This window comes from Taudactylus pleione, unplaced genomic scaffold (assembly GCF_031769625.1).
Source record: "Taudactylus pleione unplaced genomic scaffold, aTauple2 ptg000010l, whole genome shotgun sequence".
In the NCBI taxonomy this organism is placed as follows: Eukaryota; Metazoa; Chordata; class Amphibia; order Anura; family Myobatrachidae; genus Taudactylus; species Taudactylus pleione.
In genome coordinates, this window is record NW_028284413.1 from 12836007 (window position 1) to 12908095 (window position 72089).

Below are 72089 nucleotides of genomic sequence, written 5' to 3' on the forward strand. Positions count from 1 at the left end.
AACTGTAGGGAACAAGTTACCCCTACCAACACAAACTCACTGTTACCCACTTTTTCCTGCGCAGAAAAATACACGTTAACCCAGATATTGATAACAATTCAAAAATGTAAACCTCAACGGCTTTATTTAAACACGTGGCAGCACAACCGGAAATACGTATACGCTATTGTGCGGCCAGTCGCATACACAATAATGCGACTACCACACAACCGTATGACAACCTCTTTTAGCTGCGTATGCAAAAGTGCATCTTTGCTGTGCGCAAAACTGAGACTCAGCCGCATACTCAATACTGCGGCACCCCTTTAAACGTTAGGTTCTATCAACAAAGAAAAACAGACTTTTTCCTCTCTTGTCCCTGAATTCTATTCAGCTTCCTTGGCTCACACGGAAATGGATAGCAATCTTTCAGCACAAAGCGGTTGCAGGTAAACCCTGCATGTGGCCACTCCACCCTTTTCTGAGATATCGATAGCCGTATGTACCGTGTGAGTAGGTAAGTGACTTCGCTACGAGCCCCCAACTAACGATACTGGATTAGAACCTCTATATACCCCTGCCTATACCTTCTAATATGCTACCTGTAAACCTCTAAGGATGACGCTAATTTGTGTATGCAGTCATACAGTAAATAAAGACTTCAGACCTGGAATCTGTGGTTCCAAAGCACAAGTATTATTCAAGTAAAAGTACAGTCAGTGACACGCTATTGATCCAGACACAATTCGATGCAAAGGAATTATACAGACCCAAGTACAGTATACATACCCAGCGCTTCCGGACCAGATGTTAGGCATCAGCAAGAAACCCCTCGTCTATCAGCATTCAGAACGAAGACTAAAAACCCAGCGTTTGAGCACACATATTTATACCCCCCAGGAATAGACAAAACAATAGAGACATTTGTTGCTGATGTCATTGGTTCCCAAGGGGGATACATCTGTTACAGAGCGTTTAACAGGCTGATTCAAATAGACCCCACCTAGCCTCTAACAACTGGGGGTCTCTAGATTCCCGCCTCATGCAACTTCCTACAGTTATTCATATCATATACATTTTGTTGCTTGAAGTCTCTGCGGTCCATAAGTCGAGAATGCATGATGCGATCTCCATACCGATAATACCGGAATTCTGTTGAAAGAGTACGCATCAGTCGCAAGATGGCGTCGCCGCGATTCAATTTTAAACTGATCTTGTCTCAGCCAATAATCCAGCTTCGACAGGACACTTGCTGGTCTCTGGGCATATCCCTTATGGGGGGGAAGCAATCGGGAAGCCGACTGCCTATATATCGGCAGCCGGCTTCCCTACTGTCTTATCCTGGCAAGGGTGAAATACCGGGCGTCTAGATGTAGATATTCAGGTACTCCCTGGTTTGGGGGTCCTACCCTCTTTGCCGTGCAGCTCTTACTTATGTGTCCTGGCTGGTTGCAATTAAAGCACTTCAGTGGGAAGGATTGTTGTGTGGGTTGAGCAGGAGAGAAATGGGTGGGTATGGGTAAGGATTTTGAGGAAAAGGATATTGTGGGAGGTACAGAGCTTGTAGTGTAGGATAAGTGGGATAAGGCTGTGTTTACTGTGGTGTAGGATTAGTGAGGGCGTATAACTGTTCAGGTGCAGGTGTGGGTGTGGGTGCAGGTGTGTCTGCTGGCTGTGATGTTACCATCATTCCTTCCAGAGGTTGAATACTGACAGCCATTAGTTTCTCGCTCTGTGTCTCTCTCTTCTTTGAGATGTTTTTATCATGTTCTATGGCAGATTCTATGAGGGTATCTATTGTGACTTCCCTCCAGCCAGGCTGTGAGGTCTGAACCCTGGTTTTTAGGTTCTCTTTCAAGGCCATCCATGAGTATGGTGACAAACATTCCACTGTGGTGAATGCTATCTTTAATATCCTCTAACCCAGTGTACTGGGTGATAGCCTGCAGATCCCGTTCGCAATAATCTTCTGCAGATTCACTCTCCTTTTGCTTTATGGTGAAAATTTTGTTCCAGTTAACTACTACTGGAAAATATACACCCATTTGAGTTATAATACGGGTATACTTGGTCTGTTAAGGGAACGTCACCATCCAATACACAATCCGTGATAAATTTTGTCACATCGATATTGCGTGGCAGACAGGCCCTTAACACCACCCGCCAATCTTTATTGGTGGGCTCAGGAGAACTACCCAAATTTCTCAAAAATCTTCAACATTTGGCTAAATCCTTTTTGGGATCGGGGAAATCATTTATGATGGAATTTAGCTCTGCTTTTGTCCAAGCATTAAAACATCCCTTGTAGGTACAACTCCGTTCTCGTCCGCATTCCCATTCGGAACAGTGATTGTCCGAATGGGACGCAGACCGGCCGCAGTGCTACTTTTGACCTTATTACCTGGCTGGGAGTTTAGTCTGTTGCTGCAACGTATAGTATTAACAAATTCCTCCACGGTCGCAGAGGAGTTTAACACTTCCCGTGCTGTTACAGTTGGTGATGGTGGCACCACTTGAGCTTGTCGTGGTGTCGCATCTAACATGTGCACAGCATGGGAAACGGCAGACATAACAATAGGCTCATCATCCACATCATAAACATTTTCTTTATGGTTACAAGAGAGGGTACAAGTTGCTTGTTACATTTTTATGAGTTTTTTTTCATGACTGTATCTGCACCCCCATCCACATAAGGTGGCGGTGGTGCGCGTGAACTACTGGCAATACCTTCCACACACTACCTTGCCGCACATGCGAGCCATTTTGCGGCTCCCACGCATTGCAATCCAGCGCCGCGGGTGTATTTGCTGGCAATGCGCTCGCAACGGTAGTTTGTGTCGCTTGCACATTTTTAAGCCACGCATCCCCTTCATGCTGCCACAATTTTAAACATTCGTAATATTTAACTTTTTTCTCTCGAGAACGCATCAGACTGATGTGATCCCGGACATTATCCAATACATCTTTATCAAAACTACCAATCCTGGGAAACGGTCTAACACTATTCATCGTTATTTTATACCATACGTCACAGTACCTTATTGTATAAGTACCGTACTTAGGCCCTCATTCAGAGCCGTACGCTCTGAGCAGAGCGCACGCTCTGAATGAGGGCCGGGCTCCATTTTCATGGAGCGTCCTCCTGGACGCTCGTATAGCTGTGGGTCACCACCCACAGGCTATACGAGCGTGCATTGTGATGGTCGCGATGGTCGAGACCATCGCGACCATCGAATTTGCAAGCCGGAGCCTGCGGTTGAGGTTTTCAACCGCAAGCTCCGGAGTGATTTTGGCTCTATCAGAGCCAAAATCACTCCCACTGACATCACTAGTGATGTCAGTGGGCCGGCTTCTGACGGGAGGCGTTCCCTTAGGAACGCCCCCGTCAGGGAGGCACGCCCCCGGCACGCCCACCAAAGGGGGCGTGCTGTCAATCAACATTGACAGCACGCCCCCTTTGATCGGACACAACGAGCGAAGGACTTTCCTTCGCTCGTCGCGTCTGGCGCATGCGCACGACGGAGCTCCCTCCGTCGTGCGCATGCTCAGTCCATAACATCGACCCACTTGCGAGCGGACAGCCGCTCGCGAGTGGGTCTGAATCAGGCCCTTAGTATGCATAATACGATGGACAGATCCAAACTGCGCCTCCATTAGCAGCACATGATTGTCTAACATTTCTATTGTTTGCTTGGCTCCCATCTTGGGACAACCCCTACGTTTTTCAATAAAAATTTAAACTGGTTTAAGATACTTTCACTTACCTGCGGATGCCTTTGAAAAAGGGTGTATCCACAAACCCTATGGAGGACTTCCAGACGCTTCCACTCACCTACGGAAGTAAAGGCTGCTTCCGTTCAGCAATCCCTTTTTGACTACCTTTCAACTGCTAGGGGGTAGCAAAGTACCCTTTGTGTTCCAGTTGATTTCGTCCACCCTCCCACCAGCTCACAATCATAATCTTACCAAAATTATGCGGTTCAGTTATAGTGTTCAAATAAGCCTAACAGATCACACACATTGATTACTGAACGCTATAATCACGCTGGGGGCCGAACCCTAACAAAAATAACAACCCATACACCTGCTTTGTGTAAAGTAAATGGTAAGCTGCTACCGAGTCACTAGGCCAACTCCTGCGCCTAGCACTTAAGGGTCCTACGATACCCTTAACATTTAGGTCCCGTGTTACACCCTAAACAAATACTCACTGATACACAGTTTTTTCCTGCACAGAAAAATACACGTTAACCCAGATATTAGCAACAATTGATAATGTAAACTCAATGGCTTTGTTTAAACACGTGGTAGCACAACCGGAAATGCGTATACGCTATTGTGCGACTAGTCGCATACACAATGATGCGACCACCACACAACCGTATGACGTACCCTTAGCTACGTATGCAAAAGTACGTCCCTATTGCACGCAAAAATGCAACTTAGCTGCGTGCGCAATACCGCGACACCCCTTTTAAACGCAAAATACTATCAACAAAGGAAAACAAACTTCTTCCTCTTTTGTCCCTGGATTCTAGTCAGCATCTCTTGGTCACACGATAACGGGTAGCGATCTCTCAGCATCGAATGGTTGGAGGTAAGACTGCTTGTGGCCACTATACACCCTTTGCTGAGATATAGATATCCGTGTATATATATCGTGTGATTAGGTACGTGACTTCACTATGAGCCTCCAACTAAGGATACTGGATTTCAACCTCTATACGCACCTACCTATACCTTCTAAACCCTGCCTATAAACCTCTAAAATTGACGCTATTTGAGTACGCAGTCATACAGTAAAATAAAGACTTTAGACCTTGAACATGTGTTCCAAAGCACAAAGTATTATTCAAGTAAAGTACAGTCAGTTACACGCTGTGATCTAACTACAATTTAGCGCAAAGAATTCTACAGACCCAAGATACAGTCATACATACGTACACGCTCTGGACCAGATACCGGCATCAGCAAGAAACCTCCGTCAATCAGCAAGAAGACTAGAAACCCAGGGTCAGAGCACACATATTTATACCCCCCCAGAAATAGACAACACAATAGAGGAGTTTGTTGCTAATCCCATTGGCTCCCAGTGCGGGTGCATTTGTTACAGGGCATTTAACAGGTTCATTCAAATGGCCACAGTCCAGCCTCCAACAGCTGGTTGCCTTCATTTTCCCACCTCATGCAAATCTAGACTGTTGGTTTTACAAAGTACATTTTGGTTCTTTATGTCTTTACGGTCCATAAGTTGCGAACGCATGTTCCGATCTTCACACCGATGATACCGGAAAGCTGTGGATAACGTGCGGATCAGTATAATATCAAACACGGCTTACTTATCACGTATTAAACCTTAGATACCAAAATAGTCTTTATATCACAGCATCTGTAATAAATGAATAAAACTTGGATCTTTTACTTTATAGCTATGGAACCTTTTGTGTAAGTGTGCATTATGTAAGTATTTAAGGTATGTGTTTGTATGTTGTGTATTTTCTGAAGACAGTTATAAAGATCTGAAACATTATTCTGCTTGATTCACCTCTGTATACCTCAATTTTGGTCCGTGAGTGCCGCACCTTCTGTTCTGTTTCTCCCCTTATTGTGGGGGCACCCGGCAAAAGTAATGTACATTGTGATGAGTGCCGGTCCTGTGCTGTTCTCTAATTGATAATGCCCGATGGTGAAGGGGCATTATTTTGACAAGGCACCTTGAAACTCCTAATTTAGGGGGTTTAGAATTTTTTGTCTTCATCTCCAGTCTCTCTGTGGTTTTAAATGGTATTGGGATACACATTATTTTTTGTGTTATTTGTCTGAGATATTTTCACTGGCTGCTTATTTCTCTCAACAAGATAATTGCTGGTGCAACACCTTTTATAAATGGCAGAATCTCAGGCTGAGTTGTCTGAAACTTTATTTAACCGAAGTACTACCCAGTGGGAGATGCTTTCACATACTCAGAGTCTGAGGCGGAGGACATTCTGTATAAAGAAATCTTGGATGATGAGGCTGAGTCCTGTACACCTGATGTGATTTACCGTGACTTGTTACGATTAAAGAAAAAAGAAATTGATTTTAAGTTACATGGTATCTCTCTTAGCGATTACTTCAAAACCAAAAAAATACCTAGGGGATTTCGCATTAAGAACTGCCCAACGATTGGCCAGAATGATCCAGCTTTTTGTAAAAAAATGGGTCGCTATTTTAAATAAATGCTCGTATGATTTACTGTTATTGGTGATAGAACAGTCCAAAAAAGAACTGTCAACAATAGTCGATAAAATTAGCAGTTTTGAAACGATACATTTACCCAAGTTACGAGCTGATAAACACCTAGAGTGGATGGAAAAGTTGACCAACCATCTGAACGTATACAAAAGGGATTTAATTAAATTCAAGAAAGAGAAATTGCGTAAGGTTGAATTGGATTATGAGAGGCAGCAGGTATATCGGTGGCTGTCAGGAGGGCAGCAGGATTATGAGCGGAGAATGCCCTTCTTCAGGAGACGGAAACTCCCCTACGCAGTTGTGGACAGTGAATCTTCCCAGGAGCTGTATAGCACAGCTAGCGACACAGAGACACCTAGGGGAGGTGCTAGACGACAACCCTCTGGCCCTTTAGAGGTCACCACCTGTGCCAGAATGCCCATTGCTCCAAACGCCACACTAGACGAGGGGGCCAAAACCGTCGGGGGCAAACGTGGCAACAAACCCCCGCTACCACGGAGGAAGTAATTTTCAACTTTTCTTCTCATACATTAACTAATAGTGAAACTAGTTTGTTGAAGAAGGGTCTGTCCTTCATCCCTTCTAACCAACTACAGGAGGTGAATTGGCAGACTGAAAAGTACCAATTACAACGGAAATTAAAATTGAGGGAATTCTTCCTTAAAAATTCTAATAAACAGGAATTAACGTCTTCATCTATGAGTATGCCAAAAAATATCAAAAAGCTGAGGGAGAGATCGCACTTTGACCCTGTTTCTTATAACCCCTCGATCAAGACATTTATGCGTTCATTGGACCATGACGTGGCTTTACAATTGAAAGAACATACAGGCTCGCACCCTAATTTAACCAAACTGGAAAGAGAGGCACTAAAATCCTTGTCCAAGAACCCGAACTTGACAATCCGCCCTGCGGATAAGGGGGGATCAATTGTCTTGCAGGACACTCCGGATTATGTTATGGAAATTAACAGACAACTCAATGACTGTAAAGTTTATCACAAACTGAGCGGTGATCCGACTATACAGTTTAAGCAGGAACTTACTGAAATCTTATTGTCTGCCAAAGATCGCTCTGTCATTGACGAGGAGCTCTTTAATATCTTAATTCCACAATTTCCAATTACACCGGTGATCTATACCCTCCCCAAAATGCATAAGGGAATTCTACCACCACCTGGGCGTCCGATTATTTCGGCAAGGGGTTCTTTAATTCAACCGACATCTATTTACTTGGACTCAATATTGCAACCATTAGTACAAAATCATGCTCATTTTCTCTTAGTACTTCTTTAATCAATAAGTTAAAAGTATTTGAGGTTTTTACTGAGAATATATGGTTCATTACGGCTGACGTGTCTAGTTTATACACTATTATACCCAATTCTGAAGGTCTAGATGCTGTAAAACAGATGTTAACGAGGAGTGGGTCTTTTACTCTGAATCAAATTGAAGTGTATCTCATCTTGTTTGAAATTATACTAACCAAGAATTTCTTTATGTTTGACCATGTGTTTTACCAACAAATTACAGGCTGCGCCATGGGGTCTTCAGTGGCTCCGGCGTATGCCAACTGCTACATGTTTAAAGTGGAGGATGAATTGTTTTTCAAGAATAGGGACATCAGCGATGAGATCGTATATTATACGCGGTTCATCGATAATCTCCTTATTTTTTGGAGAGGCACTGAAGATAAGTTTGTCCAGTTGATTGAAACTCATAATCCTACTGATAGCCCTGTGAAACTTACATATAAAATGAGTCAGGAGTGTATCAATTTTTTAGATATCAGATTAATCAGGGAAGGCAACAAATTAATTACAGCATTATTCTCTAAATCCACTGACCGTAACACATTGTTACAATTTCAAAGTTGTCATCCTCATAAACTTAAAGCAGGCCTTCCATATTCCCAAATGCTACGAGTGTTTAGAACTAACAGTGACAGAGTGAGAGCTTCTCATCAGTTAGATGATATGATATTAAAATTTGCCCAGAGAGGTTATAATAAGCATCAATTGTTAGTAACCAAGAACAAGGTCCTGGCATTGAATAGGGACCAATTACTATGTACGAAACGTGACACTAGTGTAAAGAATAGAATCCCATGGGTAACTCGCTATAATATACACTCACCAATGATTAATAGAACATCAAAGAAACTTTGGCCGATAGTGGCAACAGACCCAGATCTTGGTTTGGGTGATATTAACCTTATGCCCTGTTACTCCAGGGGTAAAAATCTTAAAGACCTATTGGTGAAAACTAATTATAGTTCTAAAGATATATCTGGCCCTCTACACTTCCTTGCTATCAAACAGCATGGATGTTTTAGATGCTCATGCGTCACCTGTAAGTTCCTTATTCAGGGTAGTGTATTTTATCATCCACACACCGGTAAGAAGTTTGTAATACAACATCACCTTACATGCAATAGCATGTTCATGATATATCAAATAATTTGTCCCTGCGGTCTCTCGTACGTAGGGAAAGTGCAAATTTAAGGAACGGATGGTGGGATACCGGTCTGCGATTAAGGCAGCCATTACCAATGGTACAAGTGACCAGCCCGTAGCAAGACATTTTCAGGAGCATAAACATACCCTAATATCATTGAAATATCGGACGATCAACCATGTCCCACCCCAATGCAAGGGGGTGATCGTGGCAAACTACTATTAAGGAAAGAAGCAGAGTGGATTTTGAGGCTTGATGTATTACACCCAAAGGGTCTAAATCATAATATCTCCTTTGTTGGTTTTTGTTAAACTTTGGTGCATTGTTATCATTACAGGTCAGACTAAAGTTCCCTTTGGCTGTATCAGTGATGATACGTCACCAGTGTGTGAACCAGCATCGATCTAACTTGGTCGAATTGGTTAATATGTGCATCCCACTTTTCCAGAGGGGTAGTGTATATATAGGGTTTGTATATTTTGTAATAGTGTAAAGTGACGAGTGTTAATTATGTGAACATAGTAAGTGTATGGCACTTTTCGCTAAGATTTTTTACTGGCTGGTTATGATGAGACCCTTGTGTAGGGTTTGTACTTAAGATGTTTTGCCTCTATCGTTTCAAGTGTAATGTCCTTGACAAATAACAGCCTCATAATACTAAGGACCTGAGGGCTTTTGATTGTATTCTTAGCAAGGTTTATTGCTTTAAAAAAGGATTGTTGTTTTGTATATATGCCATTTCTCTAAATGATTATGCCATGTTATATGTATGTTGTAATATGTGTTTGATTATTTATATGTGGTTTGTTATATTGTTGCTTAGCAACGCTTGGTGGGAGAGTCACGTGGTGTGCGTCGAGTGTGGTGATGTCATCTTCCGCGGCCGGAACCAGCGGGCGGGGTGACGATGGCCACGCTGTGGTAGCGCTGCTGATTGTCCACCTGGTGATTGGTGATGGGATATTTAAGGTATGTGTTTGTATGTTGTATATTTTCTGAAGACCGTTATAAAGAACTGAAACGTTATTCTGCTTGATTCACCTCTGTATACCTCAATTTTGGTTTGCGAGTGCCGCACCTTCTGTTCTGTATCTCCCCTTATTGTGGGGGCACCCGGCAAAAGTAATGTACATTGTGATGAGTGCTATATATACATATATATATATGTATATATATATATATATACACATATACATACACATATCTCATTCCTTACTAACAGTTTCAAACTGCAATGCAAATGTGTTACGGGCAGTGAGCTTCACTTCTCAATCAAGGTAGAGACCCCCAGCTGTGAAGCTGGGGCCATTCGGTCTGGAAGTGAGACTAAAACCTGTTTATGGTTTAAGAAAAATTCAGTTGTGTAGATCAATGTCTGGGTTGTATTACAATTACCACAACTGTACTTGTCTATATACAGGGATTCCCAATTTGTATGTAAACACTCACAGTATTCTGGTGTATTGTCTATTCTATTTACTTTTCTCAGGGGGCTGTTTGTCTAGTTGTTTTTGGTATTTCTCTATGCAAGGTTGTCCCCAGAATGGGCCTGTCATGGCTCCTAAAAAGATTATCAAAAACATTGCCATCTGTACTTAGCTCGTGAGTTGTAACTTAAAATGGCGCTGGTCGCAAAATGGCGTCTTGAAGATTCTTGTTTCTAAAATGGAGTCTAGCTGCCATTCGCAAGATGGCATCGCGCATGCTAATTTTGACGCTGATTCCGTCTCAGCCACTAATCCAGCTTCGACAGGGTGTTAATGGCTCATGTTTATATTCATTTAAACATCATATGTCTCCTTTTCTCTTGTATGAATGATGGAAACGGGGGGCATGCCATGAGACCATGCCCCTCACAGAGAGGCACACGCTGGTGTGTCATCCTCAGTGATAACTAATGCCCTAACAAAATACTACAGTGAACACTACACAGGACACCAATATATGTAGTAATGGCTCTGCCTTGGTTCACAGATGTGTCCATTCCTCTGGGTACAGCGCCCCCTGCCCTAAAAAAAATCCTACAGTGAACACTATCTAATCCTCTACAACTGCTAAGCCAGGGCTTGGTTATTGGGAAAATGCCTTCACTTTTCTTTGTGTGTGACCTACACCAATGAAATACCAGCTTTACCTAACAGAACCAATCAAATACCAATGCCTGACTAGCACGTTTGAATCCAATACATAATGAGATTAATACAAAGAATAATGTACACTTGTATGTTCTAATATTAATTATATTTGTAAGTGCATAGATTAAGTAGTGGGAGGAGTCAAGAATAGTAAGGGGAGGAGTCTATACCAGGAGCCAGATCCTGACGAGAGGTGGGCCTGTGTGCTTTAAATGCCAGGGCCTATTATAAGTCCCAGTCAGGCCCTGGATAAAAGTGATGTATGTATATACCATAAGTTTAAATGATCATGTTGCAAATATCATGTATGGAATAATATGTAGGCACAGAAACTATACAAAATGGAAAAATATTCATAAGAACATATTGAAAGATAATTGATCATTCAATCCTCTAGGTTTTATAGTGTCCATTTTAAAGATCCAGTGAGCCTCCAATTTAAGCAAGTTCGGATTGCACCTAATCATAAGGATATTGACCAACCAGTCAGTGGCGTCCCTCCCCACGGTGTCACCTGGTGCTGCCGAATAGGGGGCATGGCCTCGCGGGGAGGGGCATGGTCACACGGGAAGGGGCGTGGCCTCTGGCCGAACCCCCATGGTCCCATTATTACTGGTGGGCAGGGGTGGTGCCGGAGTTGTGGACTGCCCCGTGTGCAGTGCCGGCCGTCTCCCTTACAGTTGTCAGAAGCCGAATGCTGCACTTATTATACAGTGTAGCACCCGGCTCCTGTCACTGAAGGGGAGTCTGCACCTTGGTGTCACCCCTCGCCGGGTGACACCTGGGTGTGCGGCCCACACCCCTCGAACCCCCTTTGTGACGCCACTGCAACCAGTTGCAAAGCATTTCACTTTAGCTAAACATAGCCTTTCTTCATTAAATATGTCATCATTGATCAGGCCCAGGAAGATATCCAGGGAGGAGATAGAAGAAAAAACCTGTCATTCCCCCACCCAGTCTTTGATAAATATGGCCCTCTGTATTTTAAATATGTATTTTATAACATGACCTAGATTTTTTTCCCAACCCCTTCTAAGCATCCATGTATTACTTGTAAAAATAATAAACAGTACTGTTTCTCATATTGATGATATATAGTGTAGTAGTAACCAACACAGGAATCAATAAGTATGCAATGAGAAATAATTTACTGTCATTACAAGGGGAATAATTGTGTGCATGTCTTGTATCACTGAGCAGAAAGTGCAGCAAACCAAGATATTTCTACTCACAAAAGCAAACAGCAATTACCTTTCTGTAATTGCACATTTCTGAAGTAGATTATTTCACTTGTAACATGTTGAGAAATCAGTTTAATAAAATATAAACCAGGGAACTGTTTATGAAAGAGAAGCTGATGGTTATTTCCTGCAGGTTTCTTAGAGGTCACATTTCTAACTACTATTATTTTTTTCATATAACCATTAAACATTGATATCTTCATGGCAAATTATAGGTCATAGATTTATTGTAAAAAAAACAAATGTCTTACTGTAAGAAGCTGATGAGGTGCCCCTGATGAAATAGAGGTTTACAATTATAAAATCATATTAACTGGCATAGTACAAATAGCACACTTACTGTAACACATAATAACCAATAGCATAATAGCTTCCATCAATCTAAGGGCCTGAATCAGAGTTGTATGCTAATGGCATCGCTGCTTTGTCTCTGAACACAGCAGCGATGCTAAAATATGCTAATGTCACAGGAGGCGTCTGAAGAAAAAAGACGAGTTCTGTCGGCATCGTAGATCCGAGTGCTGCGTCGGATCACCATTGCGACCATCGGCAATAATTGCCCATCTGAGTAAATCTAAGCTTACTCAGAATGGGCGATGGAACTCCTCTATGGGGGGCCAGGAAATCTGCATCGGAAGACACAGACCTCAGCCTTGGCCCTCCCACAACATGCCTCCGTTTTGGGGAATGGACCCCATTGCCGTGCATTCCCCGCCCTCTAACAGCCACAGCATGCCAATCGTGGTTCGGGTGTCCAGGGTACTGCGACTGGGGTCACAGTGGCATTGCAGTACATGCACACTACAGCCCCGGCACATGTGCAGTGCACCCACCATCAGACTTGTACGCAAAGCATCAGGTTTACGTACAAGTCTGAATCAGGCCCTAAGTTACAGCCAACTGATTAAATCAATTTTAATGATTGCTATGTGTCCCAGAATATTAATGTTTTATACATTTATTTGGTACATACAGTTACATAAACACTCTTATTTGCTTTAGAGAGAAGAACCAACATCATGTTATCTACTGGAGGTCACTCCGACCAAATCATTCAATGTCACCGGGATCCATGTTGATAATTAAGCATCATATGACAGTGCTCAAAGATCACAGACCATCATATTTATTGCTTACTTATTCTTTAATAAGCCAGTCCTGTCCCATAAAATATTGAATATTGTCTCAGCCCTTTTGTCTACATCATCCAATGTAATAACTGTATTGTAATGAGTATGTACACACCCATCTGTAAATGATTCAGTAATTATGTGTTAATATACTCTATAATGTGTTGTGAAGCCCAGAAATTTTCTTGACTTCTTGTAATTACTCCACATCACTCTGCACAGAAAAGTGGAAATATCTCTTTAAATAAATCCTCTATGTTCTTTATCACAAAACAGATGGTCTAAAGAATTTGCTTTAACAGTTGTGTTCTCAATAAACCTCATAATATATAATTTACATAAGGCTCGGAAGTGTTCTTGTTTTTCCAGAAATCTTCTGTACTTCCGTATGGTGACAGGTTGCAATCACTTTGGACCTTATTCAGAGGTGGCCATACTGTCTATGACCGCACGGCCGCCTCGATGTTTGAGCAGTGCGCATGCGCACGAGGGAGCCGGCTCCCTCGTGCGCATGCGTGAGACCCGCTACGACCGACAGCGCTGGTCGTAGCGGGTCTCTTTCCAAAGGGGGCGAGCTGTCGATGTTGATTGACAGCTCGCCCCGTTTGGAAGGCGGGCCGGGGGGGGTGGCAGCCCAAACGGAGGCGTTCCCATGGGAACGCCTACCGTTTGGGGGAGGCCCCACTAACATCACTAGTGATGTCAGTGGAGAGCTTCCGGCTCAGACAGAGCCAGAAGCTCTCTGGGGCTTACGACAAGTGAGACCCTACCCTAGGGTCTCGTCGTAACCCCCGATGGTCGCGATGGTCTGTGACCATCGCGACCATCACCCGAGCGGTCGTTAGAGCTGTGGGTGTTAACCCACAGCCTAACGACCGCAACAGAGGCGGGCGGTCAGGATGCAAGTGGCCGCCCAGTTTCTGAGCGACCGCTTGCGTCCTCCGACCGCCTCTGAATGAGGCCCTTTGTCCCCTATTCAGTACCTAAATTTACCATATGGTGGATTTTATGAACAGCATACACTTCAAAACACACATTGGTGTCCTGGTCCATGTGGCCTAGTTAATAACAAGAAGCTGTAATGGTGATTTGTTTTCACAGTGCTTATTGCAGCTATAAGAAATTTGCTATAGATGCAATTTATCATTAAAATCTCACAGAGGCAGCTTAGTCATACCCACCTGCATATCAATAATGGCTCAAGGATTTAAGGGTTAGCTTAATGTTTTATCAGTCATTAATAGGCTAATCTAATGAAGGTCCAGACTTGAGTTTTCAGCTCCATGTGGCAAGAGAAAAAATAGACTTAAGGTGCCCATCCAAAAGACGATTAAGTTGAGCGATTGATTCATTCACCATTGAAAACTAATTTATGTAACTAATAAAGTGTGTTTTTCATTTTCACATGGTAATAATAGAATAAGCATATTTAAGCAAATGATTTTTGTTCTTTTTCTAGTATGCAAGATGGAGAGTTGTTTATGACATACCAGAGAAGTATTTGAAGCTTTGTTGATCTCTGTTAGCAATAGCAATTGCATATTTTGCAGACAAAGCAACTGGTTATACAGTAAGTAAGTGTATGTGATGTATGGCTGGTGTAATCTGGCCCCTTATGCCACTGGAGCTGACGTGCGTGTGCAGTATCTTGCAATCATTGGAGCTTAATATACACACATTTTTCTGTCTAATTGTGGCTAATTCTGCATCATTCTTTCCCAGAGACTTGAGAGAGAGTTCATCCAGCTCCTGAGACACTGGGCTACCCTTCCCCATATCACTTATGATGCAATGCTGCAAATTGCGATTCATAGCACTATGCCCATCTTATCATAACACTGCTCCTCTTCCCCACCCCAGTTCTCCTGGAGGCCATATAGGGAAAATGGGTAAATTTTATTTTTATTTTATTTATTTATTAACAGTTTCTTATATAGCGCAGCATATTCCGTTGCACTTTACAATTGTAAGCATTACTAGAACACAACTGGGTAATAACAGACAGATATATAGGTAGGAAGGCCCTGCTCGCAAGCTTACAATCTATAGGGAAATAGGCATTGATACACAAGGATAGGTGCTATATATTGCATTTTGGTCCAGCCAGAATGCACAGTTTCTTGGTTGGCTGCATGATCCAGTCACACAGGAATGTCGACCAAATGTCATGACGATGTGTGAGATTGTGTGTGGATTGTAAAAAGGGATGTAATTAGATATGGAATCTATGAAGGTTATGTGGGAGGTACTGGAATCTGATAAGCTTGCCTGAAGAGGTGAGTTTTCAGGGAACGCTTGAAGGATTGGAGACTAGAGGAAAGTCTTATTGTGCGAAGTAGGTCATTCCATAGAGTGGGTGCAACGCGAAGAAAGTCCTGTAACCGTGAATGGGAGCAAGTAATGCATGGGGATGAGAGACGTAGATCTTGTGCTGAGCGGAGAGGTCGGGTTGGGAGATATTTTGAGATGAGTGAAGAGATGTATGTTGGTGTGGTTTGGTTAATAGCCTTATGTGTAAGTGAAAGTATTTTACTGGCAGAACGGGGCAGCAGAAGAAGAACGTTTTGCAAGGAAGATAAGCCTTGCAGCTGCATTCATAATGGATTGTAATGGTGATAGCTTGTTTTTGGGGAGACCAGTAAGGAGGCTATTGCAATAGTCAATGCGGGAAATAATTTGTCCTAAAAAGAGAATGGAGTTATTCCATGATGCTATTCTCCCAGGAAGAGCTTTAAATACAAAGCATTCTTTCTAGTTTATTGTTTCTCCCAGGCAAGCAGAAGAGCTGTGTGGAAGCCAGCTTGGAAGGGCAGTCTGAAAGTGAGTTGGACTTTCAGCATGGAGAGCTCACTCCTACACCATCTTCTTCTACACCTCACAGATCTACACTGTGCAGTGACGTGCTGTGAGGCAGGGCTGTCTTAACAGCAGTGTGGGACCTGGGCAAGGCAATGCACTGGGGCCCCTACCCACCTATTCACGGGAAAAAAATCTAAATGGTCAACAAAATTAAACCTTTAGATCCCCACAAGTAAATCAATATCCCACAGCACTGGAGATAGGCTGCCATGTATGAGCAGTCATGTCTCTCGCACTGCCCCGGGGCTAATTGCTGCAATAATATGAAATAACTGCGCAATCCTATAATTATTACATGACAAAATCTCACTATGATGGGGCTTATTGCTGCAATAATACCATATCATACTATGATATGGTATTATACTATATCATACTATGATATGGTATTATTGCAGCAATAAGCCCAGTCATAGTGAGATTTTGTCATGTTATGATAGGGTGGTCACCCACAGCTATGCGAGCGGCCAGGAGGCCGCTCCATTTTCAGGGAGGAGGGCACTGATTCAGAGCGAGCGCTCTAGTCAGAGCGTTCGGCTCTGAATCAGGCCCACAGTTTGGCGGCTTGTGACACCCAGGGAGCTCGACAAAGCTGGTGAGTGTTAACTGTAAAAATGATTACAATAAACAAAGAAGATGTTTATAAGTTGTAAATATCTTCTTTGTTTTATTCTAATCATTTTTATATCAAATCTCAGGAGTATGACAGGGGAGGCTTAGCTGACTGCACATCCCTGACACACCCCTGACACTGTGTGCTCTGGAGCTCATAAAGAAGTACCTGAATTTTATGCTGTCTCAAGTGAACTGGGTCATGGGGGAAATCCCAAAGAAAATCCAGGGCGCAGGTGTAGGGCTGGGCTATAATGATGCAAAACGCTACTCTCCCAGGAGTCATGAGGAACTCCCCAAATTTGGGAGTCTCCTGGACATTCTTAGAAAGAAGGCAAGTACACATACCTCCCAATTGTCCTAGGTCTCTGAATTTAATAGGGGGATTGTGATATTTTGCAAAGCAGATGTGACAATCAGGGCTGGTGCTACCATTAGGCAGCTTGAAGGAGCTGCCAAGGACGCCAACATCTGGCGGGCGCCGCTGTAGCCACCTAGCACAAAAACATATTGAGCTAACAACATATGAGATCATACTTTGCATTATCAAATACATTTCTTTTTAGATTATAACAAGCTGGAATAACAAGTATGAGGTTACTTAAGAGATACATTATATGCAGGGTTTTTTTTTAAAACAATATCAAGTATAACTACTATACATTGTTTACATGGCTCTTTGTAATAAAGAAATAAAGAAATAAGGTGACGTGTACTATGACGTTGGCTGATAACTATGCACGCTTCTGAAACGCGTTGCTACACTCAGGCACGCCTGCGTTCACACCTCCACTCCCACGTTATTAGTGTCCTGCCCCTGTTACCACCTACAAATGGCCTCGCCTGTCACTCATTACACTGGGCTGTCTTTGCTGGGCGAGCGAGTGGATTCCGATCGCTCCGAGTAGTTCGCGCATGCGCAGAATGAAGAGTGCGCATGCGTGGTCGCTTACCATCGGCAGCGAACGAGCGAGTGGCCGCTTGCAAATGTGTCTGAATGATCTCCAGAGTGTGCAGACACACAGGTATCTTAGTTTAAGGTTTCACAAATATAGGACACTAAATAGAGGTTAATTTGCATGTAACATTTGCACTTAGCTTCAAAAATTAGTTTCATCTGTAAACATGCCTTCAAATAGATTACTGCATCAAAAATAAAAATGTGTGTATATATATATATATATATATATATATGTTTGTGTGTGTATTTGTGTTCCATGTCTCAGTATTAAATATAATAAATTGTTCTTTGCTTAATTTAATTATAATATCTTACTCTGCTTTGCTCATTTTTTCCTGATTACATAACATGATTTACTGTAACATTCAGTTGCAGTGCATTTCTCTGTTAGCTTTATGTTTTTTGTTCTAGTGCTGTCTTTGTGGGTGAATTTTTTTTCTTAATGCACATTTAATTGCCATGGAATCTTGTGTGTGTATGTATGTATGTATGTATGTATGTATGTATGTATGTATGTACAGTATGTATATAACTTACTGTTTTTATCGTCTCCTTTTCAGTAATTATTGCTTACCTCCTGTTTTGCCTCATTAATTTGCTGATACGTCATAGAACTGCCAACTTGGCAACTTTCCATACTGTACTTCACTCATTATATACAGTATGCTAATGCATAATATAAAAAAGAGGTGAGCATTATTAAATAACAACGTTCAAGTCATCAAATGGTTGAAGCAATGTATAGGGTGACAGGGGAGTACAATGCGGACACTTGTACCTGGCCCCGAGATTCTGAGGGGCCGTGGACCTTCAGGAATCCAGGAGTTGAGTTCATGGTTCCCCTTGCCTAAGCCACTGAAGCAGGGCTGTAATGGTCAGTGATGGTGTTGAGAGGATGGCTTCATCACTGACTCCTGTAACTAGCATCTGGAAAGGCACCCACCTCCTGATGTAGCGGAGTCTAGAACATCGGTGGGACGTGCCCACCATCCTACTACTTCCTCCTTGCTCCCGACCCCTCTTCTATAATAAATAGGGCTAACAGGGCAATCGCCAATTGCACTGTTCCCGTGGTGGCGCAGCTGCAGTCACTTCACCACGCCATACTAGCCTGGAGCCAGGGGCACAGCTGTACTTACACAGCCAGTCACCAGTGCCACTGTTGGAAGTAAAAGTGGTCTGGTTTTGAACCGAACCCCTGGAGTGACACAGGAAGAAGAAGGCTGGAGGTACACAGGGGGGAGGGACAGGAAGGGATACAAAGAGCATGGGGATGCAGTGACAGAAGGAGCACAAATCTGGAGTGGCACAGGGGGAAGAAGCCTAGATTGACACAGGGTGAAGGCGGCTGGAATGACACAGCAATTAGGAGGTTGGAATGACACAGGGGGAAGGAAGCTGGAGTGACAGGGAAGGAGGCCGGAGTGGCACAGGAGAAGAATGTTAGAGAGACATGGGGCAGGAGGCTGTGGAGATATCAGGCATGAAGCTGGAGGTGACACAGAGGACAAAAGGCTTGAGTGACATAGGGGTCATGTGGCTGGAAAGACATAGGGGCTGGAGGGGACACAAGTAGCAGGAGGTTGGAGCTACACATGAATTGATACACCTGCTTTGTGACCTATCTTGTGACAATTGTGACACTTGCACTTGAATTTTCGAAAATTCTCACTCTGAGGCATATTCAAATAGCCACAGGGTTGTCCCCGCGACTAATTTCAGCGCCATACTTACTCAATTGCCAGGGATCCCTTGCATGGGAGTGATATCACAGTTTACGTGGAATAAATGTGTTTACGCACGTGAGTCCTGATTTTACGGCGCGGGGAAAAGGATATTTAATTGAATAGCTTTTCCCCGCACCACGGGGATTTACGATGGCAATTAGTCGCGGGGACTACCCTGCGGCTAATTGAATATGCCCCTTTGTATTGTATATTATGCAGTGCTCTCAAAGTTTGACTCATAGGCAGAGGCGGCCCTTACCAGTTTGCTGCCCTAGGCAAAATTTTGGGTGGTGCCCCATAGCACCACCTCTGACCCAGCACCCCTCTGCCCCTTTGCCAGCACAGCACCCATCAACCAGCAGTACATATCACAACAGCAGCCAGCAATATTCATCAACCCTCACCCATTGCAATCCTCATCCAGAGAAATGCAACTAGACATTTTGGTGCCCTGTGCCAGCAAGATCATTGGCACCTCCACCCCCCTGTGTGTCTACCTGCAGACAGACCCAGCCTGCTGGACTCCGCAAAGGTCCATGGGAGGAGGAGCTTCTGTAGCTGGGCATGCCCAGAAGCTCTCCTCCAGCAGCGATTTTGTGACTGCCTGCTGCCCCCCACTGTCTCTGCTTCCTGCTCCTGTGGCTTTCTTTATGAGCTGCCGCCTGACCAGAGCTGAGCTGAGAGCTCGGATCGTGGTAGGACAGCAAGAGCAGAGGTCCGTCAGATCACCCCGATCCCGCATTTGCCTGTTGTCAAGCATAGCTGGCCCTAGGCTTGGAATGCATGTCCCTAGGCAGTTGCCTGGTTTGCCTATGCCTGGGGCCGGCTCTGCTCACAGTGCACATGTTTTTGGAACTGTAGTAACTTTGCTCTGTGTCTGTGGTTAATTTTGTAGTATTTGCATCCAATGCCACAACTAGGAAGTCAAACTCAAGTGACAATTTTTGCAGCATCGTCGTAGCGATTTCTTCATCATCTACTTGCACTCCAATAGACGTTAGTTGCTGAGAAACATACATCATTCTGTCCAGTGTCGGACTGGGGCATGAAGGGCCCACCGGGGGAATGTAGTGATAGGGGCCCATTTAGGGGTGTGGCCAGCCTCTACAGAGGCTTGGCTAACCATAAGAGAGTACATGATTTGGGCCCCCTTAAAAATATATATAGTAAATACTGCTAGTGCATGCATAATAATGTACCAGATTAATAACAGCAATGTATTGTAAAAAATATACCATAGTCCTGTGCAGTATAATGTAACATATGTATAATGTATAATTCAAGTGCACAGTCTGGAACCTGATTCCTAGTGAAGGGGGTGGGCCCCCAGGCAGTGGGGCCCACCGAGGGTTTCCCCTATACCCCTGTGGGCCAGTCCGACCCTGATTCTGTCAATGTAGTAACTCATACCGCTGCATTCACATAACTTGGTACTATATACTACGAGGGGTATTCAATATGAAAGGTTAACTTCCCTGGCGAAGTTAACGTTTCATATCGGAGTTTTTGTCTGCGTAAAGGTATGGTGCGCGCTCCCGCTTATCCCCGTATTCAAAATAGAATTAACGAAAACGGGAAACTCCGAAGTTGGATTTGCGTAAAGTTACGAATTTTTCCTTAAAATAATTGTAAGACCCCCCTAAAGTTGTAAAAACATGGGGGACCACTATGGATACCCCCGTTTTAGCCTTTAATTGAAAGTCGGGGATTTAAATAGCCGCAGCAGGTGCTTTTTTCCCGACATTGAAGAAGTGATGCAGAAGAGCACTTTTTTTTTTTCGTTAAGTGGTCCCATCAAATTTGGGGTACATGAAAATGGGTATTAGCATATTTTTAAGTCCCTAAAGTCAGTTTTTAAAAATTCTGCATTTGTGCACCTGCCGCTATAATTCTATTCTAGAAAATATCTGCCGCATACTTGCAGAATAGCCCTGAACCTATTTCCCTATTGTTTAACAATTTTTTCCCAATTTTTTTTTTTGCACCCCAATTTTTAAATTCATTTTTTGGGGTGTCCCTATTTTTTTTTAAACTTTTTTTGACACAGTTCTTTTTTAAATGTCAATCTCAGGGGTGCAGGCTATTTTTTTTAAGCCTGCACCCCTAAACCTCAATTCTGCACTTTTTTTCGACACCTATTCAATGGTGAAAAGTTATCACCATTTTTTATCAAAGACTTTTCAAAACTGCGATAAGTCTTTGAAATTGAATACGGTGTAAAACTAAAACAAGTGATATTAACGCAAAACCGTTAAAAAGTGCGATATTAACGCAAAAAACTATGTTATCGCACCCATATTGAATACCCCTATACACGTCTTAAATTAATCCTTCTCATGAGACCTCCAAATTGGTACGCTGCCAGCAGTGCTGTTCACATGTCATTTGCTGACAACTTCCCATGTATGATAGAGCACACGTTTCTCTACACTTAAGCCATGGCTCTCTCTATATTATCTGGGTTTGGACTATCACTAGGATCTACTGTAACCTTCCACAATCTCTCATGCTTTAATAGCATTTCCATAGCAAGCTCCCATGTTGTATATTTATTTTCTGTACCTTTTAACTTAATAAACCACATTATAGGTGTAGCTCCTGTGTGCTTGCTTCTTAAATACATAGTTATACAGCCTCTGTGCTCTATTCAGCTTCACTGTTGACACACTGTGCTGGACATACTATGTGCTGTCCTCACTCTGTATTGTGTAGCAGTCTGTCTTCCATATGCCTTAGATGGTGCATGTGTGCTGCTAAGGGTGTTCTAGTAGCTTGGGGCCTGCAAACTTGTAGCCTGCATGTCTGGGCAGAGTTACTCTACACACGCAGATATCCTAAGACAATGAACTGCCCAGTTGCTTAACCAGTGGAATGGTTTATTGGTGATACATGTGATACAGCTGTCCTCACTGTTATACACACTGGTTCTATGGAGCGGAGCTTGAGTGGAGCTGTTGAGTGTATGCAGGTACTGGGTAGTGGAGGATGGTTTCTGGTATTAATATCAAAGGTAATTTGTCAGGTCTAAAGGAGCTAAGTAGAAGACTTTCATCTCCCACTGTGGTGCTCTAACATAGTGAACAAGATGACGCCACGCAGTAGCAGCCCCAGTGGCCATCTTGGTACAGGGATTTAAACCAAAATTTGCATATGTGCATGTGCTCTATGCTAAAACTCCCTATTTGTGTCCATACAAAGAGATCCACCAGACTCAGGGCCTGATTCAGAGATGGACGGACTTGCAGAGTCGCACACAAGCAGCTGTACAATCCGTCCATCTTAGATGAAAATGCAGGAGGTGTCAGACACCTCCTTCCTGCATTTACGATCCCAGCACTGCGACTGACGTCGCAGGCTGGGATCACCATCACGACCGATGGTTGCTCCTTTGGTCAGGCTGCAGGAGCTGAAGCTTCTCACAGCCTGACCGGGTGCTGGTCACTTAAAAGGCCAGGAATCTGAGTCCACCCTGACCACTCCACGCAGACCCTGGCCTCGTCCCTCCTGTAAAACAGGGGCGACACACCCCTATTTCCAGGAACTGTGACCAGGCACACCCCTGCTCCGCTCCAAATTGCTCCAGCATGTCAGTCATGCTGCGGCATTAGGGTGGTCCGCGAGGCGCAGCATCCTGCCCACAACGAGTTTGTAGACTATGTCACCATGCCTGTAATATACAGTGCAATGACAGTGATTTCATTATATGAAACCAGATGACTTTGCAGATTAGTTCTAGCACCAGATATGGCAGAGCATATCAATACCGCAATAGATTACTCCCATTGGAGTCTGTCTGGCTATTGGGTTACTGATAAACTGCTGTGCAGGCATATCAAGTAATCTCTGGTTCAATAAACATAAAGCAAGACAGGCAGCATGAGGCATTACAGATAATATGGTGGCGCAGTGGCCACTGGTCAGTAATGTTGTCTTACAGCATAGGAATCATGGGTTCTATTCCAACCTTTGTGTAGTTTATTTATGTTCCACCCACAGTCCAAATACATATTAGTAGGTTTGATGGCTTCTAACAAAAATGGACCTCTGGGAGTGGTAGGGTATTTAGGGGCCTATTTAACAGAAAAACGCAATGCCACCCCATAGGAAAAAAATTTTTTATTGCAACATTAAGAAAATATTTTGTATTTAATGAAAGACCATTGGCAGGACAGGGACTCTGACAGGAGCCTTTGCCAGCAGTAAAGTGATATCGCTATTGCTATTCACTGTACTACTGGCTCTGACCCTGCGTATGCATAGCCTCAGGCAGATAATGTTGCGATAACTGTGAGGGGAGTAGAATAGAGGTTGCCTGGCAGGATCAGAAGAACCTTCTCCCCATAGGACTAAGCAATCAGAGATGGTGTTAGCTGTTGGAGACCAGCTCTAAATGTATATGAGAGTGCTCTGCACTGTCTCCTCGTTGTTACTGCTGCAGGGTCCCCATAGCAATGACCTCACATGTGCGACCTCCAAACTAATGCGCTACTGTTTATGTTATGATTTACCATGCATTCTTCCTATCCGTCCTCTATAGAATTAGGATGTGCCCCTGAGTGTCTCCTTGAGGGAAACTGTGTAGACAGTCACACTACAGACCTTGCCATTACCACTGTGTCACTACTGCTAGGTGTACTGCTAGGTGTACCATATATTCCACTCCCAACACTGAATGTAGGTGCAGGTGGTTGCTCCAGATACCACACAACACACACCACCTGCATTTACCTGCTCCTGGCTGGATCTAAAGGGGGATGAGTTATGGAAAGTTACTAGCAATCCCAGTGATAACCCCAACCCAGATGATGTGGATAGACTCATGCGATCCATAGGCCTAGCTTTAGAGCAGCACATGTATCCCATTATTGATGGGAAGGTGACTGCACATGAAATATGGATAGCATTACAGATGTCTTTTGTAGACAAAGGCTTAATGAGAAGAATCAACCTAAGTTGCATACTGTACACAGCACTAAGCTAAGTGCAAGAATATGAGTGAACATAAAGATAGGATGCTGTCTATCTCTCAGCAACTGACATCAGTAGAAGATGACGAGGATTTTGCAGTGGTGATGCTGTAATACCTTACGCCAGAGTATGATTTCTAGTAGTGACTTTGGAGTCATGCACTGCTAAGCTATCAACTTAGATTGTACGGGCCAAGCTACTGCAGTTTCAAAACCACATTTCTGTTGAGACCGAGGCTGAGAATTCTATTCTGCTATCAAAGGGCGTTAAACCCAGAACGCTCAAGTTCAAGTGCTTCAAGTACCACAAAATAGGACATAAGGCCTCAAAACTTTTCTATGGAGATCTGACTGATTATCTTCTGGTGAGCAGTGGGCCTGATTCAGAGCTGAACGCTCTGACAAGAGCGCTCGCTCTGAATCAGGGCCCTCCTCCATGAAAATGGAGCGGCCTCCTGGCCGCTCGCATAGCTGTGGGTGACCACCCACAGCATATGCGAGCGGCCAAAAAGATGGTCGCGATGGTCAAGACCATCGCGACCATCGGACTTGCGACGGAGACCCTGCGGTAGGGTCTCCCTGCCGCAAGCCCTGGAGTGATTTTGGCTCTATCAGAGCCAAAATCACTCCCACTGACATCACTAGTGATGTCAGTGGGGCCGGGTTCAGACGGTAGGCGTTCCCATGGGAACGCCTCCGTCTGGCAGGCACGCCCCCGGCACGCCCACCAAAGGGGGCATGCTGTCAATCAACATCGACAGCACGCCCCCTTTGGTGCAAGCCCGTCGCTCCATCCGTCGTGCGCATGCGCAGTGGGGAACATCGACCCGCTTGCGAGCGTCCTGCCGCTCGCGAGCGGGTCTGAATGACCCCCAGTGTTCACTATGAGTGCATAAGCCATACACCTAATAGGACACATTGTATTTACATAGGTTGGTGAATTTGTTACTAACTTATTATCCATTATTGGCAGCAGTATTGGGAATGTACTACTGATATTAATAATCTTATATTGTATGTGTTTTCAATAAATGTTTTTTATATATAATCAGAAGAAGCCTGTATTTAGTTGGTCTATCAAGCATCATCTCTTAATATATATTTTTTTCACCATTGCAGCACAGTTTTTTTCTTCCGTTCTTTATAGTAATTACTATGTACTGCCAGGTTGCAACTGGCATTAAAATTAGCAGCAGCACATGGTGATACTTGCATATTCAATTGATTGATCATTGTTCGCAGCTGTAGGGCCGTATTCAATTAGCCGCGAAAAATCGGAATCCGCAAAAGAGTATTGCGGATGACGTCATTTCGCCAGGCGTATAGTTTCCTCTATATTCCATTCCAAACAATTTTTGCGTAAGCGAAAACGCAATGCAATGTAATAGATGAAATAGATTAACCTCTGAATAGCAGGCTGAAAAAAGTTGCAGAATTGCGGTTTTGGGGTGCACCCTTGTGACACCCCCAATGGATAACTGCATCAAAAAATCACCCCCCAAAACGTGTGGCTTTGAAAATGGGGGCAAAAAAGTACAAAGTAGGGGTACAAACTTTTAAACTAGCGAAATAGACTTTTGGGGGGTCTGCAAGTATGGGGGAGGTGTTTTTTTGATTGCAGGTGCTTGCTCCAGGTGGGTTTTTCACAATTTTTTAAACTTCACTTTAGCAAATATAAAATATGCTTGCACCCATTTTCAAGTACCCCAAATTTGACAGGACTACTTATTTTCACCAAAAAAAAGCAAAATGTTATTCTTCACCACTTGTGCAAAGACGCTAATTAGAAGCAAATGACAGCACTTAAGTACTCCAAATAGCTTCAGTAGGGCTAATCGGGGACTTCTATATTGGTCCCCAATGTTAGTGCATCTTTTGGGGGTGTCACACTGGTTTCCCCATTTTTGACAGCACTTTCCACCTGTTTAAGTATCGCCGGGTTGCGTTTTCGCGTGTTTTGGAATTGAATACGGCAAATAACGGGGGCGCGCATGAAAAGTTTTTGCGACCAAAACACACGATGTAGGCGAAAAGTGCAGCAGGTGGAAAAGTATTGAGGGTGCGAAACTAATTGAATACGGCTCTTAATATAAGTATATAACCAGTGATTGTCTAGCGCCAGGTTTTACCGACAGCTGAAATCCATTTTCCTTTGCTTTCCGCTGAAGAGCAAACAGAACTGTACACTCTGGGAGAATGGGCTCATGCACAGCGTGGCCGCTGAGAAGTAGAAGGCACGTATGCCTGTGCCCAGAGAAAAGGAATTCCCATGACACAGTTGATTGCAAGAGAATTCATGGAGAAATGCGACCTTTACAATTATTTGGCTGATCTGCCTTGTGTCGTGGATCGTCCAGATGATTGTACTGTGTATGTGGCTGACTGAACCGAAAATATAGATCGGTCGGGAATGCCGGACTATCCAGCATGTCTGTTCGATGCAATATTTTGTAAGTTAAGAGTCAGCCGCATCAGGCAGTGTATGCACTGCCACGGCCGACTGACATACATTTCCCCTGTTTCTGTCACAGACCTGGAACAGGGGAAATATCACAGATATTGGGGCCAATACACTGCTGGGTGTCAGGCTGCCAGATAAAATGTCTGTCGGTCTGACAGGCATTTTATCTACCAGTGTATATCCAGCATATGGAATTTATTTGCTAAGCTTTTCGTAAAAGTATAATATAGATATTTATAATATACAGTAGCTTTGTGACAAAGCTGGGGAAGGCAGGGCAGAGGGAAAGCAGCAGAGAGATCAGTCTCACAGCTGCAAAATCGGAAAAAGGCCTCTGCTAAGATAGCATTAGCTATGTATGGATTTTTCCGAAAAATCTTGAGCATGGCATATTAGGAAATACCGCATTTACCATTACAGATATGGGAAATGCAATAACAGAGCTGGTGCCATTTTTATGTCATAGAGAAGATTATTGGAAAATCTTCTCCAAAATGACTTTAATAGTTCCTGGATAAACTGTGAAACTAATTAAAAAAAGGGTAATTTTTTAGTTATTTATGAGAAAAATAATTGATAAATAGGCCCCAGAAACTTTGAGCGCTGCTGATTATTGTAGTTATTGCAGGTAGCTTAAAACCTATCATTGCAACTCTCCCTCTCCAGCTCTCCCAACATCCTTGAAGCACCTACAGTACCACATTCTTTTGTTATAACACTTCAAGTGATTTAATTTGCATATACAATTATATGGAAGGTATCTGCATAATACAGCTTCATTATAAATTCCAATCCTACTGTACTTTAAAAAGAAAAGTTTACACTGTGGGAGACTCATCAGTAAGAGGATGCTCTAATTGATCTCACCGATGCACTAACACTATTAGACCCAGTTTTATTTGAGACGTCAACGGCATAGCCCGTTGCTGTATATGCTGCGCTGTATTCAGGGCCTGATTCAGAGCCGCTCGTAAGTGGCCGCTCGTTCGCTCCGAGCGATGTTTGCACATCTGCGCATGCGTATGGGTTTTAGTACGCATGCGTGAACCAGTCAGTGCGGCCGAAAATCGTGTGCTCGCAAAATAGCGAATGCCTGCTAATTTGAGTGACAGGATGAGGCGTTTGTGGGTGGTAACAGGGGAGGGTGCTTGAAAACGGGGAGTGGTGATCCAAACGCAGGCATGCCAAAAGGTCAAAACGGGCGTTTTAAGGTTGTGCATAATTAACAAAGCAGCGTCATCGACTACGTCAGTTGGGTGTCTTTTACCCAGAACTGCTCGCATGATTGCGGTAGGAAAATGCAACCACATGAAAAGCGAGCAGTTCATTCGCCTTTCGATGTACTCGATTAATCTAATAAATAGCGGAGATGACGTATGATGCGTGCGGCCAAGGGGCGTTTTTTACAAAAAAAGTCCACATGTTTTGTTCGCTCGTTCAGACATAGAGGCGTCAACAGACCGCAAAGAGCGAACGGTCAATTTAAATAGCCAGCCCCTTTTTCTGGACGAGCGAGCGCAAATAGCGTCCGGCTCTGAATCAGGCCCTCAGTGCAGATTATTTACTTAGCTGGAATTGATGTCTCAGGAAACAAATTGCTTTGTTAATATTAATACCTCTTGGGCTTTTACTGACTACTGGTTTCAGTCATGATATAGAGACTCTCAAATGATGCTGATTATTGTAGTTGGTGCAACACTTCCAGGTAACTCTTATGCTCTCCGATCAAACTCTAAGCACCTACCACATTCTTTTGTTATCCCAATTTGAAATGATTTAATTTGCATATAAAATTAAACGTATGGTATGTGAATAATACAACTTCATTATGATTCTCTATCAATCCTATCAAATTAAACTGTGAACTGTGAACTAATGAACTGTGTACATCTGTTATGGAGAATATAGATTACTATGCCTTTGGTACAAAACCCATCTGTGACTTAATAACTTGGGTTTATTGTTCTTTGAATCATAAGCAGAGCTGTATGCATGACAACGGTATGCAGTCAGGATGCCGATGGTCTAAATTAGGGGTGTGCACCGGCCACTTTTCGTGTTTTGTGTTTTGGTTTTGGATCTGGATCTTTCTTCGTGTTTTGGATCTGGATTGGTTTTGCCAAAACCACCCTTCCGTGTTTTGGGTTCTGGGTTTTGTGTTTTGGATCTGTATTTTTTTTTTAAAAAGCATAAAAACAGCTAAAATCACAGAATTTGTTGGTTTCTCTGCTCCTATGCTATTATTAACCTCAATAACCTTAATTTCCACTCATTTCCAGTCTATTCTGAACACCTCACACCTCACAATAGTGTTTTCATGTCCAAAAGGTTGCACCGAGGTAGCTGGATGACTATGCTAAGCGACACGAGTGGGCGGCACAAACACGTGACCCATCTAGGAGTGACACTGCAGTGGCAGACAGGATGGCAGTTAGAAAAACTAGGCCCCAAACTGTACATAATGCAAAGAAAAAAAAGAAGTGCAAGATGGAATTGTCCTTGGGCCCTCCCACCCACCCTTATGTTGTATAAACAGGACATGCACACTTTAACAAATCAATCATTTCAGCGCCAGGGTCTGCCACACAACTGTGGCTGAAATTATTGGTTCATTTGGGCCCCCACAAAACAAGCTGGCAATTAATGTGTCCCTGCACAAACTGGCTCTACGGAGGCAAGATGTCATCCTCATCCTCCTCATCCACCGATTCCTCACCCTCTTCAGTGTGTACATCCTCATCCTCACAAAGTATTAACTCGTCCCCACTTGAATCCACCACCACAGGTCCCTCTGTACCTTCTGGAGGCTGGTCTCCCTGGAAGAGCTGATAATTCATTTTGATGAACATCATCTTCTCCACATTCTGTGGAAGCAACCTCCTACGCCTTTCGCTGACAAGGTTCCCGGCTGCACTAAACACTCTTTCGGAGTACACACTGGAGGGGGGGCAACTCAGGTAAAATAGAGCCAGCTTGTACAGGGGCCTCCAAATTGCCTCTTTTTCCTGCCAGTACAGGTATGGACTGTCTGACATGCCTACTTGGATGCTGTCACCGATGTAATCCTCCACCATTCTGTCAATGGTGACAGTATCATATGCAGTGACAGTAGACATGTCAGAAATTGTTGCCAGGTCCTTCAGTCCGGACCAGATGTCCAAACTTGGTCCTGCCTGCCCTGCATCACCGCCAGCGGGTTGCTTAGGATACCTAAGTTTTTTCCTGGCAGCCCCAGTTGCGGGAGAAAATGAAGAAGGAGCCGTTGACGTGTCACGTTCCGCTTCAGCTGACAGTGTGTTCACCAGCAGGTCTTTGCACCTCTGCAGGCTTGTGTCGGCCGGAAAGAGAGACACCACATAGGCTTTAAACCTAGGATCAAGCACGGTGGCCAAAATGTAGTGGTCTGATTTCAACAGATTGACCACCCTGGAATCCTGGCAAAGCGAATGAAGGGCTTCATCCACAAGTCCCACATGCCGAGCGGAATCGCTCCGTCTTAGCTCCTCCTTCACTTTCTCCAGCTGCTTCTGCAAAAGCCTGATGAGGGGAATGACCTGACTCAAGCTGGCTGTGTCTGAACTGACTTCACGTGTGGCAAGTTCGAAGGGCTGGAGAACCTTGCACAACACGGAAATCATTCTCCACTGCGCTTGAGTCAGGTGCATACCCCCTCCTTTGCCTATGTCATAGGTGGATGTATAGGCTTGTATGGCCTTTTGCTGCTCCTCCATCCTCTGAAGCATATAGAGGGTTGAGTTCCACCGCGTCACAACCTCTTGCTTCAGGTGATGGCGGGGCAGGTTCAAGAGTGTTTGCTGGCGCTCCAGTCTTCGGCACGCAGTCGCTGAATGGCGAAAGTGGCCAGAAATTTTTCGGGCCACCCAAAGCGTCTCCTGCACGCCCCTGTCGCTTTTCAGAAAATTCTGCACCACCAAGTTTATTGTGTGAGCAAAACATGGGACGTGCTGGAATTTGCCCAGATGTAATGCCCGCACAATATTGGTGGCGTTGTCAGATATCACAAATCCCCAGGAGAGTCTAAGTGGGGTAAGCCACTGGGCGATGATTTCCCTCAGTTTCTCTAAGAGGTTGTCGGCGGTGTGCCTCTTACTGAAACCGGTGATACACAGCGTAGCCTGCCTTGTAACGAGCTGGCGTTTCTGAGATGCTGCTACTGGTGACGCTGCTGCTGTTGCTGTGTAAGGTGATACATCTACCCAGTGGGCTGTCACAGTCATATAGTCCTTAGTCTGCCCTGTTCCACTTGTCCACATGTCCGTGGTTAAGTGGACATTGTGTACAACGGCATTTTTCAGGACACTGAGGACACTTTTTCTGACGTTTCTGTACAGTCTCGGTATCGCCTGCCTAGTGAAGTGGAATCTAGACGGGATTTGGAACCGGGGACACACTACCTCCATCAATTGTCTAAATCCCACTGCACTAATGGCGGATACCGGACGCACGTCTAACACCAACATAGCAGTCAAGGCCTCAGTTATACGTTTTGCTTCAGGATGACTGCTGTCGTACTTCATCCTCCTCGCTAAGGACTGTTGGAGGGTCAATTGTTTAGTAAAAGTAGTGGTGTTCCTACTTCCTCTCTGGGATGATGAACGACTCCCAGCAGCAGCAACAGCAGCAGCAACAGCAGCAGCGGCAGCAGTAGGCGTAGCAATGCAGGATCCTCCAGAGGAATCCCGGATAGGAGAGTCAGTCATGCCAGTGACATGGCCTGCAGGACTACTTCCGATCCTGACTAAGGAGGAAATTGACGAGGAGGGAGTTGACGGTGTGGTTTGCAGGCGCTTGGATACAACAGGACAACGGGATTTAGGTGTCCCTGGACTGCTTACGGTCTTAGCCAAAGTTTCTGAACTTGACAGTAACTTTTTATGAACGCGCTGCAGGTGCCGTATAAGGGAGGATGTTCCTAGGTGGTTGACGTCCCTACCCCTACTTATTTCACCTTTACATATGGTACATATGGCAAGACAGTTGTTGTCCGGATTTGGATAGAAATATTGCCAGACCAAAGATGTGGAATGTTTGGTCTTCTGCCCAGGCATGACCGTGATGGGCTTTTTCATCCCACGGACAACAACTGTCTCCCCCGGAGCCTGATTTAAACAAACCACATCACCATCAGAATCCTCCTCGCCAACTTCCTCCTCAGCGCCAGCTACACCAGTATCCTCATCCTGTTGTACTTCAACAGTGACATCTTCAATTTGCATATCAGCAAGTGGACTGTGGGTGCTCCTTTCAGCACTTGCAGGGGGCGTGCAAATGGTGGAAAGAGCCACCTCTTCCCGTCCAGTGCTGGGAAGGTCAGGCATCGCAACCACCACCACACTTGGACTCTCCTTGGGGATTTGTGATATCTTCTTAGAAAGCACAGTTCTTCGCTGTGCTTTTGCCAGCTTAACTCTTTTGATTTTTTTAGTGGGAGGAGGGCTTCCATCGTCATGTGAAGCTGAACCACTAGTCATGAACATACTAGGGATCGACCTTAGCCGTTCCTTGCCACTCCGTGTCGTAAATGGCATATTGGCAAGTTTACGTTTCTCTTCAGCTGATTTAAATGTCTTTTTCAAGGTCATTTTCCTGAACTTTGCCATTTGGGATTGTATGTGCCCTCTACTATGACATTGGGCATCGGCCTTGGCAGACGACGTTGATGGCATGTTATCGTCTAAGTCATGACTAGTGGCAGCAGCTTCAGCACTAGGAGGAAGTGGTTCTTGATCTTTCTCTATTTTATTTTTATCGGAGAAAGTTTGGTCCTCCATTTATGTTATATCGATTTGATATATACGTGCGGCTAAACCCAGAAAATAATTTTTTTTTTGGTTTGGACTGGAGTGTACTTTGGGGGTTACAGCACCCTTTAACGGTCAAGCCAGCCGGCCCTTTACTTATGACACAGGCGCACTCTTGGCACTACTTTGTTGATGCACGTGCGGCTACTGCGCACACAATTCACAAACACAGAAAATAATTTTTTTTTTGGTTTGGACTGGAGTGTACTTTCGGGGGTTACAGCACCCTTAACGGTCAAGCCAGCCGGCCCTTTACTTATGACACAGGCGCACGCTTGGCACTACTTTGTTGATGCACGTGCGGCTACTGCGCACACAATTCACAAACACAGAAAATAATTTTTTTTTTGGTTTGGACTGGAGTGTACTTTCGGGGGTTACAGCACCCTTAACGGTCAAGCCAGCCGGCCCTTTACTTATGACACAGGCGCACGCTTGGCACTACTTTGTTGATGCACGTGCGGCTACTGCGCACACAATTCACAAACACAGAAAATAATTTTTTTTTTGGTTTGGACTGGAGTGTACTTTCGGGGGTTACAGCACCCTTAACGGTCAAGCCAGCCGGCCCTTTACTTATGACACAGGCGCACGCTTGGCACTACTTTGTTGATGCACGTGCGGCTACTGCGCACACAATTCACAAACACAGAAAATAATTTTTTTTTTGGTTTGGACTGGAGTGTACTTTCGGGGGTTACAGCACCCTTAACGGTCAAGCCAGCCGGCCCTTTACTTATGACACAGGCGCACGCTTGGCACTACTTTGTTGATGCACGTGCGGCTACTGCGCACACAATTCACAAACACAGAAAATAATTTTTTTTTTGGTTTGGACTGGAGTGTACTTTCGGGGGTTACAGCACCCTTAACGGTCAAGCCAGCCGGCCCTTTACTTATGACACAGGCGCACGCTTGGCACTACTTTGTTGATGCACGTGCGGCTACTGCGCACACAATTCACAAACACAGAAAATAATTTTTTTTTGGTTTGGACTGGAGTGTACTTTCGGGGGTTACAGCACCATTTAACGGTCAAGCCAGCCGGCCCTTTACTTATGACACAGGCGCACGCTTGGCACTACTTTGTTGATGCACGTGCGGCTACTGCGCACACAATTCACAAACACAGAAAATAATTTTTTTTTTGGTTTGGACTGGAGTGTACTTTCGGGGGTTACAGCACCCTTAACGGTCAAGCCAGCCGGCCCTTTACTTATGACACAGGCGCACGCTTGGCACTACTTTGTTGATGCACGTGCGGCTACTGCGCACACAATTCACAAACACAGAAAATAATTTTTTTTTTGGTTTGGACTGGAGTGTACTTTCGGGGGTTACAGCACCCTTAACGGTCAAGCCAGCCGGCCCTTTACTTATGACACAGGCGCACGCTTGGCACTACTTTGTTGATGCACGTGCGGCTACTGCGCACACAATTCACAAACACAGAAAATAATTTTTTTTTTGGTTTGGACTGGAGTGTACTTTCGGGGGTTACAGCACCCTTAACGGTCAAGCCAGCCGGCCCTTTACTTATGACACAGGCGCACGCTTGGCACTACTTTGTTGATGCACGTGCGGCTACTGCGCACACAATTCACAAACACAGAAAATAATTTTTTTTTTGGTTTGGACTGGAGTGTACTTTCGGGGGTTACAGCACCCTTAACGGTCAAGCCAGCCGGCCCTTTACTTATGACACAGGCGCACGCTTGGCACTACTTTGTTGATGCACGTGCGGCTACTGCGCACACAATTCACAAACACAGAAAATATATTATTTTTTTAGCACTTGGGGGGAGCACCCCTGATGGACAGAGCACCCCCTGGACAACACTGCAGCACTCCTTTAGGACTGGGACACTGCACAGGACTTTGGAGTGGACACAGCCCCTATGGAGAACTGACTGCACAACACAGTCCAGCCAGCCCCTATGGACTTTGAAGTAGTGGACACAGCCCCTATTAACAACAGCAGCACAGCACAACACAGCCAGCCCCTATGGACTTTGAAGTAGTGGACAACAGCAGCACTACACTACACTACACTACACAGCCCTAACTCCCACCCTCCCTCTTCACTGTCCACAGCCGAGTGAGAAAATGGCGCCGACGTGGGTACCTTATATAGGATCCAAAACCCGCGAGACTCGGAAGGCGGGATGATGACGTTTTGCCTCGATTTCAGATCCGAGTCAGGCGGGAAAAGTCGAGCCTGATTCGGATCGGACTCGGATCGGGGGGGCTCGGGGGGGTTCGGATTTCAGAAATCCGAACCCGCTCACCCCTAGTCTAAATCCCGACTGTCTAATCCCGGTAAGTGTCTAATGACAGGCGTCGAGCTCCCGACGCCTGTCATTAGACCTATGCCGGGAGCCCGACACCCGGCTTACCAATCGAAGGTAAGCCGGGAGCCAGGCGCGGACAGCCATGGGGGGCGAGAGGGTTAGGTTAGGGGCTCCCGGAGGACTTAGGGTTAGGCACCCCCCCCCCGGGAGACTTAGGGTTAGGCTGTGGGGAAGGGGGGGTTAGGTTTAGGCACTCAGAGGGGTGTTAGGGTTAGGCACTTGGGGGGAGGTTAGGGTTAGGCACCCCTAAGGGAGGGTTAGGGGGGGAGGTTAGGTTAGTAAATAGAAAAATTACTCACCTGTCGGGATCGTCACTGCCATGCGGCCGGCGGTAAATCATACTGATTCCATGACAATGTCACTGACAGGGTAACACTATACATGTAAATTTTTGTGTTTTTTTTTTACCTTTATTTTCTCACAAAATCCAGAAACTGTCAAAATGACAACTGCTGCAACATTCTGCAAATGTGCTACTATTAGGAAATGAAATGCTGGGTGGGCATGGCATGCTCATATGCTATTACATTATGGGTCTCATTCAGACCCGCTTCCAAGCGCTTGAGCGCTCGCAGGCGGGTCGATGTTGGTCTCTGCACACGCACAGCGGCCCCACTGCGCGTGTGCAAGCCCTGGAGCGAGAGAGAACTTCTCTCGCTCTAGGGCTCACTACAAAAGGGGCGGCTGTCGATGGCGATTGACAGCTCGCCCCGTTTTGTAGGCGTGGCGGGGGGTTGGTTTCACAAACGGAGGCGTTCCCAAATGAACACCTGCTGTTTGTGGGTGGCCCCACTGACATCACCAGTGATGTCAGTGGGAGAGCTTCCAGCTCTATTAGAGCCGGAAGCTCTCTGGGGCTTGCGGCAGACGAGACCCTACCACAAGGGTCTCGACGCAAGACCCGATGGTCGTGATGGTCTTGACCATCGCGACCATCAACCTGGCCACTCGCTAAAGCTGTGGGTGGTCACCCACAGCCTAGCGAGCAGCCAGGAGGCCGGGTCAGAAAATAGATGCGGCCGCCCTCATTCAGAGTGAGCGCTCGCAGTTTGCGAGTGCCTCTGAATGAGGTCCTATGTGTACATCATGTGAGGGTCATGTCACTGTACTGCGGATCAAGTTATGTATAGCTAGGTGCAGTGGCGGGCTGGGCCGGGGGGCATGGTGCCATGTGCCCCCCGGGCCGCAGCGTCATACGGGCCACGGGCAGTCTGTGTCACTGTGACACAGACTGCACTGCGTGTGTAGCGCTGACCGGACGGAGTTCGGTCAGCGCTACACAGCACAAACACACAGCCGCCGGAGCCGGCAGCTGTGTGTTTGCTGTAATCAGCAGCTGCTGAGAGTCTGTCAGACTCTCATCGGCTGCTGCTGCTCCCACTGCGGGAGCCATCTTCTGGCTCCCGCAGTGGGTAATGGGAAAGACGTCATGAGTAATGACGTCTCTCCCATGCAAAGCGGTCGGAGGAGCTGTTAGCGGCGGGACCAGGAGCGGGAGTTTCAGGTAAGTGATTTTTTTTTTTTATTATTAAGTCTCTCTCTACTGGGGGGGGGACTACTGGGGGCACTACCAGGGGGAGATTACTATGGGGGCACTACCAGGGGGGGATTACTACTGGGGGCACTACCAGGGGGGTGGATTACTACTGGGGGCACTACAAGGGGGGGACTACTACTAATGGGGGCACTACAAGGGGGGGACTACTACTACTGGGGGAACTGCAAGGGGGGGACTATTACTACTGGTGGCACTACAAGGGGGGCTACTACTGGGGGCACTACAAAGGGGGGGACTACTACTACTGGGGGCACTACAAAGGGGGGGATTACTACTACTGGGGGCACTACATAGGGGGGACTACTACTACTGGGGGCACTACAAGGGGGGGACTACTACTACTGGAGACACTACAAGGGGGGGACTACTACTACTGGGGGCACTACAAGGAGGGGACTACTACTACTGGGGGCACTACAAGGGGGCTACTACTGGGGGCACTACAAGGGGATACTACTACTACTGGGGGCACTACAAGGGGGGGACTACTACTAGGGGCACTACAAGGGGAGGGGACTACTACTAGGGGCACTGCATAGGGGGGAGGGGACTACTACTTGGGGCACTACATAGGGGGAGGGGACTACCACTGGGGGCACTGCATCGAGGGACCACTGCTGGGGGCTCTATATAAAGGGCAATACTTGGGGTACTGCATAGGGGGGAGACTACAACTGGGGCCACTATTTAAGGAGCATTGCATAAGGGTTACCACTATTGGGGGCACTGCATGGGGGGTGGACTGCTACTGGGGGCACTATATAAGGGGCACTGCATAGGGGGTACCACTATTGGGGGCACTATATAAGGGGCTTACTACTGGGGGCACAAGGGGCACTGCACAGGGGGGACCACTACTGGGGGCACTATATAAGGGCTTACTACTGGGGCACAAGGGGCACTGCATAGGGGGATCACTACTGGGGGCACTACTGGAGGCCTGCATAAGGGTGTTCTCTCCTGTGGCACACGGGGGCACTGCATATGGGCACTACGACAGGGGGCTGCCCCTAATCTTTATTTTTACCTTACATTAATCCCATATGGACCCGCCTCCTCCCTGAAACATTTGAGGGGGGTGCGCTGTAGCACGCACGTTCTTTGGGCACCCTGGCTACACGCTACTCCTCTGCCAGGGCCGCCTGCATGCATTTGCCCCCCAGGCTAAAAGTTGCCAGCCAGCCCCTGGCTAGGTGTTCCATATGACACAGTTACTGATAATAATCAATGACTCATATTTCTTCTGTAGGTGTAGTCATTTCATAAATAGCTTTATTATGTCACAGATATTTTGCCCAAGACTTGGTCAGAGGTAAAGTACATAACTGATGGGTGAAACCTGCTGATTGTTGCATCCACGAGACACATCGTTTCTGGGCAGTCTAGAGACCACGCCGCAAGTGGAGCCATGAGTACACACTGAGCCACTATACTTTGGCTACACGGCCCCGTTCACCACAACTAGGCTGATGCTGTGAGTAAGCCAGGTAATTCGATCGGCGACAAGTGGAACTCCAAGTTATCTCCGGACCTGTATTATTCAACGCTACCACTGAGCTGAATGAGTGAGTAATTGGTAACTAATTAGTTATCTAAAAAGGAAAACCTTTATCTCTGGAATACTGAATGTTTACCATATTTTTCCTGCAATTGGATCATTGATATATGGGACTATAATCTAACCAGTAAGGAGCAGGTTCTATATACTCCTTTTGGAATTAAATCCATTTACAAGAATTTGGACTATATCCACCTTCTTACATTGACTATCATTAAAATCGGCATCCAGCTGGTTTATGGTATCATCTATAATCATTGATATATGTCTTATTGGCCATTTTTATAATGATTTATATTGTCTTATGATTGACTGCTATTAAAATTGTTATTTTATATTTACTAAAGAGATTTACTGTTATCTATCAGTGCTCTCTTTATCTTATTTTTAATTGCAGCTTTATTATGTACCAGGCATGCTGAGAAATAAAACATCATCTCTGTAAATCAGATGCCCCTTGAACAAAAATCTACTCTTAAATTTCCTTCTCAAATATAATCTAAGTCCCTAGTGATGGGTATTCAAAATAATGTTGGTTTCTTTTTGTAATTGCTGTCAGTTTTTTTCCTTTCTTACTCTGAGCCCATGTCGTATCAAAGCACTGCAGATGAAAGCAGACAGATTCTGTCAGCAAAGGTTCTGTCTCATAATGACATAGAGGTATTTAAATGCAGTCATTCCTCAGAGGTAGTTGAACTGTGTGATCTGTGTGGATAATATTAGATGTGCCATCTTCTAGCACATAATCAGCCAGCAATACAGAGTGTATGCCTCCTAGAACATCATTATCTCAGTTTCTTGCTGTAAAAGATCCCCAAGGAGTCATTTTGTATTCTAAACGCTTTTCTGAAGTCTTACCGCATTGTTACATTTTATGGTTTGACACATTAAATATTATATAACCTCTACCTCATAGCTAATTAGCTTATCTATCTAATCATGAGTACATGAAGTTTAAATGAAATATAATTAAGCTTCTGGTTTAAAAAAAAAAAATAAACTTCTATTTATCTTTTTTTTTCAAAGTATGGCTTTAAAACTAGAAAGATCTGTCCTAAGGGTAGGATCACACACGTGGGTTACTTTTAGTGTAGTACTGTACATTGCACCATGCTGTTTACCCAATGTGAAAGAATAATAACTCCTATAGATGAGAGTTCATTGCAAATAGATGAGAAACCATTGATGTTGCATGAAATATTTTCTCCAGCTCATGGTCATGTGTTCGATAAGTAGATTGTGTACAGCGGGTATATTTTGTCTCCACTGACTTTTTTTTGTTTCATTATTCATTAAGAAAACACACATATTACTCCTTAGTGGCTTGCAATGTCTGCATTAAGTATTTATTGTCAGAGACTTCAGTCTGTAAACACTTCAGACAGTAAACTAGCACAAATGTAGATAACATCCGCAATTCTCATTACGGCAACATGTGAATTTTGATATGATCCCCGTCCACTGTTTCAGTAATTCTGCATTGCAAAGAAAAGACTAATACTTTAGGGTAAACTCACATCAGCTAAAGAAATGCGTTGTTTGAGACAGGAATCAGCAATATACATTAATAAAAGTAGGCAGGGAAGTATTCACATAATTTCCTTTACTTGAAAAACTCTGCGGTGTTTCCAACCTGTGGGACTATACTATATATACATGAAAGATAAGAGCATTGCTTAAAGATCATTTGCCATTCACAAAAAAAGATAACCACAGCGAAATAGGCATTCTTATCAGGAGAGTCTCTGGCTTCATGGAAGCAGTTAATTTACAACTGCACATTACAAAATTACAAATGATGTCAGTAGGTTCCATATAAGGACTTCCATTAACTGTAAGAGACCATTAGACTGAGAACACTATAGCGGCCCATTAGACTGAGAAACTAGAGCTCTGAGCAGCCTCTCTATTGCTACCCCCTATCCACTACTCTTTAGAAAATTACTCTGAGGACATTATTAGGGGGGGGGTTATCAGAGTTTGCTTTAAGTTTATGCTTGAGAGATAAAGTACCAACCAATCAGCTCCTAACTGTAATTTTCAAACACAGCCTGTAAAGTAACGGTTAGGGGTTGATTGGTTGGTAGTTTATCTCTCTCCATGTTATCACACCTTTGCAAAATGGCCTCTTTCACTTTGAAATTCCATTGCAACTTTGATCATTTCTAGTTGTCTTACAGTACATCTACATTATTCTGTAGTTTGCTGGGATGTGCAGTGTATTACAATAGCTGTTTATAGCAGTTGGATACAACTCATGGCCTCATAGTCAGGAGAACCATTCACATTTCCTTGCAGCTGCTGATATTTACATGTACATTTTTACTGAAAACAAGGATTTCATACAGTACTTCACTCTTCCTCTTCCCCTTTACCCTTGATCCTATTTCCCTGAACTCCTCCACACCCTCCCCCCAAATCCTATCCTGCACCTTGCTCATCTCTTAAGTCTGTCGATTTCCACTGTCACATTCCCTTCCATCTTCAAAAATCCACTTACCTCTCCTATCCTCCAAAAATCTCTTGACCTTTTCTCTACTCCCAACTTCTTTTACCCTATTCAATACACTTCTCCTTGGCTTTCCCAGCACTACTCTCTTCTGGTTTACTTTTATCCGTAACACATCCTACTGTTCACTTTTTTCTCTTTATACCTTTCCCTTGATGAATTAATGTGCTCCTTTCTCCTCCACTACCAGCTAACACACAAATGTACATCTCCTTTCTCAACATCTCTCTAATATCTTGTGTCTTCAACTAACTCTATGTCATTACCACCTGGATGCCCAACCAGGGGCAGATCTAGACTGTTCTTTTAGGGCGGCGATTTAATGATTAATTATGATTCTTCCTCTTTCCTGTATTGGCACCTCCCCTTTCTGGTCCCAACGCCTGCCCTTTACAGGTTTTTTTTGTGGTCACATTGATTATTACAATGTATATGTTTATGTATTCATTATATGACTGTGAATACACAGTTTTAGCATCAGCAGGCAGCAGCCATCTCCCTGCTCCCCCCTCCCACCAGCCATCTTCCCGCTCCCCCCTTCCTCTGTCCAAGATCAGCAGAGGCCATGCCCCCTCGTCTGTGCAGGGGCAGAAGCAGCAGGGGCTGGCAACTTTTAGCCTAGCAGACACAAGTAAGTGGCCCGGTTTCTCCTCCAGTGCATTGCAATGGGGAAAAGACACATGATAATAGTTTCTGTAGGTAAGGTTTGCTTAATGTGGGAGTGCTTTAAATAGTCAATGAAATGTATAAAAAATTGTTATGTCAAAGAGCTATAAACAAGTACTACGACCAGCCCCATCCCAAACCAGAGGCAGAGCCGTAACTAGACTTTTTGGTGCCCTGTGCCAGAAAGAGCATTGGCGCCCCCCTCATTTTCAAAGGGACATAATGCACCCACAAAAGGGCCATGGCTTCATGGGGAAGGGCCAGGGAAGATATAGGAGAGGCCAGGAGATGCTGGGGATGAAATAAGAGGAAGCTACAAGCAAGAATGATAATAAACAGAAATTAGACAGGCCCAAACAGCGCCCCCTGACCTGAGATGTGCGCAGTGGCTGTATATCATGCAGAGATGTGCGCAGTGACAGTCAGATCAGGGAGCGTCGCAGTGGCTGTATATCATGCAGAGATGTGCGCAGTTGCTGTATATAATGCAGGGATGTGTGCAGTGACAGTCAGATCAGGGAGCGTCGCAGTGGCTGTATATCATGCAGAGATGTGCGCAGTTGCTGTATATAAGGCAGAGATGTGTGCAGTGACAGTCAGATCAGGGAGCATCGCAGTGGCTGTATATCATGCAGAGATGTGCGCAGTTGCTGTATATAATGCAGGGATGTGTGCAGTGACAGTCAGATCAGGGAGCGTCGCAGTGGCTGTATATCATGCAGAGATGTGCGCAGTTGCTGTATATAAGGCAGAGAAGTGTGCAGTGACAGTCAGATCAGGGAGCGTCGCAGTGGCTGTATATCATGCAGAGATGTGCGCAGTGGCTGTATATCATGCAGAGATGTGCGCAGTGGCTGTATATCATGCAGAGATGTGCGCAGTGACAGTCAGATCAGGGAGCGTCACAGTGGCTGTATATCATGCAGAGATGTGTGCAGTGGCTGTATATCATGCAGAGATGTGCGCAGTGGCTGTATATCATGCAGAGATGTGCGCAGTGGCTGTATATCATGCAGAGATGTGCGCAGTGGCTGTATATCATGCAGAGATGTGCGCAGTGGCTGTATATCATGCAGAGATGTGCGCAGTGACAGTCCGATCAGGTAGCGTCGCAGTGGCTGTATATCATGCAGAGATGTGCGCAGTTGCTGTATATAATGCAGGGATGTGTGCAGTGACAGTCAGATCAGGGAGCGTCGCAGTGGCTGTATATCATGCAGAGATGTGCGCAGTGGCTGTATATCATGCAGAGATGTGCGCAGTGGCTGTATATCATGTAGAGATGTGCGCAGTGGCTGTATATAATGCAGAGATGTGCGCAGTGGCTGTATATAATGCAGAGATGTGCGCAGTGGCTGTATATAATGCAGGGATGTGTGCAGTGACAGTCAGATCAGGGAGCGTCGCAGTGGCTGTATATCATGCAGAGATGTGCGCAGTGGCTGTATATCATGCAGAGATGTGCGCAGTGGCTGTATATCATGTAGAGATGTGCGCAGTGGCTGTATATAATGCAGAGATGTGCGCAGTGGCTGTATATAATGCAGAGATGTGCGCAGTGGCTGTATATAATGCAGGGATGTGTGCAGTGACAGTCAGATCAGGGAGCGTCGCAGTGGCTGTATATCATGCAGAGATGTGCGCAGTGGCTGTATATCATGCAGAGATGTGCGCATTGGCTGTATATAATGCAGAGATGTGCGCAGTGGCTGTATATCATGCAGAGATGTGCGCAGTGGCTGTATATCATGCAGAGATGTGCGCAGTGGCTGTATATCATGCAGAGATGTGCGCAGTGGCTGTATATCATGCAGGGATGTGCGCAGTGGCTGTATATAATGCAGAGATGTGCGCAGTGGCTGTATATAATGCAGAGATGTGCACAGTGACTGTATATAATGCAGAGATGTGCGCAGTGGCTGTATATAATGCAGACATGTGCGCAGTGATGTGCGCAGTGATCAGGGAGCGTTGCAATGGGTGCCAGATAATGCAGATACCTCAGTAATCGCCAAATAATGCAGAGACCATCAGTGACCCACATATAACACAGATATTATGAATATACCCCACACACACAATAATAATACCCCCCCACACATACACACACATTATTACACCACCCTCAGCACCTACCCCCAAAAGATAAGCAACTACACCCCCTCATTGCATAAGAATTCCAACCCCCCTTCCCCCCTCAAATATGATATAAACATTTTCACACCTCCCCTGGCACTAACCTGTCTGGAAGGCTGTTCTGTCTCTGGTCCCTGCGGAGCTCCAGGGTATAGGAAGGGATGGACACAGACAGGATAGTGAAGGGGCGGAGACTCGTGGTGAGGGGGCGGGGCCTTCAGCAGGGACAGGAGGATAGATTTATTTATTAATTTCAGACATGGTAGGAGAGGGGGTGGGGCCATCCGGTGAGGGGGCGGGATCTTAGCCAGGGACAGGAAGTAGCCCAAGGGAACGGACAGACACAGAGAGGAAGATAGTGTAAAGGTGCGTACACACTAGGCGATCAGAAAAGACAGTACGATTACGACATCGTAATCGTACCGTCGTTCCTGATCCCCTGTAGTGTCTGCACTGAACGATCAGTCGTTCAGTGCAGGCACTGTCCATCATTCCTGAGCATGCGCAGTTGCTGTATATAATGCAGGGATGTGTGCAGTGACAGTCAGATCAGGGAGCGTCGCAGTGGCTGTATATCATGCAGAGATGTGCGCAGTGGCTGTATATCATGCAGAGATGTGCGCAGTGGCTGTATATCATGCAGAGATGTGCGCAGTGGCTGTATATCATGCAGAGATGTGCGCAGTGGCTGTATATAATGCAGAGATGTGCGCAGTGGCTGTATATCATGCAGAGATGTGCGCAGTGGCTGTATATCATGCAGAGATGTGCGCAGTGGCTGTATATCATGCAGAGATGTGCGCAGTGGCTGTATATAATGCAGAGATGTGCGCAGTGGCTGTATATAATGCAGAGATGTGCGCAGTGGCTGTATATAATGCAGAGATATGCGCAGTGGCTGTATATAATGTAGACATGTGCGCAGTGATGTGCGCAGTGATCAGGGAGCGTTGCAATGGGTGCCAGATAATGCAGATAACTCAGTAATCGCCAAATAATGCAGAGACCATCAGTGACCCACATATAACACAGATATTATGAATATACCCCACACACACAATAATAATACCCCCAACACATACACACACATTATTACACCACCCTCAGCACCTACCCCCAAAAGATAAGCAACTACACCCCCTCATTGCATAAGAATTCCAACCCCCCTACCCCCTTCAAATATAATATAAACATTTTCACACCTCCCCTGACACTTACCTGTCCGGAAGGCTGTTCTGTCTCTGGTCCCTGCGGAGCTCCAGGGTATAGGAAGGGATGGACACAGACAGGATAGTGAAGGGGGCGGAGACTCGTGGTGAGGGGGCGGGGCTTTCAGCAGGGACAGGAGGATAGATTTATTTATTAATTTCAGACATGGTAGGAGAGGGGGTGGGGCCATCCGGTGAGGGGGCGGGATCTTAGCCAGGGACAGGAAGTAGCCCAAGGGAACGGACAGACACAGAGAGGAAGATAGTGTAAAGGTGCGTACACACTAGGCGATCAGAAAAGACAGTACGATTACGACATTGTAATCGTACCGTCGTTCCTGATCCCCTGTAGTGTCTGCACTGAATGATCAGTCGTTCAGTGCAGGCACTGTCCATCATTCCTGAACATGCCAATCTGTCGTTATCGTCAGATTGTGCTGCATGTTCTGGCGATGGACAATGTCGGAAACGAGCAGCGGGAGTGCGCATCGCTGGTCGTTTCCGACATAAAAGTGCACGATTTGTGCACGATTTCTGAGCGTTTGCACGATTACGATGTCGTAATCGTGCAGCCGCTCAGTAATATCGCCTAGTGTGTACCCACCATTAGTGGACCACACCAGTATAGCCCTGCAGCGGAGCGGTCACGTGGTCACGGAATAAGCTCTGCTCAGTGTGCAGCCACAAGCTGCATAGATGTGACAGGCAGCCGGCTCCTCGATGACAGCATGTCACTGACCCACCCCCCAGCGCATTGTGCGCATTGCACAAGCTCCGATCACAGTACAGGCTGAGCACAGCCTGCTCAGCTGAGTGCATGATGCAGACTGTTCTAGGGGGGGCGATCGCTCCAATCGCCCCCCCCCCCCCCCTGGATCCACCACTGGGCACAACACTATCTAAGATTCAACAGGGGCGATTCAAATGTTTTGCCTGCGGCTTTTTTTTAAAGATGCCTGAAGGAGCAATTCAATTGTTGCTCTGTCAGGGCGCGATAGCCCCCGGTGCCGGCATTTCTGATCGCACCCTCAGGAGGGTGCGAGCAGAAATATGTGAGAAACCCTCTGGTTAGGGCATGCTAACTGCAGTTAGCGTGCCCTAACCAGAACTTTAGACAGGTTTGTAGTGTCCTATTTTGAGAACTAATGTGTGCTCCCTTCTCTATTTTTTAGAATAAGAATTTTTTTCAAAATCATAGTTTTTTAAATTAATATCTTTAAAAATTTAAAATTTTTAAATGTAGGTTGATTTGCCCATGACACGTCCCAGGCCTGTAAGCATCTTTGGTTTTCTTGGAAAAGATAAGTATATTTTTCTTAACACATTTGTCTAAACCTATAACTACCTTGCTTAACATTTCAGGTTGATGTTGGTCGTATTATATTGGCCATGGTTCCAGAACCCGACCAACCTCAACTTCGTCCCAGGCGTAGGCCTTGTAGGCGTGCAAGGCCCCAGATATATAGAACACGTGTCACTCTTTTTGGAATGCCAGATGATGAGGTGTTAAGGCGCTACCATCTTCCGCCACAACTCATCATAGACACTCTCTCATTAATAGAGAGTGATCTTGAACGGCAAATTGACAGTCCTACAGCAATACCACCACTTACGCAATTAATGTCGGTGTTACATTTTTGTGCCTCAGGATCCTTTCAAACCACTGTGGGAATAGTCGCTGGAATTTCCCAATCCTCCTTTTCAAGGATCCTGAGGGCAGTGATGGAGGCCCTTTTCAAACACCTCCATCATTTTATTAAAATGCCATTGGATATGGGTTCCCTTAATGTGGCGAAAGCTAATTTTTATCAAATAGCTGGCTTCCCACACATCATAGGGGTTGTGGATGGCACTCACATACCACTTCAGCCTCCATCAAGGCTGGAGGCTATATTTAGGAACCGCAAACACTTTCACTCGATGAATGTAATGGTGGTATGTGATGCCTCCCTCCAGATCCTGTCCCTGAATGCCAAATTCCCCGGCAGTGCACATGATTCCTTCGTCATCCGGCAATCAGGGATTTGGCACAAATTAAACAACTTACAAGCTGGTGATGCGTGGCTTCTGGGTAAGTTGATGCCTTCTGTTGAAACCAATGCAAAGCTTGTTACACAATGGTCCTGATGTTTTTTTATCTGTTTTCACAGGAGACAGTGGTTACCCTTGCATGCCCTGGCTGCTCACTCCTTATTTGGCTCCCACACCAGGGCCACAAAGTGAGTATAATTCCACACTTACAGCCACCAGGCAGGTGGTGGAGCACTGTATCGGCCTTTTAAAAGGCAGATTCAGATGCTTCCACCGCTCTGGTGGCGACCTCATGTATTTGCCGGCTATGGTTTCGAAAATTGTGGTCCTGTGTGGGATATTTCTGCCTGAGGACGGCCCCCCCGAGGTTGGTCGGAGGTCAGTATGTGGGGGGGCCATACGCGATGAAGTTGTGGCCAGATTTTTTAGGTAATTATTTCCTCATAATGTTTAAAAATGCCACAATGTAGACATGTAGTATCTTAAAGTACACTTTTAACTGATTTTTTTTGTTTTGTTTTGTTTTTAATCCCTAAAATGATCATAAAAAACCATGCCTACTACCTGATCAACACAAATGACTTTATGTGGACACATTGGATATAACTTCGGGAACAATGGGCCTGATTCAGAGCCGTTCGCTATTTGTGGTCGTTCGTTTAAAAACAAGGGGTGGCTATTCAAATGATCCGTACGCACATTGCAGTCTGTTCACACCTCTAAGTCTGAACGAGCGAGCAAAACATACGCTCGTTTATTTGTAAAAAACGCCCCCTGGCCGCTCGCACCATACGTCATGTCCGCTATTTATTAGATTAATCGAGTACATCGACCAGCGTATGAACTGCTCGCTATTCTTGTGGTTGGTGTTTGCTACCACAAATTTGCGAGCAGTTCTGGCTATAAAATAACCCAGTGACGTGGTCAATGACGCTGCTGTTTTAAATATACACACCCATAAAACGCCCGTTTTGACCTTTAAGCACGCCTGCGTTCGGATCTCCACTCCCCATTTTCAAGCTCCTTCCCCTGTTACCACCCACATACGCCTCATTCTGTCACTCAAAATAGCAGGCCCTCGCTATATTGCGTACCAACGATTTTCGGCCGCACTGACTGGTTCGCGCATGCGTACTAAAAACCGTACGCATGCGCAGATATGCAAACATCGCTCGGAACGAGCGTACTGCCGCTAACGAGCGGCTCTGAATGAGGGCCAATGATTTCTTCTCCTCATTTGTGGATTCATGTTGGCATGCTCCTTCTTCAAACAGTTCCTGATTTTGTTTTTGTGGGGGTTTTGGTGTGTTTTTGACATGTGTGTGTGTTTTGAATTTTTGTATTTATTGTGTGTATTCACTTGGTGTTTTTTATTTGTGTGTATTAAAATTTTATTTTACGTTTACCAACGATTTCCATCGTAAATTACAACCAAGTGTAACCTGTTTCTAAAAATGCAAAGTTGCTTAATGCCTAATACTGTAAGTTCTTATTTTGAAAAGTTTAGTACCCTGCTTTGTTGCTGAAAACAAACACCAAAGGTATTATGGTGAATCAGTATGTTTGCAATTGTAGGCCTAAACAGGTAGCTTTAAATTTAACATTACCCACACCAAAAAATAATCACATTTTGAGGTTACTTCTCCAAACCTATTGGTATTGTTATGTGTTTAATGTGCAAGCTTACATACTTACTTGAGCTTTCGACAAACACATTTACATTTCTTAAAAAATCATGGACAAATAGTAGACTTATGTAAGGTTCAACAATTAAGATTTACACACAAGGAATGAGACTTAAATAAATCAAAATAAATTTTATTTTTTTAAACATTTTTGGAGTGAAACAAAATAATTAGTGGCGCAGGCGCACCAAAATGTGATCCAAGGCCACAAGCATGGCAACTACATGGCCCCTCAAATTCTGCAAGCCTGCATAAATTTCAGCATTACGCCTCTGGTCCTCTGTGGGTAAAAAAAATGGGCAGATTACTAAAATGGCACCTTAATTTATATGTGAATAAACAACGAAAAAATCATAATATGCAAAAAAAGGTGACAAAAAAAAATACAAAACAAAAGGAATGCCAAACGAAAAGATTGTCAAAAAACAAAGCCAAAAAATCTTTGGCAAAAATAACATAAAAGAGAGTTACAACTACGCAAAAATACAACATTTGTTGGTACCATAAACAAGAAAGACACAAGTATGAGTGTTTGGACATGTGTCATATGTGTAAGGGGAAAATATCCTAGACATTGTTTCACAAAGATATATATCAAAAACATTAGAAATACTTTAGAATTTTGAACTGCACAGGCAAAAGGACAACATCAACCAAAATCAAAATAATGAAAAAACAGCCATAGCTTTAAAGGGAAACATACCGGTCCTAATGGTGCCTGGTCTTGGAGCCCCAAAATCGTCCTCATCAGAGGTGGGCCAGTGCAGCAGGGATGGAGGAGGGGTGATTTGGGAGGAAGTTGAGGGTGAGGAAAAGAGAGGGGGGGGTTGAGGGGAGTGTGAATTGGGAGGGATGGGAATGTGAGGAGAGGGAGGGGCCTCACGGTTGGCCAGGTCTGGGTTGGAGGGGGAATTTGGGGAAGAATGGGCAGAGGAGGTTTGGGTGGGGGATAGGGGACGAGCCCGACGTCGATGACGTTGGCGACGTTGTAGTCTGCGCTCAGCCCCTAAATGATGTTGAAAAATTTATATTATTACATATTTCATTTTTTGTTTCAACAATTTAAAAAAACACTTACTTTCCTGTATTTGCTAACGCAAATTGTCCAACAGGCGTGGGGATCTGCGCCCCAGATCGGACCACCTCCTTTCCAGTTGGTCGATATTCCTGCAGTAGCCGATTGTACGCAGGCGGCGCCGCACCTCCGCGTAGGCCAGCCGCTTGCGGAGGTTAGTGATGGGGTGCGGCTGGTGTGTGATTCTCCGGTCCATCACATCAGTGAGGACCAGGAGCTCACGTCTACAAAAAGCTGCTGCTCTCATGATGGCAATGATTTTTTTTACACAAAACAGTTTTAATAAAGGTCCTAGAAAAATTTTGATTGGCTAATGTACTTTGTAAATTAACAGAAAGCATTCTATTGGTTATTGTATGAGTCATGTGACCTACACCCTCACAAATATAATGTGAGTTATGATAGGCTTGATGCAGTGACATGCGTAAGCTAATTTAAATATTAATGAAAAAGATGAAAAATCGGGCTAGAAAAAAAACGCAAAACAAGAGTAGCATTCAAACAAACTTTTAATTTTGAAAAACCATCCCCTTGGTCCAACTGTACGTATTCTGCGGAAGCAATGACACACACTAACAATAATAAAGTTTATTGACATTGAAAAAAAAAAGATTGCAAACATGTGAATAACAATTAAGCTAATTAATATAGTGATTGCTATTAATCGATTCAAGTATGTTTGCTGAATGAAATAGCAGGCAATAGAAAACTGACAGGGCCACTTCCAGATTTGACTTGTGCGAGCGTTCCCTGCTACCAAAGAGGAGACGGACGGTCACTATTTCGAACGTTCGCTAGCTAGAGGAGGGGTTGTGAGAATATGGGGCGGAAGATTAGCTGCGAGCGAACATACGAGCGAGCGCTTGAATTTAAATTTTTTCGCTCGTACGGCGGACGAGCGAACGGCCACTTGCGTCTGGGTCTGAATCAGACCCACAGTGAGTACTCAGGCTGTGTATGCTGCTGCAGTGGCTAATTTATGCATGCCCATTCAAAGCCTGTGTGTTTCTGACCACTCCCCTGTCACCACCCCCAAACGCTGACGTCCCGTCACTCACTGTGCGATAGCTTTCTTTCTGCGTGCGTGATTGCAGTGCGATCGCAATGCTGTCCTGCACATGCCCACTACGGTACATGCGCAGTACACACCATAGGCCGATCTGCGTATGCTGTTGCAATTGCGATCCATGCTGAATCAGGCCCAATGAGCAGTCACTGCAGGACAGCAACTGACAGTTAGCAGACAAACTGCTGGGAAATGTTACAATGGGATGTAGTCAAATTTCAAACAGTCACAATGTCAACAACGAAAAATTTGACATGAGGTTGACAGGGTCATAAAGTTACAGTATTTTGGTTTCACACCCTCAGATGGTGTCACCTGGTGCGGCATGCACCCCCCTACGGGCGCCACTGATAAATCATTCAGGTCTTTAGCTGCAGATAAAATATTATATGATAGGATGTACTACATGACTGTACTACATTAGCACCAAATCTGCCATACATTTACATACTAAACTATTTTCCTAATATACATAATATACCTAGAAGTTATTGTGAAGTAAATACTCTGAATACATCTTTCTTAATGTTTACTTCATCCACATAAAGTAAATATTCACTTCTAATAGACGTGGGATGATTTAATGAACTTCCCTCTATGATCAAGTCCTATTGAATGTTAGGAGACAACTGAAACACAGAAAGAATTAGGGATGAGAGGGTTCGGATTTACTCGGTTCTTATCGCCACTTTACCACAAGTTCGGATTAGTTTGGATTTATTTTATTGGCTATCCTATTAGGGGTGAGCGTGTTCGGATTTCTGAAATCTGAACCCCCCCCCGAGCCCCCCCGATCCGAGGCCGATCCGAGTCAGGCTCGACTTTTCCCGCCTGACTCGGATCTGAAATCGAGGCAAAACGTCATCATCCCGCCTTCCGGGTCTCGTGGGTTTTGGATTCTATATAAGGTACCCACGTAGGCGCCATTTTCTCACTTGGCTGTGGACAGTGAAGAGGGAGGGTGGGAGTTAGGGCTGGCTGGGCTGGGCTGTGTAGTGTTGTGCTGTGCTGTGCTGCTGTTGTCCATAGGGGCTGTGTCCACTCCTCCAAAGTCCATAGGGGCTGGCTGTGTTGTGCTGTGCTGCTGTTGTCCATAGGGGCTGTGTCCACTCCTCCAAAGTCCATAGGGGCTGGCTGTGTTGTGCTGTGCTGCTGTTGTCCGTAGGGGCTGTGTCCACTCCTCCAAAGTCCATAGGGGCTGCCTGTGTTGTGCTGTGCTGCTGTTGTCCATAGGGGCTGTGTCCACTCCTCCAAAGTCCATAGGGGCTGGCTGGACTGTGTTGTGCAGTCAGTTGTCCATAGGGGCTGTGTCCACTCCAAAGTCCTGTGCAGTGTCCCAGTCCTAAAGGGGTGCTGTAGTGTTGTCCAGGGGGTGCTCTGTCCATCAGGGGTGCTCCCCCCAAGTGCAAAAAAAAATAATATTTTTACTGTGTTTGTGAATTGTGTGTGCAGTAGCCGCACGTGCATCAACGAAGTAGTGCCATGCGTGCGCCTGTGTCCCATAAGTAAAGGGCCGGCTGGCTTGTCTGTTAAAGGGTGCTGTAACCCCCAAAGGGCACTCCAAACAAAATAAAAAAATATTTTCTGTGTTTGTGAATTGTGTGCACTGTGGCTGCACGTGCATCAACAAAGGAGCAGCGCCAAGCGTGCGCCTGTGTCCCATAAGTAAAGGGCCAGCTGGCTTGTCCGTTAAAGGGTGCTGTAACCCCCAAAGGGCATTCCAAACAAAATAAAAAAATATATTTTTTTGTGTTTGTGAATTGTGTGCGCAGTAGCCGCACGTGCATCAACAAAGTAGTGCCAAGCGTGCGCCTGTGTCATAAGTAAAGGGCCGGCTGGCTTGACCATTAAAGGAGCAGCGCCAAGCGTGCGTCTGTCTGTTAAAGGGTGGTGTAACCCCCAAAGTGCGCTCCACAAAGAACAAAAAATTCTTTTTTTTCTGTCTTTGTGAATTGTGTGGGCTGTAGCTGCACGTGCATCAACAAAGGAGCAGCGCCAAGCATGGAACTGTGTCCCATAAGTAAAGAGCCAGCTGGCTCATTTCTTAAAGGGTGGTGTAACCCACAAAGTGCACTAGTCTCCAACAAAAATTAAAAATTATTTTCTGTGTTTGAGTGCGCCTTAGCCGCACGTATATATCAATATAACATAAATGGAGGACCAAACTTTCTTCGATAAAAATAAAATAGGGAAAGATCAAGAACCACTTCCTCCTAGTGCTGAAGCTGCTGCCGCTAGTCATGACATAGACGATAACATGCCATCAACGTCGTCTGCCAAGGCCGATGCCCAATGTCATAGTAGAGAGCACATACAATCCCAAATGACAAAGTTCAGGAAAATGACCTTGAAAAAAACATTGAAATCATCTGAAGAGAAATGTAAACTTGCCAATATGCCATTTACGACACGGAGTGGCGAGGAACGGCTAAGGTCTTTCCCTATGTTCATGACTAGTGGTTCAGCTTCACATGACGATGGAAGCCCTCCTCCCGCTAAAAAAATCAAATGAGTTAAGCTGGCAAAAGCACAGCGAAGAACTGTGCATTCTAAGAAGATATCACAAATCCCCAAGGAGAGTCCAAGTGTGATGGCGGTTGCGATGCCTGACCTTCCCAGCACTGGACGGGAAGAGGTGGCTCTTTCCACCATTTGCACGCCACCTGCAAGTGCTGAAAGGAGCAACCACAGTCCACTTGCTGATATGCAAATTGAAGATATCACTGTTGAAGTACAACAGGATGAGGATACTGGTGTAGCTGGCGCTGAGGAGGAAGTTGGCGAGGAGGATTCTGATGGTGATGTGGTTTGTTTAAATCAGGCTCCAGGGGAGACAGTTGTTGTCCGTGGGATGAAAAAGCCCATCACAGTCATGCCTGGGCAGAAGATCAAACATTCCACCTCTTTGGTCTGGCAATATTTCTATCCAAATCCGGACAACAACTGTCTTGCCATATGTACCATATGTAATGGTGAAATAAGTAGGGGTAGGGACGTTAACCACCTAGGATCATCCTCCCTTATACGGCACCTGCAGCCCGTTCATAAAATGTTACTGTCAAGTTCAGAAACTTTGGCTAAGACCGTAAGCAGTCCAGCGACACCTAAATCCCGTTGTCCTGTTGTATCCAAGCGCCTGTAAACCACACCGTCAACTCCCTCCTCGTCAATTTCCTCTTTAGTCAGGATCGGAAGTAGTCCTGCAGGCCATGTCACTGACATGACTGACTCTCCTATCCGGGATTCCTCCGGAGGCTCCTGCATTGCTACGCCTCCTGCTGTTGCTGCTGCTGGGAGTCGTTCATCATCCCAGAGAGGAAGTAGGAACACCACTACTTTTACTAAACAATTGACGCTCCAACAGTACTTAGCGAGGAGGATGAAGTACGACAGCAGTCATTCTCAAGCAAAAGGTATAACTGAGGCCTTGACTGCTATGTTGGTGTTAGACATGCATCCGGTATACGCCATTTGTGCAGTGGGATTTAGACAATTGTTGGAGATAGTGCGTCCCCGGTTCCAAATCCCGACTAGATTCCACTTCACTAGGCAGGCGATACCGAGACTGTACAGAAACATCAGAAAAAGTGTCCTCAGTGTCCTGAAAAATGCGGTTGTACCCAATGTCCACTTAACCACGGACATGTGGACAAGTGGAACAGGGCAGACTAAGGACTATATGACTGTGACAGCCCACTGGGTAGATGTATCACCTTATGCAGCAACAACAGCAGCGTCACCAGTAGCAGCATCTCAGAAACGCCAGCTCGTTCCAAGGCAGGCTACGCTGTGTATCACCGGTTTCAGTAAGAGGCACACCGCCGACAACCTCTTAGAGAAACTGAGGGAAATCATCGCCCAGTGGCTTACCCCACTTAGACTCTCCTGGGGATTTGTGATATCTGACAACGCCACCAGAATGGTGGAGGATTACATCGGTGACAGCATCCAAGTAGGCATGTCAGACAGTCCATAACTGTACTGGCGGGATAAAGAGGAAATTTGGAGGCACCTGTACAAACTGGCTCTATTTTACCTGAGTTGCCCGCCCTCCAGTGTGTACTCCGAAAGAGTGTTTAGTGCAGCCGGGAACCTTGTCAGCGAAAGGCGTAGAAGGTTGCTTCCACAAAATGTGGAGAAGATGATGTTCATAAAAATGAATTATCAACTCTTCCAGGGAGACCAGCCTCCAGAACGTACAGAGGGACCTGTGGTGGTGGATTCCAGCGGGGACGAGTTAATAGTCTGTGAGGATGAGGATGTACACAACACTGAAGAGGGTGAGGAATCGGTAGATGAGGAGGATGAGGATGACATCTTGCCTCCGTAGAGCCAGTTTGTGCTGGGACAGATTAATTGCCAGCTTGTTTTGTGGGGGCCCAAACGAACCAATCATTTCAGCCACAGTCGTGTGGCAGACCCTGGCGCTGAAATGATTGGTTTGTTAAAGTGTGCATGTCCTGTTTATACAACATAAGGGTGGGTGGGAGGGCCCAAGGACAATTCCATCTTGCACCTCTTTTTTTCTTTGCATTATGTACTGTTTGGGGCCTAGTTTTTCAAACTGCCATCCTGTCTGCCACTGCAGTGTCACTCCTAGATGGGCCACGTGTTTGTGCCGCCCACTTGTATCGCTTAGCATAGTCATCCAGCTACCTCGGTGCAAGATTTTGGACATAAAAACACTATTGTGAGGTGTGAGGTGTTCATAATAGACTGGAAATGAGTGGAAATTAAGGTTATTGAGGTTAATAATAGCATAGGAGCAGAAAAACCCACAAATTCTGTGATTTTAGCTGTTTTTATGCTTTTTAAAAAAAAAAATACAGATCCAAAACCCAGAACCCAAAACACGGAAGGGTGGTTTTGGCAAAACCAATCCAGATCCAAAACACGAAGAAAGATCCAGATCCAAAACCAAAACACAAAACACGAAAAGTGGCCGGTGCACACCCCTATATCCTATACATGTGATAGCCGATAGCCAATAAAATGCCATGTTGAGGAACAAGTAAATCCGAGTAAATCCGAACCCGCTCATCCCTAGAAAGAATACATGTAATTACAGTACTGTATGTTAAACTAATATAGATAATCACATGTAATCTAATACCATAATATAGAGAATAGCAAATGTTTTATTAGCAGTAGCACTATTATATTTTATTATAATGTATTGGTTTCACAATTAAGAACACAATTTGCAGAAGAATTTTGAAGCAGTCCATCTTCTCTACATACAGTATATTCTATATATGTAACAGAATACTTTTTTTTAGCTTTTACAATGTCCATGTGGACTTGGTTATATAGGTCAAAAAAGCGATAAAATCAAAATTAGACTGACTAAACATAAGAGCAAATTAAGAGCTGAAACTGCTGAAATATGTTTAAGAGTCATTTTTAAATTATGAGGGTGAAAAGCCCCCAAAAAGTAAAATAAAAATAAAAAAAAACATGAATGATGATGATGACTGGCATGTAAAATAATGAAAAACAAATAAAAAATAAAGTAACCCCATCCACCACCTCCACAATCACCAAATTGATCCCAGCACCAGCGCTTGCGGCCTGGTAAGCTAACAGCTAGTAACATTATTTAGGTTAAGATAAACTTACCTGAGACACCAATGAATGTAAAGGACTTACATACTTTATTACAAAGTTAATTTACCATGAGAAGATGTGATACAAAATAGCGGCTGCATCTCACCACCACACTGATGTAGTCATTACTAAATCTTCTCCATATTGTGTAAGAGAGAAGCAAACGGGAAAGCAGGGCTGGGAGATAGAGGGGTATATTTACTAAGCTGTGTTAGAAGATAAAGTGAACGGTGATAAGGTAACAGCCAATCAACTCTTAACTGTCATTTTGAAAACATAGCCTGTAACCTTATCACCATTCACTTTATCTCCTAACACAGCTTAGTAAATATACCCCACGGAGATGGGGGATGGGGAGAGACAGGGAGAGAATAAAAGTGGGTGTAGGTGGGGCTGAAACTAGGATTTTTGTCACCTGGGGCAAGGCAGTAATTTCCCCCCCCCCCCTCCCCCCTCCCCCACCATAACTATATTATTATTATCAGCCTTTATTTCCATGGCGCCACAAGAGATCCACAGCGCCTTACAAAGTGCATAAACAATTGAGCAGAACAAGAGAACAGTGACTTACAGTACAAGATAATACAGGGTAAAGTACATGGTATAATAACATTGCTGCAACAGCGATTATAACACTCAAGTTAGTAGTATGATGGCAGAAGTCAAGGGTTAGATGCTGAAGGAGTAATAGTAAGTGAAGAAAAAGCACATGGAGTAGAGGGCCCTGCTCGTGAGAGCTTACATTCTAAAGGGTAGGGGTAGAAAGACAGGGGTGACACAGATGGGTAGATAGTGAGCAGGCTCTATCCTTTTAGAAACCCCTGCCTGTGTGCTACAGCTGGAGCCACTATCAAGGAAGAAATTTATATGAAATATTTGCAGGCGGAATATATAGTATGTCATATGTCTGTGATTTTACTGATTAAATGTGAGTGAGTTGTCTTTGTGGAATCTGGGATAGAAGCAAATTTTATATTGTAAAGTAAAAGTATTAAGCAACAACATATGAAAATAAAGTTTGTTCCAAATACCAAAAAAATAATGTGGCTTGTTAGCATTATCTCGGTTTAGCACTGGTGAGTCTTCATGTTTCAGATAACTCTCTTTAAGATCCAAGCCTACAGTACTCTCTGCTCTCTGGAGATGCATCCTACAATTAGAAGTGTGCCTAGGTGTTCATAAAGGTGGACAAGTCTCAAGAATTGCACTATGCAAAAGTACCAATGTGCCATCAAAGCTCAACTTGTTACCAATTCAGCACCACTGTGCAATAAAGTAATATTTAGCATTTTCCTCCTAACACTCTGCTAGTTGTAGACTTATTTTTCTCTCAAATCATGGGAGAAGACATCAGGCCTTTCTTTAATACATATTGCAACTTGACCCAAACTAGAGCACACCTTTATCCCTACTCTATACTTTACTAGAAAATCCACAAACATTAATACTATACATTGACAAGAAAATGGGGGGAAAATGAGCATCATAATGCGGTGGTGTTTTTCTTTTTTTGTTATAATGGGCTCTATTTATTAACATTATTTTAACTAAAATAAAGTGAAAAGGGGTGTTTTCACACCCTTTTCACATTATTTTAGTATCACCTATAGTTATTACAGGGCAATTGGAGTAGAATTCGTAAAACTCTACTCCAACCCCTAAGTATCACTTATTTTTAGTAGAGCAGATCGCATTTCCCATAACTGTAATGGGAAATGTGATCCGACCAGAGTTACTAAAATTAAATGTGAATAAATATCGGGGAAAGCCCTGTGATAATAACACCACCTGGAGGTGGCGTTATCCAGGGTCTCCCCCGGTTACCAGACTCCTGCCCTGCTCTAACGGGGAGAGCAGAGCCGGGAGTTGGTCCCTGTAATCAGCTTTGTGGTCTAAACAGACCGCAAGCTGATTACTGTAAAAAAAAGAAAAAAAAAATAGTAAAAAAGAAATGTACTTACCTGACTCCAGTGACTGGTGATCGGGCCTCCGGTGATGACTCCCCTCCGGTCAGCTGGTCTCCCATACCGCACTGCTGCCCGGTCATCAGGTGATCGGGCCCCATTGCAGTATGGGAGATCACCTGACCAGAGGAATGGAGACCATCACCAGAGGCCCGGAGCATGCAGGTAAGTGTAATTAAGAGAGAGGGGGGTCATGGGGGGGGAGGGGGGGGTCGCAAGGGGTCCGTGATCATGGGGGCGGGGCTTAGCACTGGGGGCGGGGCTTAGCGCAGGGGTTAGCAGCAGCGACCGGTCGGCGCATGCGCGGGCACTTAATCACGGTATTTTTTGCGAAAATACCGTAATAAGGCTCCGAAGGGGATTCGCAGGGACAGAGCTTTATCGCAAGCTCTTTCCCTGCAAGGGATTTGTAGTAAATCCCTGTGATATTTCCTTCAGGGCCTGATTCAGACCCACTTGCTAGCACTGAGCACTCGCAAGCGGGTCGATGTTGCCCAAGTGCGCATGCGCACGACGGAGCCGACTCCGTCGTGCGCATGCACGAGACACGGATAATGACGGCCAAGCCGTCATTATGGGTCTCACACCAAAGGGGGCGTGCTGTTGATTGTGATTGACAGCACGCCCCCTTTGGTGGGCGTGCCGGGGGCGTGGCTGCCCAGACGGAGGCGTTCCCATGGGAACGCCTACCGTCTGGGGCCGGCCCCACTGACATCACTAGTGATGTCAGTGGGAGTGCTTTTGGCTCTGATAGAGAGCCAAAAGCACTCCAGGGCTTGTGGCAGCGAGACCCTACTGCAAGGGTCTCGTCGCAAGCCCGATGGTCGCAATGGTCTTGACCATCGCGACTATCATTTTGGCTACTCACTATAGCTGTGGGTGGTCACCCACAGCTATGCGAGCGGCCAGGAGGCCACTCCAAAAAGGAGGAGGGATGGCCCTAATTCAGAGCAAGCGCTCTGTCAGAGCGTCTGGCTCTGAATCAGGGCCTCAGTCATTAATATCACACTACAATCTGCATTCAATATGCGGATTGTAGTAAATAGAGCCCAATGAGTCTTACTGTACATAAAATTTTGAACAAGGGAAACAGAAAAAACTATGAAGGAGAGAGAGGGAAGGAGGAAGGAAAGAAAAATATGGAGGACATAAGTGACAGGCATAAACCTGTGAGAGGCCACTTCATACTGGTCCAGTGATTGGGGAATTTGGGGTTTACCAGTAGACCAGATTACCAGCTCGGTACCTCCAGCCAAATGTGCTTCTCTAAGGGCTTTATTCTTTATGTTAATTATCGGGTACCCCGATAATTAACATTCAGACTCGACGAAAGCACCAGAGCAATTCATTATTCCGGTGCAGAGACAGCTGATGCGAAAATCATCTGGCTCCTCGAACGCTTTCACTATTCCATTCCGAGCAGTGAATGTTTTCACTGCTCCTTTCGGAAACTAGTGCGACAGGTTACGCATGCGCACAAAAAGCCCCGGCGTCCTGTGGAAGGAGCCGGACAAGTGCGTAGTGTTGAATGGTAAATAAACCTTTAGTACATTCCTGCATATAAACCTCTAAGATTCACCTGCCTAGAACCTCTAAGACAAAATCTGCCTATACCTTCTAAAACCACAAGATGTCGCTAATTAGCGCTGTGTTTAATTATACCATTAATAAAACTCTAAGACAGTTGAATAGCGGTCCAACGCGCTAAAGATTATTATTCAGGTAAAAGTACAGATGTTACCACGCTATGATCTAACAATGAACGCAAAATAAATTGTACAAACATTAGGTCATAAGGTACAGTCAATACATACGCGTGAGCTCTGGGACCAGTTACCAGCATCAATAATGAGACCTCCGTCTAACAGCATAACAGGAACACTGCAGACTGGCATCTTGATTCAGAGCACTCACATATATACCCGTACTGGGATAAGCAATACAATAGAATACGTTGGCAGGTTCTCATTGGTTCCTCTTCTTGCTTCTTCTGTTACGGTACAATTCATAGGTCAGTGCAAAGATACAACCCAGCCTCCAACAACCTGATTGTGTCCACTTTCCCGCTGCATAATAAATCTAGTCTAAACTATGGCATACAACATTTCAAGAAGTTATTCTCTCTAACATTCATATTTCATAGCCGCATGTTCTGATCTTCTCATCGATGCCACCGGAACGCTGTTGAAACAGAGTAGATCAGTACGGCACTAAACACAGTCCAATTGTCATTTACTAAGCCATAGTTACAGAAAACATTAATTTCTTTATATACTGACATTGCGTTTAAACCAAGTAATAATTATCCTTTTTGCGTTACGGGACCATTGCTTTTAAATGTATGTATGCGGGGAGAAACAGCACTGAATTGCGTTGTGCGTCTGAGGGTCGGTGGGGCACTCAGCGAGCAGCACTAAGCTGGAAGGGCATCTATGTGTGTGTGTGGCCATGCCAGTATGATTTTGGGAAGGATCACTAAAAAGCTGACTGTGTTCTGTTTAACATTGTGTGTATGAGTTGCAGGGAATTTTGCTACTTTTCAAATATAAGTCTGTGTGTGATATTATACACGTAAGTCCATGCATGATGGGCCACATGCACACACATACATATATATATATATAAATGTATACATACACACAAGCACACATGTATTTTTCTGATGTTTTTAAACTGCAATTGCAAAATGTGTTTATACAGTGAATTTAGTTCTCATACAGGGTGGAGGCTCCCAGTAGTGCAGTCGGAGCCTCACTCTTTATTCTGCTTGTTTTGGTTGTGGGGATGGACTCAATTGTGTAGCTCCATAGCTAGGCTACATTACAATTGCCACAGCTCATATATTCTTATGTAAAAATGCTCATAGCACCACGGTAAATTGTGTCGTGTTATGGTATAGGGATTTTCTCCAGGATGGGCTTTGTATAGGATTCCAAATGCTAATAAGTTAGTGTTTATGTGCTAAACACTGTCTGCCTGTGTTTGAGGAAGACTGACTATGTACCTTTTTTTTCAAAACAGTGTTGTGAGATTTTATTTCTAAGATGGAGTCTTGTCGCCCTTTACAAGATAGCATTGCGCAGATTCCAATTGCAAACAGATTCTGTCTTCGCCAATTATCCGGTTTCGACAGTCCACCCTTTGATAGCCAATCAAGCGCTATCACAACCTGTTCTGAATCTGTTTAGCCATGCATGAAAATATACCATTTAATGTTATTATGGTATGACACAGTGTGGTCATTTGAACCATTCAGATAATGCATCTCCGGGAGGGACATAAAACTGCCCTTATACGCACACCGTGGATCCTTAAGGGATCATGGGAAAGATGTGGGGATGCACCTATCCTATAAGGAGAGTCCTGAAGGGGAATTGAGACTGCATTACCTAAGATGACTTAAAACAACATAAACGTTATATCCATGCACGACCACTCAAACTCAGGCTACATTGTTATACACTACATCATAACTCAGGATTGTAATACAGTTCTTGCTTAATATTGTTATTCATATTTTCACAACAATTTACTGTACTGAAATTGGACCGGCACTCCCCTGGTTTGGTATAGCACTCCTCCTCTCGATTTCACTCCATTACACCAGCATCAGCTCCCGCCTCCTCCATCTATCCTCCGTCACAAGAACCAGGAATCTCCAGATAAACCAATCATGATGGAAATTCTGAAAGAAGAGTACACACATGAACACAGCAGAACGGTTCTTTTGCTGTGACACTGATCTACAATTTTCTTTTAGCTCAGGTTTCTCACTGTCACCTTTTAATTTTCCCGAAACAGGTTCACAATTGCCAGATCCCCATTATCTGCTTCAACTCTGCCCTGCTTCTCCACTGGTTGATTAACATTTCTGCAGTGAGTGGCATGGACCCAGGTATCTCTCTCGGCCACCTTCAAGGATGTGGCACTCGTCAACAGCACCTGGTACGGCCCCTCCCATCGATCTATTACGCAACCTGAGCATAAAAAATTTCGGATCATAACATATTCTCCAGGTTTTACATCATGACAGTTTATCTCTGGCATATCGGGTGACAACTATTTCAATTTCTGCTGTTGTTGCTGCAACTGTTTGCTCATTGTTATAAGATACTTAACAGTGACCTCGCTGTTACTCTTCAGGTCTTCCTGTGGGCTTATAATTAAATGAGGTTGTCTACCAAACAGTATTTCAAATGGGGACAGATTAAGTGGAGGCCTAGGAGTGGTACTTATACTATGTAGGACCAAAGGTAGTGCTTCTGGCCATGCTAGTCCAGTCTCAGTCATGATCTTACTTCATTTGTTTTTAATAGTGCCGTTCACTCTCTCCACCTTGGCACTGGCTTGGGGTCGATGTGGGGTGTGGAGTTTGCTATCAATACCCATCAATTTACACATTATCTGGAAGACGTTCCCGGTGAAATGGGACCCCTATCACTTTCAATCATTCTAGGGATACCATACCTGCATACAAATTCCTGTACAATCTTTTTAGCAGTGAATACAGCAGTATTAGTGGCCGCTGGATATGCCTCTACCCAATTAGAAAATACATCGGTACAAACTAACACATACTTGAGATCCTGCAGGGTGGTAATTGGATGAAATCAATTTGTATTACCTGGAAAGGACCGTCAGTTGGGGGAATGTGGGATGGTTCAATAGGGATCATTTACCCTATGTTCTTCCTCAAACAGGTCAGACAGGACATTGCTCTCTTTTCTGCTTGTGAAGAAAAACCCGGTGCGCACTAATATGCCTTCACTAACTTACACATACCTTGTTTTCCCAAGTGAGCCAGTCCATGCGCTGCCTCTGCCAGGCTTGGGTAATACACCTTAGGTGCTACCGGCTTACCTTGTCCGTCCCTCCAGAGTCCAGAGGGCTCTTGCCCACATCCCTTAGACTTCCTGGTTGCTTTCTCTTGGGTAGAACACAAATTTTGCATCTCAATTAATTTCTGCATGTCAACTGTTTGGAATACCATTACTTGTTCTATGGGTACATTTGTTTTTAAACCTGCTGCCCACTTGGCAGCTTCATCCGCCCTGTTGTTGCCCAATGATACCGGATCTTCCTCATATGTGTGGGCTTTACACTTTATTACTGCTACCATTTTGGGCAACTGAATTGCTTTTAATAATCCTTTTATGTGTCTGGAATGTGCGACTGGTGTGCCTGCTGCTGTCATAAAATTTCTCAGATGCCATAGAGCTCCGAAATCGTGAACCACCCCGAACGCATACCTAGAGTCAGTGTAAATGTTGGCAGATTTGCCTGCTGCCAATTCACATGCTCTTCTCAGTGCTACTAACTCTGCCACTTGGGCTGAGTGAGGAGGACCAAGAGGTTCAGCTTCTATGATGTCTGTGTCATCTACAACAGCATAACCTGTACATAACTCACCTGTGTCCATTTGTCTATGGCAACTCCCATCCATGTAAAGTGTCACATCTGCATTCTCTAAAGGTATGTCACGTCTAGCGGTAAAGGTCTGGTTAAGATAATCCATACAATCATGCATATCAATACCTTTGCAAAACTCACTTTCTACCAGAGACTCATCCTCCACCCTTTGTGCATTCTTATGCACATACGGTAAGTATGTTGCTGGATTTAACGTATTACACCGCTTTATAGTGATGTTTGAGGGTGCTATTAGAGCTGGTTCCCATTTGGTGAATCTAGCTGAGGATATGTGTCTGGTTTGGGCAGAGTTCAACAGGGCAGACGCAGCATGTGGGGTATAGACAATCATATCATGGCCCAATACCACATCCTCACTTTTGCTGACCAATAGAGCCGTTGCTGCTACACTTCTCAAACAGGTTGGGAGTGATCTTGCCACAGTGTCCAATTGTGCACTGTAATATGCTACGGGCCTACTGGCATCCCCATGTTTTTGTGTAAGGACACCTGCAGCACAACCATCAGCTTCCGTACAATACAAATCAAAAGGTTTTTCATAATCAGGTATTCCCAATGCAGGAGCTCTTGTCAGACTATCCTTAAGATTAAGGAAAGCCTGTTCTGATTCCTCTGTGTGTATGACACGATTGGGCTTTGAGGAAGAGACTAATTCCTGTAAAGGTAAGGCCAAAATAGAAAAACCTGGGATCCACATTCTACAATATCCACACATTCCCAAGAAGGTACGGATTTGCTGTTGGTTACGTGGCAGTGTCATGTTTTGTATAGCCTGGATTCTATCTGTAGTGAGATGTCGCAGCCCCTGGGTTAGGCAGTGTCCCAAGTATTTAACTCTGGATTGGCACGGCTGTAGTTTGTCCTTAGCAACCTTGTGTCCTGTTTGCGAGAGATGAAGCAACAAAAGTTTAGTATACAAACATGACATAAACGAGTCAGAACATAGCAATAAATCGTCTACATATTGAATTAGAACAGATCCATTGGTGGGTTGAAAAGACTGTAAACAATCGTGTAATGCCTGGGAAAAGATACTGGGGCTGTCTATGAAACCCTGGGGTAATCGTGTCCATGTGTATGGTACACCCCTGTATGTGAATCCAAATTGGTACTGACAGTCAGGATGAAGAGGTACAGAGAAGAAAGCAGAACAAAGATCAATGACAGTGAAATGGGTTGCATTTGGTGGAATTTGCAAAAGGATGACAGCTAGATTCGGCACTACGGGAAATTGGCTCTCTACCACCTTATTAACCCCTCTAAGGTCTTGTACCAGCCTATAAACCCCTCCCACCAGCCTTCTTCACTGGAAAAATGGGACTGTTGGCTACACTTGCTGTATGGACTAAAATTCCCTGCTGCAATAACCGCTCAATTATGGGATATACCCCTAACTCTACCTCCTGTTTTAGTGAGTATTGGGGAATTTTTGGGACTTGCCTTCCGCTTTTTAAATTTACCATTACAGGGCTTACGTTTGCCATTAATCCAGTGTCCTGTCCATCTTTAGTCCAAAGGGAATCTGGAATTAGGGACAACATTTCATCTACCTGTGATGGAGTTTCATTTAAAACTGTAGAGTGATACATTATCCTTTGAGGAGTGTCTAACATATCCCGCACCTCGTATTCCATTCTCTCTGGGATATCTAAAAATACACCATCAGGGGTGCAATATATAACACATCCCATCTTACATAACAAGTCTCTGCCCAGTAGGTTAGTAGGAGCCGCAGCAGCCAGGAGAAAAGAATGCCTGGTTTGCAATGGCCCAATAGTAACCTCTGTGGACTTTGTTAAAGGATAATGTTCCACTTTACCTGTTACACCCATGGTTGGTACTGTCTCGGTCACCTGCAAATTAACGGGAGATTTTAGCACCGACCTGGTCGCCCCTGTGTCTACAAGAAAACGATATTCAGTACCAGCTACATCAACCATCATGACCGGTTCTTCCCTAGTACTTCCCGTTAACCTGACCATCTGTAGACTACAGGTATGACCTGACCCCTAGCATTGGCTACCATTCTCCAATAATGCATTTACGGCTACAATTGGAGCTGGTGCCTGCTGAACATTTGCTGGCCTCTGTGCATATCCCTTATGGGGATATCTGGGTATTCCCTGATGTGCGATCCCTACTCCTTTTACTGTACAGTTTCTACTTAAGTGTCCTGTTTGTTTACAGTTAAAACTGGTTCGTGTTTCGGGTGAAGACATCTGGTGTTGTGAGGTTTGCGCAGAGGGTAAAGGTGGTGGATATGGGTAAGGATAGGGAGGGCAAGGGTATTGTGGGGGTAAGAAGTTGGTGGATAGCCTGGGACCTGTGGTTGCATCGGGTTAGTGGGATAGAGTTGTGTTTGTTGTTGAGTGGGGTTAGTGAGAGCATATACTTGTTCAGAAGCGAGTGTGTGTGCAAGTGCAAGTGTGTCTGTTGGCTGTGATGTTACTGTCATTCCCTCCAGAGCTTGTATACTGACAGCCATTAGTTTCTCGCTCTGGGCTTCTCTCTTTTTGGAGATGTTCTTATCATGTTAAATGGCGGTTTCTATGAGGGTATCTATTGTAAGTCCCCGCCAGTCAGGCTGTGAGGTCTGAACCCGAGTCTTTAAAGTCTCTTTCAGACCGTCCACAAGTACCGTAACTATCATCCCCCTGTGGTGAGTGCTATCTTTAATATCCTCTATCCCAGTGTACTGGGTGATAGCCTGCAGAGCCTGATCACGGTAATCTTCTGCAGTCTCACTCTCTTTTTGTTTAATGGTGAAAATTTTGTTCCAGTTAACTACTACTGGAAAATATATACCTAATTGAGTTACAATGCGGGAAATGTTACCTTGGTTTACTTGATCTGTTAAGGGGACGTCACCATCCAATACACAATCCGTGATAAATTTTGTCACGTCGGTATTGCGTGGCAGACAGGCCCTTAACACCGCACGCCAATCTTTATTAGTGGGTTCATGTGAACTACCCAAATTTCTCAAAAATCTTTGACATTTGGCTAATTCCTTTTTGGGATCGGGGAAATCATTTATGATGGAATTTAGTTCTGCTCTTGTCCAAGGACAATGCATTACTACTTCCCTCGTGGGCACTATACCGTTTGCGTCTGCATTTCCATTCGGAACAGTTATTGTCTGAATGGGATGCAGACCGGTAGCGCTGCTACCTTTGACCTGGTTACCTGGCTGGGGGTTTAATCTGCTGCTGCTATGTATGGTATTAACAACTTCCTCCACGGGTGCAGAGGGTGTTAACACTTCCCTTGCTGTTACCGATGGAGATGGCGGCACCACCCGTGATTGTGGTGATGCAGCATCTATCATTTGCACAGCATGGGAAATGGCAGACATTACAATAGGCTCATCATCCATATCATAAACATTTTCTTTATAATTGCTTAAGAGAGGGTACAAGTTGCTTGTTACATTTTTATGGGGTTTTGTTTACATTGACTGCACCTACACCCCCATCCGCATAGGGCGGCGGTGGTGCACGTGAACCATCTGTACTACCTTCTGCAACGCTACCTTGCAGTGCGTGCACACTATCAAGCGATGCATCCGCGGCGCTATTTAGCGTCACCGGCGCATTGCCCGAGACTGTGCCCGCGACGCCTGTTTGCGTCGCGGGTACATTCTTCAGCCAAAAATTTCCCCCTCGTACTGCCACAGTTTTAAACATTCAAAATATTTAACCTTTTTCTCACGGGAGCGCATCAAACTGATGTGATCCTGGACATTGTCTAACACATTTTTATCAAAACTACGAATTCTGGGAAACGGTCTAACACTCTTCCTCATCATATTAAACCATAAATCACAATACCTTATTGCATAAGTACCGTACTTAGTATGCATAATACGATGGGCCGATCCAATCGGAGCCTCCATTATCATCAAATCATTGCCTAACATCTCTACTGTTTGCGTGGCTCCCATTCTGAGACAACTCCTATGCTTTTCAATAAAGATTTAAGCCGGTGAAAGACAATCAAGACACTTTCACTTACCTGTGGACAATTTAAGTCGGCGGCGCCCACACACCTGCATAAGATTTAGTAAGGCAACTTCCACACCTGGATAAGATTTGAAAAAGGCAACTTCCACACCCGGATAAGTTTTAGTAAGGCAACTTCCAAACCTATGAGAGTTTATATGTCGGCTACTCTCACGCACCTCTATACAACAAAGACAACATGTACACCTGCTACTGTGTATAGAATGGTAAAGCTGGTTACCGAGCGGCTAGGCTAACCCTTGCACCTAGCCCTTAAGGATCATACGATACCCTTAACTTTGTTAAACAAGTATTCACTGTTACACACTTTTTTTCCTGCGCAGAAAAATACACGTTTAACCCAGATATTGGTTATAGAAAAAAAATGTAAACCTCAATGGCTTTGTTCAAACACGTGGCAGCACAACCGGAAGTATGTATACGCTGTTGTGCGACCAGTCGCATACACAATAATGCAACTACCACACAACCGTATAATGACTTTTTAACTGCGTACGCAAAAATGCGTCTCAGCCGCGTACTCAATACTGCGGCACCCCTCTAAACGTAAGGTTCTATCAACAGGGGAAAAAAACTTTTTTCCTCTCTTGTCCCTGGATTCTGATCAGCGCTTCCTCTACACAATAACCGGCAGTACGCTCTCAGCAACACTGTGGTAATGAAAGACTAATGCGTCTCTCAAAAGGTGCCTCTACCCTTTTGCTGAGAGAGAACTGACCGAGTGTTACAGTGTATCATTTAACATGATAAACCTACAATCCCCCAACTGTTGAATCGTAAATAAACCTTTAGTACATTCCTGCCTATAAACCTCTAAGATTCACCTGCCTAGAACCTCTAAGACAAAACCTGCCTATACCTTCTAAAACCACAAGATGTCGCTAATTAGCGCTGTGTTTAATTATACCATTAATAAAACTCTAAGACAGTTGAATAGCGGTCCAACGCGCTAAAGATTATTATTCAGGTAAAAGTACAGATGTTACCACGCTATGATCTAACAATGAACGCAAAATAAATTGTACAAACATTAGGTCATAAGGTACAGTCAATACATACGCGTGTGCTCTGGGACCAGTTACCGGCATCAATAATGAGACCTCCGTCAAACAGCATAACAGGAACACTGCAGACTGGTATCTTGTTTCAGAGCACTCACATATATACCCGTACTGGGATAAGCAATACAATAGAATACGTTGGCAGGTTCTCATTGGTTCCTCTTCTTGCTTCTTCCGTTATGGTACAATTTATAGGTCAGTGCAAAGACACAACCCGGCCTCCAACAACCTGATTGTGTCCACTTTCCCGCTGCATAATAAATCTAGTATAAACTATGGCATACAACATTTCAAGAAGTTATTCTCTCTAACATTCATATTTCATAGCCGCATGTTCTGATCTTCTCACCGATGCCACCAGAACGCTGTTGAAACAGAGTAGATCAGTACGGCACCAAACACAGTCCAATTGTTATTTACTAAGCCATAGTTACAGAAAATATTCATTTCTTTATATACTGACATTGCGTTTAAACTAGGGGTGAGCGGGTTCGGATTTCTGAAATCCGAACCCCCCCGAGCCCCCCCGATCCGAGTCCGATCCGAGTCAGGCTCGACTTTTCCCGCCTGACTCGGATCTGAAATCGAGGCAAAACGTCATCATCCCGCCTTCCGAGTCTCGCGGGTTTTGGATCCTATATAAGGTACCCGCGTCGGCGCCATTTTCTCACTCGGCTGTGGACAGTGAAGAGGGAGGGTGGGAGTTAGGGCTGTGTAGTGTAGTGTAGTGTAGTGCTGCTGTTGTCCACTACTTCAAAGTCCATAGGGGCTGGCTGTGTTGTGCTGTGCTGCTGTTGTTAATAGGGGCTGTGTCCACTACTTCAAAGTCCATAGGGGCTGGCTGGACTGTGTTGTGCAGTCAGTTCTCCATAGGGGCTGTGTCCACTCCAAAGTCCTGTGCAGTGTCCCAGTCCTAAAGGAGTGCTGTAGTGTTGTCCAGGGGGTGCTCTGTCCATCAGGGGTGCTCCCCCCAAGTGCTAAAAAAATAATATATTTTCTGTGTTTGTGAATTGTGTGCGCAGTAGCCGCACGTGCATCAACAAAGTAGTGCCAAGCGTGCGCCTGTGTCATAAGTAAAGGGCCGGCTGGCTTGACCGTTAAAGGGTGCTGTAACCCCCGAAAGTACACTCCAGTCCAAACCAAAAAAAAATTATTTTCTGTGTTTGTGAATTGTGTGCGCAGTAGCCGCACGTGCATCAACAAAGTAGTGCCAAGCGTGCGCCTGTGTCATAAGTAAAGGGCCGGCTGGCTTGACCATTAAGGGTGCTGTAACCCCCGAAAGTACACTCCAGTCCAAACCAAAAAAAAATTTATTTTCTGTGTTTGTGAATTGTGTGCGCAGTAGCCGCACGTGCATCAACAAAGTAGTGCCAAGCGTGCGCCTGTGTCATAAGTAAAGGGCCGGCTGGCTTGACCGTTAAAGGGTGCTGTAACCCCCGAAAGTACACTCCAGTCCAAACCAAAAAAAAAATTATTTTCTGTGTTTGTGAATTGTGTGCGCAGTAGCCGCACGTGCATCAACAAAGTAGTGCCAAGCGTGCACCTGTGTCATAAGTAAAGGGCCGGCTGGCTTGACTGTTAAGGGTGCTGTAACCCCCGAAAGTACACTCCAGTCCAAACCAAAAAAAAAATTATTTTCTGTGTTTGTGAATTGTGTGCGCAGTAGCCGCACGTGCATCAACAAAGTAGTGCCAAGCGTGCGCCTGTGTCATAAGTAAAGGGCCGGCTGGCTTGACCGTTAAAGGGTGCTGTAACCCCCGAAAGTACACTCCAGTCCAAACCAAAAAAAAATTATTTTCTGTGTTTGTGAATTGTGTGCGCAGTAGCCGCACGTGCATCAACAAAGTAGTGCCAAGCGTGCACCTGTGTCATAAGTAAAGGGCCGGCTGGCTTGACCGTTAAGGGTGCTGTAACCCCCGAAAGTACACTCCAGTCCAAACCAAAAAAAAAATTATTTTCTGTGTTTGTGAATTGTGTGCGCAGTAGCCGCACGTGCATCAACAAAGTAGTGCCAAGCGTGCGCCTGTGTCATAAGTAAAGGGCCGGCTGGCTTGACCGTTAAAGGGTGCTGTAACCCCCGAAAGTACACTCCAGTCCAAACCAAAAAAAAATTATTTTCTGTGTTTGTGAATTGTGTGCGCAGTAGCCGCACGTGCATCAACAAAGTAGTGCCAAGCGTGCGCCTGTGTCATAAGTAAAGGGCCGGCTGGCTTGACCGTTAAGGGTGCTGTAACCCCCGAAAGTACACTCCAGTCCAAACCAAAAAAAAAATTATTTTCTACTTCAGGGTCCATAGGGTATCCACAGGATACCTTGGGGTATAGGTGTGACGTCAGTCGCAGGGCACCAAAGAGTTAAGCTTTCAGCCTCCCAGGATGCACTAGGTCCCCCTCCTATACCCCGCCCCCGGGCCAAGGCACCTCAGTTTAGTTTGGTGCCCGGCCGGAGTCGGGTGCACCTGTTGGAGTGGGGGCTAGAAGAGCCCCTGAAGCTTTTTCTTCATGCAGCTGTGGCTGCACATCTGGATGAACAGCATGGACAGTCAGTCCTGACGTCCATGCTGTCTTCCCTACACCCCGCCGGTACCAGAACGCCGGTACTGATCCGTGGATGCTGGTGGGCGTCTGGGGTCACAGCTAGCGGTGACCCCAGATGCTCCGGACCATGGCCGGATTCAAGGGGGGCAGAGGTAAGCAGCGGGGTCCCGCGGTGGGTCCCCGCTGATCACATGGTCCTAAGTCCCCAGGCAGGGGGCTCCCTGGGGACTGGCTGCAGCGTGGAGCCAGGCGACCAACCTGCGCTTCCACTACCCCCTGGGACAGCGGACCGCAGCAGAGCGGTAGCGCTGCGGCGTCCCAGGGGTTAAATGCATGCCAGGGGAGCGCGCCTTCCCTGTCTCACAGCCGGCGCCTCCCCCGCTGCACACAGCCCTCTCTGCACTGTGCTGACTGGTCCTGTGTCAGCGCTCCTCCCCCAGGCCAGCTTCTCTCTGCTCCTCGGCGGCCATCTTCTCTGCAACGCATGGTGAACGCTGCTGGAAGTCTGGAAGGAAGCATCGTGGTCTGGGTCCCCCCGCATACCTCTCCTCCGCTGTGGCTCAGGTCTGTGTATGCAGCGCTGTGTCCTACCAGGCCCTGTGTCTGTGTAGTTGAGTGATCAGCGCTGTTAGTGCAGGAATTGTTATTTCTCTGCATTGTATGTGACTGTGCTAGCGCTGCCTGTAACTTTTCTTCTCTAAACTGTCAGCTTTATTACTGTCCCTGTTCTTTCTGCTAAAGCCCTTGCGGTGCGGTGCTGCAGGGTGGTCTCTCGCCTATTTAATACTTAATTGGTGAGAGAGGTCACTTACGTGGTGCCATAATGTCTGAAAGTGATTTTCCCCTCCGGCTACAGTGTACCACGTGCAAAGTACCGTTAGCGGAGGGGGAGGGTAGCGCGGAGGGCCTTTGCCGGCAGTGTTTGTCCATGGCGCGGCCTATTACGGTTACAGCACCGGTACAGGAGCCGCCCTGGGCTTGTTTCGCTCAGGCGTTAACAGCTTTAGTGGGCCAGTTAGCTCCGCAGCCCGCGTTTACTCC